Genomic DNA, 72,089 nt, shown 5'->3' on the forward strand with positions numbered 1-72,089 from the left:
GTGGACCAGGTGCTGGCAGGCCATAGCCTGGTGCTGGTCCATGGACCAGGGGTTGGGGACCCCTGACCTAAAGGATCGCCTTTTTGCAAGAGTCTCTACCCATCCAAACATTTATGATATTCACAAATCATTGTTTTTATCTATTTACTTTAAAGCTTATATAAACATATTTTAAAATTTTTAAAAATGTACTTAACTGGTACAATTTGAAGTTGAGGAATTTTGACTAAATATACTGAACAAAGCTGCAGCAGGTGGCAGCAGCTGGCTGACCTTGGCAATCCTCAAAAATTAAGTAAACCCAGGTATGGTTAGCATATGGATGATCATACTAATGCTACTTCAAAGTCTTATTCTCTGTAAAATGGTCTTCTTTTCTATCTGACTCTCTTGGATTTTTTCCAGATTTTCCTTGAAGCTGTTTTCAAGCTTCATTACAGAAGGTGGCCAAGGATGCAATAGCTGATATTTTAACTTTCTCTTGTACATCTTTCCATCTGTCTAAATTTTCCATAGCTGCCCACCTTTCCCAATCTGAAAAGGCTCCATGGAATATATTTCATCATAAATTATAAGTGAGACACATCTAGGGGCACAGAAACCTAGAATGATGAGACATTTACAGCTGACTCAGGGTTACTTACCTGTAAATAAATTCTACAATGACACTCTGTTTCTTAGCATTGCATCAAAAATTGCAGTGAAAACAAATTATCCATCAAGTTAATGGAAGAATGGTAGTATAAAATGGAGGAATATTCCATTGTGCACCACACGTATCTTTTGAAAGTTTATGACCTTTACATTGTCAAAAATTCTTCACTGTTTTTGTTATTGTCATAGCCGCTGCCCTGGAAATATTTGTTCTTATGATGCAAAAGCAGATGTGCAGAGTATGGCATTTGCTATGCACAATATACAAGAATGGCAGCAATAAAAAAAATTGAAAAGTGCATCAGCGATGGCATGAGTATATGCATTAGCACAAGAACTGGATATTGAATTTTGTATGGCACTAAAAATGGTAAGAGGAATTGACAAGAAAGAATAGCAGAAATCTGCCTTGGATATAAAATGGGTAGATTGAATGAGAATAAATCATGCCTTTCATGGATCCTAAATTCTATAATCAATTCTAATGTTCTTTTACAGTATGTTTCATATGTTACCACAAAGTTTCTAGAAAGAACAAGACCACTGATACACTGAAAGTAAAATGAGGAGAAGAAAATTGTCCTGATGAGTCTGTAGTAATGCAAGCATTATGTATCTTCAACTTTCCTAATTTTGCCCATGAAAATAAAAGTTTGTATAACCCATATGCTTTGAATATGTTATCGTCATGAAATAAATAAAGTAACATTTTGGGCAAAATGCTTAAGATACTACCTTGGATATGCAAACCAATACGCCAAGCGATGCCAGAACTTTCACAGTCATAAATGACTTCACAATCTAGGGTTGTAATTATAAATGGGGGGATCAGCTTTCTTTAGCTTTCTTGAGAAGAGCTAAAAAAAAAGGACAAATGGCTTGAAGCCAAAGTTGAAGTGCAGATGTTAAAGGCAAACAAAATTGAAAGTTGAAGCATGACCAATTGAATGCCTCTCCTAAGTTGTACATGGGATATCTACTTCCAAATTGTTCAGACAATATTTGTAATTTGGGCTTCCCCCATACCAACATTTCACCACTTTCTTTTGATCTTTCAATAGGAGAAGTCAGTAACTACTATTTTCTCACTACAGTTTGAATAGATGCAAGTTCAGCTCTTATTAGGGAGACACACAGGTGATATATGCTGAATGCCCATTTATTTGATGTTTAAACCCATGTGATGATCTCTGTCAAAATAAAATATTTTTGTGTGTGCGTGAGCAACAAATAAGGCAAAAGACAGCTTTCAAAGTGCCAGAGTTCCCAGTGGACAATTGTTTGCTCGTTTCAATTTACACAGTTGGCTGTCATGTCCCAAGAAAATGCCTTAGGACTCAAAGGCATGGAAAGTCAATTATCATCTCATTCCAAATAACATCATTTCCTTTTGCTCTGGGCTAAATTGTAGGTATGTTAATATAACAATGCCAGGAAATCAGCATTGCTTCTCTTGGCACAACATTTAACCTGTGTGGAGATGCCAAATGCACTGCAACATTAAATGCAGTTTTCCTGAAAGATCAGGGAGTTGTAAGACACACACACTAACATTCTCTCATTTTTCAGGAATCAAAAAAAAAACATAGCTGGTGGGGGAAACATCTTTAATGTTCAAATGAAAATTGTACTTGTAATAAAAAAATGACAGAGAAATTATTTTGAACAGTAAACTTTCACAGTAAATAACTGTTAATTTCAGAAAAGACATAAAAAGTTTAGATTTTTTTAATCTCACTTAATTTTTCTCCATTAAAGAATCACTTCCTCATATTCCTCTCAATATTTAAAGGTAAAGGTAAAGGTCCCCCCGCACATGTGTGCTAGTCGTTTCCGACTCTAGGGGCCGGTGCTCATCTCCGTTTCAAAGCCATAGAGCCAGAGCTTGTCCGAGGACGTCTCCGTGGTCATGTGGCTGGCATGACTAGACGCCAAAGGCGCACGGAACACTGTTACCTTCCCACCGTAGTGGTCCCTATTTTTCTACTTGCATTTTTACGTGCTTTCGAACTGCTAGGTTGGCAGAAGCTGGGACGAGTAACAGGCGCTCACTCTGTTACGCAGCACTCGGGATTCGACCCGCCAAACTGCCAACCTTCTGATCGACAAGCTCAGCGTCCTAACCCACTGAGCCACCTTTCTGTGCAATCCCAATCAAAATATGCTAAATTGTATGTATGTATCTCGGTGCTTTCCATCAAGTGATTTTGGTGGTGGCATAGGAGTTGCTGTTCTGTACCGTTTATGTCCAAAATGTAGGCTTTTTAAAACAGAACTGATAACTCTGTACAAAAATATTTCTAAATGATATTCTGAATGTATCATTTTTTCAGTTGAAATATAATCTATTAAACAATTTATTTAAATACAAATTAGTTCGATTATACGCAAGTGCAGTTTCAGCAAACATAATTTTTTATGCAATGCTTATGAATTTGTATTAACTTTGATACTTTTTTCTAATCAAGAATAGAAGAAAACATTTCTGCCATATATTCCATGATGAACAGGACCTTTCAGTGCCCTGGAGATCCATAAGGTATTTCTAATAAATAACCTTTATTAAACAAAAGTAATATGGCCCTGTTGGATCTTGCCAAAAGCTCTTTATCTTGTCCAATCTCCCTCTTTTCCAAAATACCAGTGGAAATTCCACATATGAGAGAAATGGGCAATAGTCTTCATTGCTGTACCTCCTCTATATTCTGTGTAGCACTATACAAAGGTTCTTATAAGGCCCATCCTTCTTGGAGAGTATCCCAAATTCCAGGAGAGAATATTTTATTTGAGTACTAGTCAACAGATCTTTCCTTCCCACTGTTTTCTTTAGAGGAATAAAGAAAGGAAGAAAGATCTTTGCACAAAAGTGGGTAAAATAATAGATACTAGCCAGTATAATATATTTAAAGGATTAACAACAATTGCAAGGGAGTAATCTGACTGCGAATTCATTATCACTGAGGATACTTGCACATGCTGTGTTCATAAATTTGATAATGCTTGGTTTATGAGTTTGATTACTGAGCTAAATTACAGCTCATACTCATTATCTCAATTAATGCATGCTTTACCACTGTGCTGAAAATAACAAAACTCACAATCGAATGTTAATCAAATAAACTTCACATAACCACTGCTATATCTGGAGAACAAATAAACATAGATATTTATCTCAACTACAGAAGTAATTTTCTAAATTAAATGTGTTCCAATGAGAATAAAATAATCTACTTATGATATATGGATAATTGTGAATAGCATGATAAACATATTTTTATACTTCCATGGATTTTTGATTTTGAAAGCATTTATATACTATCTCCCAATCTAAGTCAGAAATTTGCATGGATATAGACAGTATCAAGCATTTCAACCCATACTGTATTATGATTTCAGAATTCCTACTGTAGGGTATAACCCACACAGCAATATTATACAAAAAAGATTGCTTTAAATTTGAGGTCAGGCTTTAACCTCAAGTTGGGTTGAGTTGATCATGCTAATTGCGAATTACTGAGTTTGAACTCAATTGGGAATGATTTGATAGTCTACAGTTTTTTAGTAGCTGACTATTCAGCTCCAATTCCGCTGACTATTTTAACTACCGTATTTTCCGGCGTATAAGATGACTTTTTAACCCATGAAAATCATCTCAAAAGTTGGGGGGTCGTTTTATACGCCCAGTCGTCTTATATGCCGGAAAATAGTACATAAATCATTTGAGCGCCCTCGTTCTTGCAAAGCAACTTCAAGCCTCCTTAGTCCAGTCCCCCCTCCAACGTGACTCTCCCTTCCCACCCCCAAGAGCCTCTCAGCCCCTTCTCCTCCCCCTTGCAAACGCCAGACCCCGGGAGCTGTTGCGTCTATTCCAAAGGGTGGGTGGAAGGAAAAGCCCCTTTCGGCTCTGGCTTGGCTGCAAGTCAGTGAGCCCGGGAAGGCACGCCCTCCCCTCTCACTGTGGAGGAAGCAGGGCAGGCTGGCGTCTGGTGGGAGCCGGCAGGGCAGTCCTGCGCACACATGCGCTCCCCGGCTCCTAAGGAGTCCTTGGGGAGGCATGACAGGCGCCTCACGCTCTTCCCTCTTGAAGCAGCATCGGCGGAGCCGTCTGGCATCGGGCGGGAGCCGGCAGGGCAGTCCTGCACACGCACGCACTCCCCGGCTGCTAAGGAGTGCTCCTTAACAGCCGGGGAGCGTGCGCGTGCGCAGGACTGCCCTGCCGGCTCCCGCCCGACGCCGGACAGCTCCGCCGATGCTGCTTCAAGAGGGAAGAGCATGAGGCGCCTGCCATGGCTCCCCAAGGACTCCTTAGGAGCCAGGGAGCGTGTGTGTGTGCAGGACTGCCCTGCCGGCTCCCGCCAGATGCCAGCCTGCCCTGCTTCCTCCACAGTGAGAGGGGAGGGCGTGCCTTCCCGGGCTCGCTGATTTTCCAGCGTATAAGACGAAAAATCTTGAAAATCATCTCAAAAGTTGGGGGGTCGTCTTATACGCCCAATTGTCTTATACGCCAGAAAATACGGTATTCTAATTATTTTCCAACTACATGAACTAATCTTAAAGCAGTATGAGCAGAAGTTTAGGTAGCAATCAATGGGCTTATGTGAATTTCCATCATCATTCTCAGTGGAAATGAGGAGGAAGTCATACTTAGTCCCAAACAATGTAAATCACTCTACCTTGCATTTCTTTATCACTAGAACAAATGTGGATTTTTCTTTGTTCTACTATTATGCCTGGATTTCACTTTAAAGTCTGCTAAAAATTTCTCCTGAAATTTTCATCATTTTCATTCAATTTTGGAGCAGAGGATTTTTCTTGAAAAAGCTGTTTTCAGGGGAGGAACAAAAAACCTTTTTCTTAAATTCTTCTGAGTACAATACTGTGTCAGGTGGCTTGCTGTCTCAGCTTCCCATGCTTTAGTTAAAATTCCTGGAATGAATTCCCCATAGATACTTTTCAAGAAACAGGACCAGCCAAGGAGGCTATGGAGTGTTATACAACTGATGTTTAAAATTAAAAACAAAAGATTAATCACTTTGTGGTGCAAAAAACATAACAGCATATAGTATTATTAACACAGAATTAATTTCAAATACATGTTAAATAGCTTAACTGGAGGTGCTGCAAGAAGGATGTTACATCATGGATGGCATTTTGATAGCTACTGGAAATACAAAGGTGTGTGTGTGACAGTGGAATAATTTAGCCTGAGAGAATCAATAGTTGGAAATGTCTCATGTCAATGCCTGTCACTGAAGACACTTAAGTATTACAAGCATTTGTATAACCCACTCATCTATTTTCCCTTCCTGACTTTCAAAAAACAGCATGTACTCTATGGTATATCCCTCTTTCACTTCAATTGCAGAACATGTCAAACATTGCAACTAATAGACCATTTCTCCCTGTCCTTGACAGATATTTGGCCATTAACATCCACAGCCCTGCAGGTACCTCAAATCCATTTTTTTTGGTCCCTGGTTGATCTGAAGTTTTATAATCTTTGCTTTTATTGCCTCTGGGTCTTCTAAACGTAGGTTTTTATAAATGATCTCAGTTGTCAGCAACACTATCATTAACAAGGCCATAGAGGATTCCTACTTTAAGTCAGAGACCCTCCTTAATCTTGTTGTAGTTTTCAATATTGATCTTCGAAACCTGCTATGTCTGTGGATTTCTATATACTGACATACTATCATTATTTTGAAGCACTGTGCAGGCAAGAAGTGGATATAGCATGCCTGCTGTGTTGTTCCTTGGGAATCTTCCCTTTCCCCCCCTACCTACAGTTTAGAAGAAAAGTGATGTAAGAAGTAGCATATTTATAAAATATTAATAATATAACTTTTTAAAAATGTGTTAATTTCCAACACATCTGCAAGTAAGCATTATTCAGGTGCCATAAAAAGTGACTTACTCTATGACACATATGTGGCAAGTAATTTCACCTCTAGTGTTTATACCTGAAACACTCTCCCCAGATGCCTACATTGAAAACACCCTGGCTGCACAACATTTGTTAACTAGGGAACCTACGCTTAGCTTATCACCTATGTTTGAATGAGAGCCAAAGAAGTGGGAGCAAGAACAAAAGGAACTATACTTTGGAGTTCATAATTTGATTTAATGCCAAACAGAATTTTATCAGAAAAAATAACACAGTTCAGAGCCTCCAGGAACAGCTTCAACTCAAGTTCTTTTCATATTGGGCAAAATCCAATGGTTTGGTTCTGGTGACTTGCCTTTTCTGTTGCCAGAAGCTGCCCAGAGGAGATATGCCACACATTCTTCACTTTTTGCCCCTGAAAAATTGGGAAACCCTTTGGAGCAGTTATGGTGGCTACACAGGGGCGCTGCAATAGAGTTGGGAGAGAAGAGAAGTAAAAAGTCCTGTTGGAGAAGTAGATGTCTACTTATCTGGATTTAGATTCTTACCCATCCTCTTTAAAAATTCATCAGGCTATTCCAACCTGTACAAAGTGAACTGAATTCGAAATTAAAACAAAGGTCTGACTAAATACCTGAAATCCACACTACTTATCTTTTGTTTACAAGCAGAGCAGGAAATTATCTAAGACTCATGAGCTGTAAATTGAAACCCCAGATTTCCTCAGACGAATTAGGTTTATCCTTCATGCAGAAAATTAGATATGATAGCTAAAGCACAAAAAGCTTTAAAGGTATTAGCCAATCTTTGTAATCCAGTCAAGTCTGATCACATATTTAGACTATTTCTTACATTTGATATAGGTAGTAACATTTTTTTAAAAAAACTTAGTAAGTGGCACCATGTCGCCACTCACTTTTTTTTAATGCAGTAGCAACTAATGACTTAAGTAGAGCTTACCCTTTCCTTTGACTGATTTAATGTGTCACACAGTGATTATGAAATGAGATAGCACTTTCTTTTCATGTGCACTTTGATATTACATAATCATTAGCATTGTTTGGGAACCACTCTCAGTCCTCAGAGAATATAGTTGGGCCACTATTTCTAACACATCCCCTTTTTTTTTACTTCAGCATAATTTTCAGCTAACAAGCATAGAGAACTAACAAGAATTTTAGTTTTTAACTAACAACATCCAGCTTTTAGCCAACTTTATCCTAGTTTGACAAATTTCTTTTTTAAGAAACTGAATTATTGCATTTTTTACCAAACCTAATGCATATGTAGCAAAAGTTTCCAATATCATTTTCTAGCTGTTTATTAAGAGGAGTCATACCCAAACTTTTATTTTGTGCAATTCATCACTCATAATTTTTCACTTTATTTTGTTTATGTGGTGCCTTTCTATGAAATATAAAATTAGTTTAATAGCAATTTTAAAACTATCCTTTTATTAATTACAGCTCATTTCAAGTTAAACCTGTTAAAATAGATGTAAATAATCTAAGCCTGTTTAAAAAGAGCAAAGTGAAAGGCAAGCACATGGCAAGCAGTTCCACGTCACTTTTCAGCTTGCTACACTTAGCTTTTTGTCAATCAATAATCTTCCATGTTTTCTGAGTATTTCTCTCTCTTTTAAACTAAGAACTAGAATCCTTAGTGACATATATTACATTATATAAGATGTCAATGCACCTTAAATGTGATTATGATTTCATTAGGAAAATGTATTTTTATAAAATAGTAGTTCATTTTAATTGTTTGTGTTTTAATTCTCAACTTTACAAGAGTAATGTATCTTTTTTTTCAAAATAAACGTATTTATTTATTAATCAAATTAGCTGATTAGTTACTTTGACAAAAAGTGACTCTGGGGAATTGTACTAAAGCAACACATATAAAAACATAAAAAATCGATATATTTGTTTTTATAAATACTATAAAAACAAATATACAATCTCTAGACAAAGAGAGGATAAGAAAGGCTAGAAAGTAGCCCATATTGAATAGAATTTTATAATTGGGTCTTCTCTGCTTTAGAACTACATATATGGCCTGCTTGTGCTGTCAGAATTGAAATAAACACTTGAAGGCCTGACCTACAAAATTAACTAAAGTATACATGCTTTTCATAATCCATACAATACTTTCTCTTTCCAAAATTTGGCTTTCTGTGTGGAATAATTCGGTATTTGCAGCAGAGAATTCCCATTCTCCTGGTTTAAGAAGAGTTTCATGATCCTTTGAGCCTTGGAGGTCTGTAAATAGCATGCATTCTTTTGAAAAGAAATACAGCAATTTCATGAAGGACAGTGGTGCTTCTGGTAGGCAATTTGAGGATTTAATTTTCCCCTCAAAGAACAGATGCTTCCCATCACATTTTGTATGTGTGGTAATTCAGCCAAAGTTTCCATTCTGTTCATTTTCTCCAAGGAACAATTTTTCTATTCAGAATGGTCCAGAGGTGTTTTCCAGAGGCCAGTTGTTGATTATTCTAATTTTTGCTTCTATTATCTGAGTCATTCAGTGTAATTGATACTTTCAGTTCAGGTCTGTGTTAAAAAGGTAATTTCATATTGTACCTAGTGTGTCTGATTAGGTAAGGAACAACATTCTGAAAGGAACTTAATTGCCTTAATCATTTAATGAGGTTAATCTGACATCCATAGAAACTTAGATTAGTGTGACTTACTATAATTTTTCAGAATGATCAAGTACCATCTGTTTGGATATTTAGATTATAATTCAGGGCAATTAGGCTTTTCCTTCTTTGAAGACAAGAGTAATAAAAACTACTCCAGTTACATTCCAGGTGAAGCCACAATTTTGCCATTCTGGAGAAAGGAGAAAGCTTGGCCATCGAGAAAATGAAGAACTGGGATTACAGCTGTTTTATGTTAGGTAACTATGCGGGAAGAGATCATGCAATTTTCATTCCTCTGACAGAACACCACTAGTTGCCATCTAGATCTGTGTAGAATTATGCTCAAAATAGTTCCTGGGTCTAGCTGAGGAAAAAAGAGGTGGCTATAATGACCACTCTTTATAAGAGAGCAATCATTCAATAAGAAAGTATATTAAAATGATATAAAATATTTACTTGAAATCTATTTTTAAGTACTTATTTAAATCTAAAGTTTTTTTATTTAAAGTACATTATTTCCAATGGTTTGGTGGAACCTTAGTACTCAACTGCTCTGAAACTCATCTAATTTGATACTCAATGCATTTTGTCAACCCATTTTGTGATGAAAATTTTGTCTTGGTACCCACCATTTGTTTGGTACTCAACGCACAAGCTAGAACCTGTCACTCTCAGCTGCCTTGTGACTCACTACATTATTCCTTATGGGAAAATTGTTTGCTATTCATCATTTTTGGTACTCATCACGCCTCCCAGAATCAATTAACAATAAGTGGTACCATTGCAGTATTAAAGATTCAGTCAAACCACACATGGAAAGAAACCTGGTACAGTCTTACAGGAAAAGGGAAATCCTTCACTGAATACAGGTAGTCCTTGAGTTACACATGTAATGGAGCCTGTCCATTCCATTTGTAATTTGAGGATTCATAGGAGTGAACTGTATACATTGAACGCGATCACTCCCTGCTTTCGCCATGCATTCGCTAATCAAATACATGGGTTGTTAAGTGCATATGAGATATCTGAGGGTGGTGAAGGCCATGGGGGGGGCTAGTGATGGAAGAGGCCAGTTGCTTAAGTTCACCCAATGTCTCCCCCTATCCACTGAGATATTGATTTCCTCCCCCTCATCCTGCTGCACCAGGTCACTTACCTTGCAAAGATCTAGCAAGCTGTCTCCTCTCCAGCTGTCTCCTCTCCACCTTTTTGCCAGACAAGATCATGGTGACCAGAAGCTTCCAGTCTTGGCGCTCAAAGCGTTTTCAAGCTGGCTGGACACTGGGAGTGACACAATTGGCTTGCAAATGCTTTTCACACCAGGAGTGAAATGTTCTTGATGGCATGATCTCACATGACTTCAGGCACCCATTCTCTGCAAAAGGGGATGGGTACCTAAAGTTGTGCAAGAACATGGCCCCCAGACCCTTTCACTTTCGGCGTGAAAAGCCTTTCCAAGCTGACTCTCCTCTCCCTCAAAAGCAAAGAAACTGCAGCATAGAGGACACAGATCTTTGCAAGTGAGTCTGGCATGGCAGGATGGGAGGGTGAAGCAGTTATGGGGAATGGGAGGGGTGAAATAGCGTGAATGTTGCAGAACCTCTGCAATCACTCATAAGGCAAACAACTGGTGTGGTGCTGCAACACCTATAATTTCAGGGCTTGTTCATAAACACTAGGGGGTACTTATTGTGTAACTTCGAACGGGCACTAAGTGAACACTCGTAACTCGGGGATTACCTATACTCATTTGATGATCATCATTAATATGGTTGGCTAAAGAAACCAATCTTAGAAATAGAAATTCAGAATCAACAGGCAATATTTTTACAACTGCCACCACTATTGTCAAGTTTCCGATGTATGGGCTTTTCAAGTGACTCTGAGACATTGTTTACCTTAAAAGTCCTTTATTAGCCTAATACACTGGCAAATGCTTGCTTGAAGGAAGCTGGAATCTGAAATCTCCGCCTCTTGCACAATATATTAAAACACAATTCTCCACCTTTCTAATTTTGTCATTAATCATATTCTCCAATTAATTTAAAGAATCAGTTTCCCTTCCGTTAGAAAACCTGCCAAGGTCTTATCTTCTTTAGTTAGAGAGATGGCCTTGAAGGTGCAATCCTACTCATTCCCCCTCCCAACCTTAAACTAAATCTTTTAAAGCAATACACAAGTTTAACATATGAAATGGCTACTTCTTCATCTCTTGTCAAGCAATAACATTCAATATTAGCAGCGTTGACAACTATATCTTTACTAAAGTTTAACTTTCATTTTGAAGTCTGTAGTAATAATTCTTTTGATCCTCCAGTAACTGAGGAGCCAATAGTGGTAAATCTACATATAAAAAAGAAATGTAAACAAAATTCATCACAATAAATTGATGTGGCTTTTCCAAAATACGGGAAAGACATTCTGGTTATTTAGTTAACAGTGGCACTCAGAAATAGCATTTCAGGATTTTCCTATTTTCCTATTTTGACATCCCATACAAATCTGTTGGTTTGGGTATCATGAGCTGTTGTTCTGCAATAGGTTTTTTTGTTTGTGGTTGTATGCATAAATATGTACACTGCACGTATCTCAATATAACAATCTTTCTAAATGGTGATTTTCAAATCATATCTTACCAAATACATTTAAGTCTGATCTTCAAAAAATCTAGATTGCTCCTATGAAATGAAATAGCCTAGTGCAATGCTATATCTTTTCTTTTATCAAACACAGAATATACGCAGCATATCTAATAAATGTTTATTTATGTAGGAACAATTGGTGCCTAACGTAATAAAGATGGTTGGTGGGTTAAAAATCTGCCTGAACCACTATATTATATAATCTATGATTTAGTGTTAAAAAAGTCAAAGTCTACAGGTTTAAATGTTTAAGCATCCTAAAAAATAGTGGAAGCTTTTTCATTAGGAGAAAATAAAAACTGGGGATTCCTCCAGAGACTAGGCTGCCAACTAGTATTCAGATGTGAGGATATCATCTTTTCACCTAATAATTAGGTTTTATGACTGACTCTGCAAACTATTTGAAGCAAGCCAGAGATGAGAAATGAGAGTAATGTTTATCCAAATGTATGTTGTTGATGCCCCTTTCTCTATATATTTTATAAGGCATTGTGTGACATTTCAGCCAAACAGAAGTCTATTTGAGTGCATTGTCATTTAGTGGCCCAAGCTTTCATCTATGTTTGCAATCAGGGCAATAGTAATTCTAAGACTGGATTTCTCAGATGTGTTTGAGTTACATCTCTCTCTTATACCTAAATTGTAAGGTATTATTTTTGCTGCAGTCTAGTAACTCCCTGAAGCTTGGAAACCACTAATGATAACAATAATAGAGTTGGAAGGGACTTTTGAGGTCTTCTAGTCCAACCCCCTGCACAGGCAGGAAACCCTATACCATTTCAGAGAAAGGGTTGTCCAGTCTCTTCTTAAAAACTTCCAGTGTTGGAACATTCACAACTTCTGGACGCAGGTTGGACTATGTTCTGGATCAGATCTCCCAGGTGAACAGCCTCTGGCATTATACAACAATGTACTATAGGTAAGAGAAGTTGGGGCAGTGTCTGGTGAGCTCTCGCTGACTCTTGAAAATCCAGGGAAGAGGGTGTAAATCTTGCGCCAGGCCATATCCATATCCATAGCAGGTGTTGTTGAGCTCCAGAAAGAGATAGAGCTGCTAGAGTATTCCTTACTTTGCCCAAATGTAATTGTTGATATTACTCCTAGGGACAAGAATCTTGTACAGTTGTGCTAACTCTGCTTACATTACAATAGACAACAATTTTAACAATATTCTGAATATTGGTAACATCTCTTACTCAGAGTTGACAGAAGTGAATATCTGCTGATTAAGTTAATAATAATGAATTTCCCAGTCTAACCACTCATTAACCTTTAGAACCAAGATATCAGTCTTTTTCAGTATAGTGTAGTGTAATATAATGTAATGTAGTGCGTTATGGTGCGGTGCTGTGCGGTGCGGTGCAGTGCAGTACAGTACAGTACAGTATAGTATAGTACAGTACAGTATAGTATAGTATACTAGTATCTTCCGGGTGTTTTGTCATTAGCAACCAGCATGGTAGAGCCAATGAATCATCTAGGTACCCAAGAGGAAAGATGGGCAGTCTAGAAACATGAAATATAAATAAAATAAATAAGTAAAGTCTAAGCTAGACTGTAATAGTAAATCTGTGTTGAAATAGTAAGTTATAAGGTAAAATGACTTGAACAACACGAACATTTTATTTCAATAGGGCCTCATTTCTTAAGTGAGTATTTCTGATATGGTAGTGTTAATTAATGAGAATAATGTGCAATTTGGCTCTCATTTTCAATTTATGCAAGTTTTTATATTTTACAAGTAAAAAGGGATACTGTCAGCTCAAAAATCACACTTCTCTATGATTTTTTTTTAAAAAATCTAGTATTTCTTGTAATTAAAAGATGTCATAGAAAACTGCGCTTCTGAATTTATTTCCCTGCTTAAGTTTAAAACCACAGTGATGGTCATATTGTTGAAATACTGTTTACATGTTATAAGAGAATGCAAGCACAATATATTGGTTAGTTCCCAAAAATTGTTTCCTTTGATGGGAAGAGATTTCCTGAGAGAGGAAGAAATTCCTCCTGAAAGAGGGAGAAAATTTGGGATGTGTTTTTATTTATTTACATTGTAAATAACTGTAACAGCTATATCTAAGTTAGAACAAATACTTTGATCCTAAATATGATTTTTTTTTAAAAAAAGGAGAATGACTTTAGTTGCATTCTTAGCCATACAATTGATTGGTTTTGCCTTTTAAGATCACGGGAAGATTTCCAGCCTGGGAGAGAATATTCCAATTTTCAGGTTAATTTCTGAGGATAGTTTATAGCTGTAAAAAGTCTGACTTCAGACACTGCTTCAAAAAGGACAGGCTGAGAATTGATCAGAAAGTATTGTAGATCCTAAGGAACTGAAGAGCCCAACAATTCTCAACCCTTTCAATAGTTTACTACTCTCCTCCTTCACTTTCAGTCGGTTGGTCAACTGTATAGCGGGGTATTGAGTGAGTCAGGTTACTCTGATACTGGAACACTTTTACTAGGACAAAAAGTTGTTCTGTTAGATGTTGGAATTAGAGCAATAAAACTGCCCTTCTTACCTCAAGGGCTAGATTTAGAGCTTTGAAATTGCCATATCTTAGTCATTTCAGGTATGGCATCTTCAGGTTCTTCCTTTATATCTGTTAAGTATTGTGGGTAGACCGGTCAGGACAGATGACAAGACGTCGAGGTTTCAACTAAAGCTTTATTGTGGTTGAACTGAGGAGTCTCCACAGCTCGGCTCCTTTAAATACTGTTGCCGGCAAACCGGTGCCCAATCCACATCCTTAAAAGGTCCCGCCAGAACGGCCTGACCAATGGGACGGGAGTTAGGACGCCACCTGTTGTTGCCGGGTGCTACACAGCTGATGTTCAGCTGGGCTGTCAGCATAACAACGCTCTATGCTAATATTCAATATATAACAATATCTAAAACAACTTAGTATTTAAAAAAGGCTTTGTCTTTCTATTAGCTAATATTGATAATGTTAAAACACAAATAGCTAAACATTTATTGTTAAAGATAACCATTCAATTGCCTGAAACATTCTTATTTCTAACCAGAATGGGATGTGATTTGTAGGAAAATTAGTAGATGAATTCATAGAAATTAGGGCAAAAGTGTTCATATTATCCAACTTAAAATTAGGAATTTGTGTTTATATAATATATGTATGTATGTATGTTTTCTCTTGGAACAGGATGTCATCTATAACAATGGAAGACTATTTATTGTAAGGGACAAAACATTGCAAACTACACAGAAATCAGGGAGATTTTGAGCACCTTTATGGTGATGTATTTTTATGTTCCTCCTTAACAATTGTTGTTTGAAGATTGAATATGATGAAATATGCAATGAAAATAGAACCATTTATGAGGAATACTTGTAACAGATTTGAGACTGATAGATTAAGATTTTTTTCTGTGTGCAAAGGGAAAATTTAGTAATAAAGAATAATAATGTCCTCTCTTTAATGTGATTCAGGGGATTGTCAGGGGATGAGAATATGAAAGGGATTATGTTACTGGTTTATTTTCATTGGGCAGTGATATACTAGTGAAATACAAACATATTCCATTCTTTATTCTCATGATCTCGTCATCCTCCCAGAATGATTCTTGCCATTACATCATCATTGACTGTGATCCATAGTGTCCTGATAGCTAACAGTCACGATCTAAGGATATCTTTGTCAATCATTTCATGCAATCCTCCTGCTCTTTCACACTGACACTTTTTCTTTTTCTTTCTCAAATAGCTGCTGAGCTATCATCTATTGTAGCTCCAGGGCACGGGTGTCAAACCTGGCGCATCACGTGACCTGTCATGATGTATTGCGACTTTTTTCGCATTGCCGGAGTTGGGGTGTGGCCTCCGCATGATGCAACCAGCCTGCGGGCTGGCAGTTTGATACCCCTGCTCTAGTACAACAAATTAAAACTGGGTTCATAGGTCTTACCTGCCTTTCTAAGATGGACAAGTACATTTTGAAAAAAAAAGTGCAATATGATGTGTATACAGTACTAATAATAGTTTTGGAAAGTGTCTAGACATTGGTGGAAGTTTTATGGCTTCTTGAAAGACATAGTTCCACTGTCCTTATCTGCATAATTGATACTAACATGCCAGAAAATCCAAAAAGGAGTTAAATCAGAGTATGTTTCCTGATGTTTACAGATGGGGACTGTAGCCAAGAAATTAAAAGACGCTTGCTCCTGGGGAGGAAAGCCATGGCAAATCTAGACAGCACACTAAAAAGCAGAGACATCACCCTGTCAACAAAAGTGCGTATAGTCAAGGCTATGGTCTTCCCAGTTGCAATGTATGGCAGTGAAAGTTGGACCATAAGTGAATTAGCGGCAGGAAGGACGAGGGAGACGCGTCTTCGTTCAACTAGTTTATTTAGTCAGCCCGGACAACGGAACAGGGAAAAACATGCCTTATATAGGCAGCTGTCAAACGGGACAGCAAATCAGCTGGGCGCGTTTTCCCGCCAAGAACAGGGGGCCAATCGGTCAGCTGTTAGGGCAGAATCTCCCCAGCGACAACGCTAGCGGGCTAGCCAGGCAGGGGACCCCGTCAGCTGGTTTTGGCGGGCGGCCGGCGTTTTGACAGCTTGCTGCCGCTACTGCGCATGCGCCAACTTTGACAGCTCGCGGCGGCCGCCGAGGGCTTGCCGCGAGTTTGACAGTTCGAGTTATAGTGCGCATGCGCGCCGTTTGACAGCTGTCAAACGGCCGCGTGTACTTGTAGGCCGCGTGAGCGGCTGCGCATGCGTATTCATTTGACAGCTGTCAGTGCGGCCGCATAAAAGCGGCCTATGACAGCTGTCATTATGTCTTTGAATATATTGCACCCCTTTCCCCCCCCCTTGAACTGAACACATAACTTTGAGTAAACTTTTAACTGGTGTTGGAACTGTTTGGTGAACTTCCGGCCCATTCGAAATCCGACAAGTATGCTGGCGGCCTCTTCTGACGAGTAGATCTGCGAGGTGCAGGTTCTTCTATGGGTTCGGGGGCTTCTACGGGGGGAATGGGCGGTGGGTCTGTATGGCAAGGGATATCTTCCGGGTAGTCGGTGCTGGGGGGTTCAGAATTTTCACCCGCCACTTCTGGCGTGGTGGTGTTGGGGGGTGACCGGGGGCGAAGCTGGTCTGCGTGCCTCCTAAATGTGAGTCCTTTGCCCACGTTGATGGTGTATGACAGGGGGCCGGTTTGATCGAGAACCACCCCCTGGGTCCATTTATCCCTTCCCCCATAATTTCGGGCCCAGACATTTTGTCCTTTAGTGTATGTTTTGTGTGGCAAGGTGTTGGTTTTTTCGGCCGCTGGCCTGTCTGGGTGCAGTCTGTCAAGTCGAGTGACCAGTCGGCGACCCCATCTCAGATCTGCCGGAGATTTTCCGGTGGTGGACACGGGAGTGGTGTGGTGTGCGAGGAGGAAGCGGGCGAGTCGACGGTGCCAGTTTCCGACGATCATTCTGCGCAGAGAGTCCTTGGTGGTCTTCACCATGACCTCTGCGAGGCCATTACTGGACAGGTGGAATGGGGCCGATGTTGCGTGTCTAATACAGTTCCTCCTCGTGAAGATCTGGAAGTCACGGGAGGTAAATTGAGGCCCATTGTCAGTAATTATGACATCTGGAAGACCGTGGGTGGCAAAGACTCCCCTTAATGCTTGAATGGTGGCCTCTGATGTGGTGCTTGAAACCGGGAGAACCTCCAGCCATTTAGAGTAGCTATCTACAATGATTAAAAAGGTTTGTCCCTGGAATGGTCCTGCATAATCGAGGTGGATGCGGGACCAAGGATTGGAGGTGATTTCCCATTTGTGAACTGGGGCGTGTGGAGGGGAGGGTCTGGTTTGCTGGCAGAGATAGCAGCCGGCTACATGCTGCTCGATGTCCCTGTCTAAGGATGGCCACCAGACATAACTGCGTGCCAGGGCCTTCATTTTTGAAATGCCAGGGTGACCTTCATGTAGTGTTTGGAGAACCCTGGCCCTGTGGCATGAAGGGACTATTACTCTGCACCCCCAGAGGATGCAGCCTAGATGTGTTGAAAGCTCGTGTCGTTTTGCAAAATATGGTTGGATGGGGGGGCAGGGGCAGGATGATTGCCATCCTGATGTGACCCATGAGAGTACCCTGCTGAGGGTGGGATCCCTGCTTGTGGCTTGTGCGATGTCCTTTGCTGTTACTGGGCATTCCGCGAGTTCTTGTATGGCCAGGACTTGGCCGGCTGGGGCTGGGTCAGGGTCTATTTGAGGCAGTGGGAGCCTGCTGAGGCCGTCTGCATGGGACATTTCCTTCCCAGGCTTGTAGATTAATTGATAAGAGTAAGCAGATAGGAATGTCGTCCAGCGAAGCATTCGCGGGGATAAAATTTGCGGGGTTTGGCGGTCCCATGTGAATATGCCCAGGAGAGGTTTGTGATCTGTATAGATTGTAAAAGGTCTGCCATAGAGGTAATCGTGGAATTTCTTAATTCCAGCTACAATAGCCAGGGCTTCCTTATCTATTTGCGCGTAGTTGCGCTCGGTTTTTGAAAGTGTCCTAGAGTAGTATGCGATCGGGGCTTGCGTGCCATCGTTGAGGGAGTGGCTGAGGACTGCCCCGATGCCATAGGGTGAAGCATCGCAGGCGATGCATAGTGGTTTGGTTTCGTTGTAGTGCGATATGGTTGTATCGCTGGAGAGTAATTGTTTTAGCTGTTTAAAACTGTCATTATGGAGTGGGGTCCACTGCCAGGGAGCCCCTTTGTCCAGGAGTCTATGGAGTGGCTCCGCTATTGTGGCTTTTCCGGGCAGAAATGAATGGTAAAAGTTTAGGAGCCCTAGGAATGCCTGGAGCTCCGTTTTATTTTTTTTGGGGGGGTGCGGCTTGTATTGCTTGTATTTTTGCATTGGTGGGGTGAATGCCTTTGCCGTCTATTTTGTACCCCAGGAACTCTGCGGAGGGTACTCCGATTGAGCACTTCTCACGTTTTAATTTTAATCCAGCTGCGCGGAACCTTGAGAGGACTTCATGCAGCCTGGTTGCTAGTGAGTGGGTGGAGTCGCCCGCGATGAGGACGTCATCAAAATACGGGCAGACTCCGGGGATGCCTTTGAGAGTTCGTTCCATGACTTCCTGGAATATTCCAGGTACCACGGAGATGCCAAATTGGAGGCGGTTCACTTTGAACGCCCCTCTGTGAGTCACTATGGTTTGGGCTTCTGCGGTTTCCCTGGTTACAGGGAGTTGCAGGAAAGCATGTGCCAGGTCTAATTTGGCAAAAATGGAGCCAGACCCTATTTCTGAAAGAACATCTCTAACTGATGGGACTGGGTATGCATGGGGATTGAGAGCGCGGTTGAGGGTCGCTTTATAGTCCGCGCAGATTCTCACTTCACCATTGGGTTTGACAGGTGTCACTATGGGGGTTTCCCAAGTCCCGCTGTCAGTGGGTTCTAGGACTCCTAGTTTCAGCAAGCGGTCCAATTCCCTGTCTATTTTTGGTTTTAGGGCGAAGGGAACTTTCCTGGCTTTAATTCTAATTGGTCCGACCTCCGGTTTGAACTTGAGGTCGATGGGGGGGCCGTTGTATTTGCCCAGTGAGCCGTCAAACACATCCGCAAATTTTTTGCAGATATTTTCTAAAGAATTGGTTTGGATGCGGTTTGTCCCTTCGAGGCGAATGCCTAATGCCTCAAACCAATCTAATCCTATTAAGCTAGTTCTAGGTTGCTTTGTTATTTGGGCTGTTAAGTGGCCTGAGAATTTTTTAAATTCGACTTTCAGGATGGCCTGTCCCTTTAAATCTATCTGCGCCCCTTGAAAATCTGCCAGCATGACCCTGGAGGGTTGAATGGGGATGCGGTGATTTGTTCTGTTGGCTATTTTTTGGAGGGTGTCCCCTGACAGGATGGAAACGGAGGATCCTGAGTCGACCTCCATTTCACAGGGGATTCCCTGTATTTTTACCCACGTTCTAACTTTGGCTCTGGGGATGTTGTTAGCGGGAGCTTTTGTTAGGGAGCATACGGACTCTACAACCCCCGGGGGAGGGCGGGGAGGGGCGGTCCTACCTGCGGGGATCTCATCAAGGTTGTGGATGGTCTCCCGGTTTAGGCTGCGACAAGCTGATCGGATGTGGCCGGTCTTGCCACAGCCGTGGCACTTCGCGTTCCTAAACCTGCAGGTAGCTCTGGCATGGCTTCCGCCGCAGCTTGCACACTTCGCCCTGGCGTTGGTCAGTGTTTTCTTTGCGTTGGGGGCTGTCTGTCGGTCTTGGTTGCGGTTCCTCTCCCGGCTGGCGACCATCCGGTTGAAACGGGAGAGGATTGCATCAACCCCGGAGTTAGGCTCCGAGGGTCCTTGGTCAAGCTCCCGGGCTTGATGGACGGTGGTGCCCGAGTTTTCTCCAAACACCTCTGTCTCGTCGCGGTGGCTGTCTTCATACGCCATTATTTCTAGAGTGAGCTCTGCGAGGTCCATTGTGGGCCTTGCCACGAGCTTCCTCTGCAGACGCGTGTTTTGGAGGCCGGCGATGACCTGATCGCGAATTCGGTCCTCCAGGTCGGGGAAATGGCACTTGCGGGCGGCGTGTCTGACGGCCGCGATGAAGGCGGTGGAGGTTTCACCTGGTTGCTGCTTCCGTCGGGCGAAGTAGAGCCGCCAATACAGCTCCGACCGCCTTGGCATGAAATGTTTGCTGAGGCGGTCAGTGAGCTCGGCGTACGGTATAGTGGCGACTGGGTCCGGGCTGCAGAGGCCGACAGCGATGTCGTAAACTGCCGGCCCGCTGAGGCACAGGAGTGCGGCGGCCTTGTGGCGGTCCTCCGTGATTTTGTTTACGAGGAGGTACCCCTCAACCTGGCCCCAATGCGACTCCCATCCTTCTGGGTGCCGGACGTCGAACTCCCTCACATGTCCTAGGTTTGCCATTCTGGGTCCGCGGTACTTAGGGCGCCCGGATGTTCAGCTTCTCCGGTCGGTGACTTAGCTAGTGACTTCAGCGTTGACCGGACAGCGACTTCCAGGGCTGTGACTTCAGCTAGTACCGGGATCCCACCTTCGTCGCCAGGTGAATTAGCGGCAGGAAGGACGAGGGAGACGCGTCTTCGTTCAACTAGTTTATTTAGTCAGCCCGGACAACGGAACAGGGAAAAACATGCCTTATATAGGCAGCTGTCAAACGGGACAGCAAATCAGCTGGGCGCGTTTTCCCGCCAAGAACAGGGGGCCAATCGGTCAGCTGTTAGGGCAGAATCTCCCCAGCGACAACGCTAGCGGGCTAGCCAGGCAGGGGACCCCGTCAGCTGGTTTTGGCGGGCGGCCGGCGTTTTGACAGCTTGCTGCCGCTACTGCGCATGCGCCAACTTTGACAGCTCGCGGCGGCCGCCGAGGGCTTGCCGCGAGTTTGACAGTTCGGGTTATAGTGCGCATGCGTGCCGTTTGACAGCTGTCAAACGGCCGCGTGTACTTGTAGGCCGTGTGAGCGGCTGCGCATGCGTATTCATTTGACAGCTGTCAGTGCGGCCGCGTAAAAGCGGCCTATGACAGCTGTCATTATGTCTTTGAATATATTGCAATAAGAAAGGCTGAGCGCCAAAAAATTGAGGCCTTTGAACTATGGTGCTGGAGAAGACTCCTGCGAGTCCCTTGGACTGCAAGGCGATCAAACCGGTCAGTCCTAGAGGAGATCAATCCTGACTGCTCTTTAGAAGGCCAGATCCTGAAGCTAAAACTCAAATACTTTGGCCACCTAATGAGAAGGAAGGACTCACTGGAGAAGAGCCTAATGCTGGGAAAGATCGAGGGCAATAGAAGAAGGGGACGACAAAGAATGAGGTGGCTGGATGGAGTCACTGAAGCAGTAGGCGTGAGCTTAAATGGACTCCAGAAGATGGTAGAGGACAGGAAGGCCTGAAGGAATGCTGTCCATAGGGTCGCGATGGGTCGGACACGACTTCGCAGCTAACAACAACAACACAACAACAATGTTTCCTGGATTCTGAAACAGCTATGGATTCTGCAGATGAAATGCCACATCATCTTAAAGAATAACATGGTATAGATACTTTTCTTATGGGAACAAAATGCTATATTTTTTTACTATTGTTATATTCTACTGGCTTTTTCTGGAAAGGCTTGGGATACACAGGTAGGTCTGAGGTCAGATATTGCTGATCCTAGCTAAAAAGTAAGTTGAGTGAAGCAGATAGGTGAGTCTGGGGAACCAATAATAAATCTCAAAATAGCAGGAATTTCCTGAAAAATTAGATTCAGATAGATCCTAGTGGAACCTAGGTTCTGATGAACAGCCTCCTGAACACAAAACCAGTTTGGGCAAAAAAAATATCCAGAGAACTGCCCATAAATTATTTCTATTTTGTGAATGAATGCATTAATGCCCTACCTTTAAGATCTAAAAGAGCTTTTAGAAGCTTTTGTCAAAGTGGCTTCTTTTCCCGAGAAACATGCTATATGTATACATTCTGGAAGCATAATGAACCTCCATTTGCATTTGAATGAGTTGTTTTGATCTCCATAGGTTGCTGTATCTCATTCATCTCCAAGCTTGCGTCCTTCTCAAATTCTGCATCCATTGTGACCAATCTTAAATGCCATTTAGGATATTAAGCTACGAAAAATTGTGTGTCCCAGCATATTATGTCCTTGGAACGGAAAAACAACAACAAACAAACCCCACAATGGTACTTCATAAAATGCCAATAGCAGTAAGCTTTGTAAAAAAATGTCCTCTTTATTTTGTAGATATTAACTATCACATACAGTCAAATGAATTCTACAGTGTACAAATACACAGCCTTTTATGAAATTCATGTATGACTGCTATTAGATGAACATGCTAAAGTTTATATGATTCTGACAGTTGTCAAAGCCAAGGCAAGTTAACTATACTGCATTGTAGATAAACCCACTGGAGTTTGTTGAGTGTATAAGCTTCACTACAATGTATATCATGTGCTTTCTTCTTTTTGTCAGCAGCTGAATCCAGCCATATTGTAATTCTGATTTAGCAAACAATGTCTTCTTAGCTGTAAGCATATGTTTGAATGACTCATGGCACAGAATAAATCCAAAGAGAGCAAAGGAAAGAAAAACAGGCACTCAAGGAAAGTGTGTGTCAAAGGTATAATAATTCCCAGCAAATTAATTGATGACTATTTGAAGCAAAATTAAAGCTGCTGAAAAGTGGATGCTTGAGAGACATATCTTAGGTCTCAAATCCCACTCCAGGTTAGTTATAAATGAGTCCAAAGTAAATACATATATGAATCTTTGCTTTGTTCAGTGGCATCTCCAGCAGGGAGATGACTGTTCATTATAAACTGTGTAGAAGGCTTCGCCACTCGTCAGTTTTATAAATAATGACTGACATATTAAGGAAAATAGTACCTACAAAGTGAATTCTCCTGCCATGCAAATGAGGCCCAATTCCCCACAGATAAAGATCTTTTTGATGGAGCACATGCAAAATCTACAGCTCTTAATTCTGTCATTAGTATTCCAGGCAGACAATTGCCTAATAACAAGGAAAACTGTCTGAATTGCTGTGTCTGAAACCTAATATTGATTTGCTTAATGGTGTCAGAAAGTCAAAATTCGCAAATCTCCTGTCAATTGTTTATGAGGCAGTTAGCACAGAAAAAGATGCCCTTGCTTAATTAATAACTCAGTACTGAAATGTGATTATATGTTTATTAGGCTCTAATTCAGCCTTTGCCAAAGCACTGTTGCAGCAAAGTAAGCTTCATTTTTAAAGCTTATTTTTAATACAAGATCCACTGAAATTCCACGATCTCAATTTATGAAGGAAAATGCTGACTTTTCAGGGCAAAGCTCATGCTATACTAATGCATTGACACAAAAATGTATCATTCTAATTATGTGATTAACTATATTCTACATAAATATAAACTCAGCAGAGCAGAAAAATCATTAAAGAACAAATTTATGGACACAGAAGAATGCTGGATGTTATTCTGCAGCATTTGATTACTATATTGAGCAATAGTGTGGATTTAGAAATAAAATTTAGACCCTGGTATTTTTCCCATCCACAGATCTATTAATGGGCAAAGTGGGAATATCTCTTTACTCCCTTGAAGCTGCTGTGAATGCCTTGGAGGTTCTAGCAGGAAAGAAATGTAGTCCGCAAATATAACAGATGAAATGGATCTGTATTAATGCCATTATTCATTTTAAGACTGATTCAGACTTGGTGAACTGTGAGGCGTTTTCTTGAATGGATCATTTTCTTTCCTTTGCTACTGTACAATCTATTGATTTTGTTAGATGCTGAGTTCGTTGCTTGATTGACGAGACGAGGCGAGTGAGTTCAGCAAAGATCATTGTTTATTTGGTTGCAGGAACTGTACTGAGAAACAGGGCTGCAAATGCAGCAATTTATACCCTGGCTTCTAGGCGGTGGCCAATAGATTTAAAGCAACCTATTGCTGCCCTAGAGGCAGCCAATGGCGGTGCTGGAGATGGGTTGTCTGAGGAGCTGGGAGCCGTTAGCCAGCTTCCCTGATTAAGCAACCTTCCAGCAATTAACCACACATGATATACTTAAGTCAAACAAAGCCCAATACATTACACCCCTCCCCCCTAGAATGTACATACGTAAAAACAACAAAGGAATGATTACAGCAATTACAAGTTTTACAAAGATACAGCAATAGTATGCATGTACACATTATCGTACTTGCTAATACAGAGGCTCTCCTGGCTAGCAGCAAATCAATGACACATACAACATCATAGCTCAGTTATTTTGGAACAAAATCTTGTAAATACGCAGGAGGCTTGCGAACCCTCATGGAACGCCTTGGAGAACCAGGCACTCCCTGGTCTACCAGCTTGCCTTCTGGGCTGGGTAGACCAGGGTCCATAAGTTCAAGTGAGTCTAGCTGACTTGGAATTCTCTAGCTGGCCATTTCGGGTTGGCCCACCCCAGAGTCCAATTGTTCTGCAGAGTTAGCACAGCAGCTATAGTGTTCTGGTTGGCTTTCTCCATCAGGGGCCCCATGTTACACTCCTATGGCCTTCTCCCCATTGCTCTGACTGCTTGGGACCTCAGAGCATATGGATTGGTCAGCCTGGCTTCCGGTTTGTGGTCCGTGGATGGGACCTGGGATGAAGTTCTTGCTTTGTGGCCGTTCTGGAAAACGCTTTCTAAGCTGATCGATATGGCGACAAATGACTCGCCTGCCCTCTAGGCCCACTTCGTATGAGAGAGGGCCTGACGTTTTGGTGATTTTCCCCGGCACCCACAAGTTCCCATGTCCATAGTTCCGGGCCCACATCACGTCACCCACTTGCAGCCCCCTCGAGGGTTTTGGATGAGAGGCCTCAGCTGCCATCCGGTCTGGGTGGAACCTGTCCAGTTTTGTGATTAGTCGCTTCCCCCAGTGCAGCTCTGCTGGGCTTTTGCCCTTTGCTGTGCACGGTGTGGAATGTTGGCAGAGCAAAAAGTCGGCCAGTCTGTGGTGCCAGTCCCCAGTCACTATGCGTTTCAATGATTCTTTCATGGTGCGCACCATTCATTCACTTGACCATTACTAGATGGGTGAAATGGAGCTGATGTTGCATGCCTAATGAGGTTTGCCCTCAAGAAAGCCTGAAATTCTGCCACAGTAAATTGGGCCCCATTAACAGACACTACTATGTCCAGTAGCCCGTGTGTTGCAAAGAGTTTCCTAAGCACCTGGATGGTCCTAGCAGTAGTCATATTTGTGATTGGTATAACTTCCAGCCATTTAGAGTGGCTGTCAACCACTATAAGAAATAGCTGTCCCTGAAAGGGCCCAGTGAAGTCTATATGAATCCTTGACCAGGGTGTGTGTGTCTCCTCCCACCTGTGGATGGGAGCATGCGGCATTTCAGGCCTAGATTGCTGGCATGTGTAATACCCATGTACGTGAGCCTCAATGGCTTTATCTAATCCTGGACACCATAAATAGCTTTGTGCCAAAGCTTTCATGCGAACAATACCTGGATGACCTTCATGAAGTGATTGCAATACCCTGTCCCTTAATGAGGTGGGAACAATGACCCTGTTCCCCCAAAGAATACAACCCTTATGAGCTGAGAGCTCATGTCTCCTTGTGAAGTAGCTCTAGAACTCAGGACCTGGGCTTTTCTCTAGCCACCCCGTGTGAACCCAAGATAGCACTCTGCTTAGAGTCTTGTCTGCTGCCATTTCTGCAGCTATGTCCCCCACGTGGAGGGGAAAGTCCGGCAAGTCCTGAATGGACAAAACGCGGGCCGCTGGGGCCAGATCTGGCTCAATTTGAGGCAGTGGAAGCCTGCTCAGGCCATCTGCATGGCCCATATCCTTGCTGGGCTTGTGAATTAGCTTAAAGCTGTTAGCCGATAAAAAAATGGACCATCTTAGCATTCTAGGGGATAAGATGTGGGGTGTCTTTCTGTCTGTAGTGAATAACCCCAATAGCGGTTTATGGTCTGTGAAGACCGTGAAGTTCCTGCCGTATAAGTAGTTGTGGAATTTTTTTTACTCCAGCTACTATGGCCAATGTCTCCTTGTCAATTTCTGTGTAATTACGCTCTGCGGAGGACAGTGTCCTGGAATAAAAAGCAATCGGTACTTGGGTTCCATTGCTCTCCAAGTGACTTAGGACAGCCCCCACCCCATATGGGGACACATCACACGCTAGGCATACCGGCTTTGATTCCTTGAAATGAGTGATCGTTGAACTAACAGATAGTAGAGCCTTCAATTCCTGAAAACTTCTTTCATGAACACTAGTCCACTTCCATGCAGTATTTTTGTCCAAGAGCCAGTGTAACGGCTCTGCCACTGTGGTCTTGTTAGGAAGGAATGCATGGTAAAAATTTAGGAGGCCTAGGAATGCCTGAAGCTCTCCATTCATTTTGGGGCTGGGTGCTATCTGAATGGCCTTCACTTTTGACTCAGCTGGGTGGATGCCATCATGATCTATATGGAAACCCAAGAACTCAGTTGAAGGGACTCCAATGCTACACTTATTCTTTTTAAGCTTGAGGCCTGCTTCACACAGTCTTTGAAGGACGGCTCTGAGCCTCCTTGCTAACACCTCAGTGGACTCACCAGTGATGAGTACATCATCAAAATAGGGGCAAAACCCCGGAATGCCCTTAAGCGTCCGCTCCATGATGCCTTGAAAAATGCCGGGGGCTACGCTGACCCCGAATTGCAGGCATTTTACTTTAAATGCCTCCCTGTGGGTTGAAATCGTCTGTGCTGCAGCTGTGGCCTCAACAGGAAGCTGTTGGTAGGCCTGAGCCAAATCCAATTTTGCAAAAATTGTACCACCTTGCAAAGACACCTGGATATGGCTTACTACTGGTACAGGGTACGCATGCTGTTTGAGTGCACGATTAATTGTGCATTTGTAATCGGCACAGATCCTAACCTCCCTGTTGGCTTTTAGTGGCATGACGATTGGGGTCTCCCGTTCATCCCCATCTACTGGCTGGAGTACTCCCTGTTCTACAAGTTTATCTAACTCAGCGTCTATCTTGTGTTTAAGAGCAAATGGCACTCTACGAGGTTTAATCCTGACTGACACTACAGTAGGATCTAGTTTAAATGTTATTGGTGGGCCCATGTACGTCCCCAGAGCTGAGTCAAACACATCTGCGAATTCCTCGCATATTGTCGCTAGACTCGCGACTTGCGTCCGGTTGATTCCGGTTACTTGGATGCCTAGTGCATCAAACCAATTGAGCCCGATCAGGCTCGTTCACTGACCCCCTACTACGACAACATCCAGGTACCCAGAAACCCCCTAAATTTAATGGCTAGTGTGGCCTCACCCTTGACTGCGACTCTGGCATTCTGGAAATCAGTTAGTATTATGTCAGATGGCCTCAAATAAATGACTTAAGCAAATCACATACATTTCATATTATCTTAAAACAAAACTATTTCATTAAAACCTACTTTAAGATTTACTAGATTCCTCAACAGTTGCTTGTTACTGACCTTGTATTGCATATATAGCAAATATGAGGATTGCTCACTTTATTGCCCACAAGAAATAGCTCTTAAATACTATTGTGACAATATCATTGGTTCAAGAATCATAGAATTTGTGGTTCACAGATCCCAAGTAGTCTCTAGGACTAAATCTATCCTGAAGTTGAGCATTTGAATTCTGGTGGCAAAATGGTTTCTCTCTCTCTCTCTCTCTCTCTCTCTCTCTCTCTCTCTCTCTCTCTCTCTCTGTGTGTGTGTGTGTGTGTGTGTGTGTGTCTGTGTGTGTGTGTGTGTTTTCTAAAATATGGTGGAAGTAAGAGCAGGATGTCCCTGGGAGTGAAATTTCTGATTTCCACCAGCAAGTAGCGTCCAACCACAAAACAGGTTGAAACTGTACTCTAGACATACCTTAATTTTGCTTCTGAAGTTTGGTATTTTGAAGTGTTATTAAATATGAAATAGGAATTGTATATTACCTCCCAGAGGCTTTCTGTTTGCATTTTCAATCTTGAAATCTCCAAAACGTTTGAAAAATACATTTCCAAAAATTCATCTTCAAGCCTTCCATTACAACATTCTCTTTCTGGTGACATCACATGCAATCTTCAGTAAGTGATTCCTCAGCAGGACTGCTTCTCTTTCAATTAGCAACTGCAAAGTGGATTTGCCCAAAATAATGCACATCAAAACTCAGGCCTAAATTCCTAAAATATGCTGTCCTCTTCCTTGATATTATGCCTATTACGGTATATCTGTATTGATGTTATTCTCATACAATTTATGTGAAAGCAATGGATTTACAGTTTGTACAAATTAAATTTCCTTACTTATACAGTGTATGTACAGGAATCTGGTAGTATATGTCTGTATACCCAGGTATATGTCTGTAAGGTCAGGAGGGACAGAACTGAAGACAACATAATCATTTGGCCCAGGCCTTATTCAAAGATGCAGATGCAACTACAGCATCCTTGAATAATTTTTGCCCAGACCCTTCCTCCAGTAAAGATAGATAGCAGACCTGTGTTCAGTGCTCAGTTCATTGCTGAGATATTTTTGAAGGCCAAAAGTCCTGAAAAATTCGTATCACTTGCTTTCTTTGCCTTCAGAAAACTTTCACTAATATTTTGACCAATGGATCAGGAATGATATATTTTTACAAAATAGCGTTCATCAGAGATGGACATTTTTAAAGACTCATTCCTTCAAATTAAATCATTAAAAACCTTCATAATGTCCACTTTTAGACAGTAGACCTATTTAAGCTGACTAATACTTCTGCTCAGTTACTAGCCAGAAGATGGAGGATACACAACGCCACTTGCAGAAGAACTGCTATTCTGAAGCAATTCTCCTCTGCTAAACACAGTGTAGACTTAAAGATCATGACTAAGAATACAAATCATTCCTGAAATAAAAGGAAGAGTGTTTGTAAACATTTATGATACATGAAACAATAGTTTTCAGAGCTGGTCATTCACCTCTATCAAAATACTGAATAAAAGATAAATAGCAAAATCAGGAGCCTTTTTTTGTATTTTAAAGTTATGTCAGTACTTATGTTTGGTTTTTTTTCCCCCAACCAAGAATTTTTTTCAGAGTGCCCCAAAGAATTTTAAATGTTTTTTTTAAAAAAATAGGCTGAACCTTTATTTTCTTCTTCTAATTTATTATGCTTGATTATGCAGCTGGAAGGGGACGGTAGCTGCTGTTTGTAGTTAAATAACTCCTCACAATTTCTTAAAGAAGTGATCTTCAAAGCTTCAATGGGTCAGTGGCTCAAGTACAAAGGAAAGATTGATTTTCATACTCCCACTCTGTGTTCCCAAAGTTTAAAACAGACACGTTCTGCTAAATTAGTTTGTCTATGTTATTAATGGAAGAAGTTATTAAACTCCCATAAATACATGATATCTTGCTTCAAACAGGGAATGTATTTGCTTTGAAAACCTTCACATTTAAAATGTAAACCAGGGGAAAGAAATATACATTTTATTTGATTACAGAAATATGCCTCCAAAGCAGAAGGCTAGAAAACTGGCAGCTTGCACAATATATTAGGCATGCATAATGATAAATTGTATAAAGAACATAAGACTCAAATCACTTGAAAATATGTTATTTGCATTTAATGAAAAGCATTTGTGCACTGGTATGCGGCAAAGTATGAGGGAAAACACCTTCTTTAATTTGCTCAGATGTAACATAAGGCACCATATAATATCCAAGCACACCTGTGATGTCAGATTTCCACATGATTGGGAACCATAAAAAAACACTTCTACATTTGCACATAAACGTAACAATGCACATTCATGTCTTTCAGTATGCAAATGTAAACGCCAACTTACCATATATTTATTGTATATGTAAAAAGCCCAAACAAGTAAAAAGAAATCTAATGGTAACTAACATAAACTGTTTCATGGAACCTATGTCTAAGTTCAGTTTAGCAGGACTGGACGGCTTCCTTTATAGGTGAATACATGCATAATAGAAAGGTGTTGACTAGAGTTGTGAGATACCATTGACTTAATTGAGAGATACTGTATATTCAGGTTTATTGTTTGATAAGTCTTTTGGGAAGGAAAACATTTGATGAATTTCTATCTTGTCCAAGAGATTTTGTAGAAACAAAGAAAACCTTAAGCAGAAGCCTTGAAAAATAAAAATTTTCATAGAAGGTTTTCCTCCAAGGTTCTTCAAATATGAGGACCCAGATTGTTGGGGGCAATAAGCTGACTTTGTAATAATGCCACTTGGGGAGGTGGCGAAAGCCCTAATAAGCAGGCATATACATAGAATGAAGGCTATTGCTAAGCACATTGATTTGTGCTTAGATTGTAAGCCGCCCTGAGTCTTCGGAGAAGGGCGGGATATAAATGGGATTAAAAAAAATCAAACCTATGAAATCAAAGATGTTCTGGGAAAGGTTCAAACAGCCAAGATGTAAGTGATGACCACATGATTAAGTTTCTTCCTCTTTTATATGTTCCTCATCTGCATGATACATGTAAAAAGAAGCAAGTTTTCAATCATTTGATTGTAGCCACCATCTTGATGTTTTTTGTTTGCCCTTTGCATGAAATGTCTGTGTTGACCATCAGTTTGCATAGTGGTGTTGGTTTCTTCACAATAAAAGTAAGGCATTAGGTCCTGAAGGAACAACTAGAGAGGATGTGGAAAGTAAAGGCCAAAGTAATCCCAGCAACGGTGCAGTCTTTAGGGCTAGATCAGGGGTCGGCAACCTAAAAAAGAAAAAGAGCCACTGGGAACCGGTTCCATCACAAATTAAAAAAAGAGGGAGCCGCGTGCGTGTGTCCATGCACGCGCATGCGCAAAAAGGTTTTTTGCGCATGCGCGGACGCACGCGGCTGCCATTTTTTAAAAAATGAGATGGAACCGGTTCCCGGTTGCCTGATGGCGACGGCCCGTCTGCAAAGCTGCCGCTTTCGGCAGCTTTGCAGACGGGCCGTGGCAGCTTCCGCAAAGAGCGGCGCCCCTGCCCATTCCGAGAGGTGCGCGCGCACCTCTCCGAACGACCGGAGGTGCGCGCGTACCTCCGCGCGAATGGGCAGCGGTGCCGCTCTTTCAGGAAGCCCGCCGCGGCCCGTCTGTGAAGCTGCCGAAAGCGGCAGCTTAGCAGACGGGCCGCGGCAGCTTCCGCAAAGAGCGGCGCCCCTGCCCATTCCGAGAGGTGCGTGCGCACCTCTCCGAACGACCGGAGTTGCGCGCGCACCTCCCCAAAGGTTTGGGGAGGTGCGCGCGCACCTCCGGTCGTTCGGAGAGGTGCGCGCGCACCTCTCGGAATGGGCAGGGGCGCCGCTCTTTGCGGAAGCTGCCGCGGCCCGTCTGCTAAGCTGCCGCTTTCGGCAGCTTCACAGACGGGCCGCGGCGGGCTTCCTGAAAGAGCGGCACCGCTGCCCATTCGCGCGGAGGTACGCGCGCACCTCCGGTCGTTCGGAGAGGTGCGCGCGCACCTCTCGGAATGGGCAGGGGCGCCGCTCTTTGCGGAAGCTGCCGCGGCCCTTCTGCTAAGCTGCCGCTTTCGGCAGCTTCACAGACGGGCCGCGGCGGGCTTCCTGAAAGAGCGGCACCGCTGCCCATTCGCGCAGAGGTACGCGCGCACCTCTCCAAAGGTTTGGGGAGGTGCGCGCGCACCTCCGCCCATTCGGGGAGGTGCGCGTGCACCTCTCCAAACGGGCGGTGCCACTCTCCATTTGGAGAGGTGCGCGCGCACCACTGCCCGTTGGAAGAGGTGCGCGCGCACCGGGCGGCTGGGAGCCGCAAGAGACGGCTCAAAGAGCCGCATGCGGCTCCGGAGCCGCAGGTTGCCGACCTGTGGGCTAGATTCTTAGCTGGGAGTGTGGCTCCAACAGGCTCTAGGAACAATGTCTGAGTTGTCTGTTCATAAGAGTGCAGGAACAGCTAAGATCCTAAGCAGAACCCTCAAACTCCCAGGCCTCTGGTAGAGAACCTGAGATTAAGGAAGACACATACCATCCATAGGGCTGAGAAAGGAATTTTATCTATATTGTATAAAGATGCAATTTGGCATGACACTTTCCTGTAGAATCACTCTCTCTCTCTCTCTCTCTCTCTGTCTCTCTCTTTCTCTCTGTGTGTGTCTCTCTCTCTCTCTGTCTCTCTCTCTCTCTCTGTGTGTGTCTGTGTGTGCCTGTGTGTGTCTCCTATCACATTACCATTACTTCTGCTCACCAATATCTCAAGTAGTTTGAAGGTAATCTGTGACTGTCTTTAAACTTGATATAAAAATATTGTTTTGCATCCAGTTTTGGTCACTACACTACAAAAAAGATGTTGAGACTTTGGAAAAAGTACGAAGAAGAGCAACTAAAATGATTAAAGGCCAGAGACAAAGACATATGAAGAAAGGTTTCAGGATTTGGGTTTGGCTAGTCTAGAGAAAAAGGACTGAGGGGGACATGATAGCAGTGTTCCAGTACTTCAGAGACTGCCACAAAGAGGAGCAGGCCAATTGATTTTCCAAAGCACCAGAGTGCAGGACAAGAAACAATGGATGGAAACTAATCAAGGACAGAAGCAACTTGGAATTATGGAGATACTTCCTAACAGTGAGGACAATTAACCAGTGCAACAGCTAGCCTTCAGACATTGTGGGTGCTTCACCATTGGAGGTTTTTAAGAAGAGACTGGACAGTCACTTGTCTGAAATGGTATAGGATTTCCTGCTTCAGTAGGGGGCTGGACTAGAAGACCTCCAGGGTCCCTTCCAGCTCTATTCTGAATCTGATTTGTATCAGATCCCTTACACAAATCATTTAAAAACTGTACACGCCACCCTTCTTTGACTTTGTCATGGAGTATACATACATTGTTTGGGGTATGTGTGTGTAAGTGTATGTGTATGTGTAGAACAGCAGTTATAACAAAGAAGTGTTGCAAAGTAAATTTTGTGTGTGTGTGTGTGTGTGTGTGTGTGTTATGTATGTATCTGTATACATTTAATTCTTCAATCACAAAGTAAGGAAGAAATTTTTGCAAAAGCCAAATTTAAAGGCCTACCTAAATTATGCTTGGAATCTTCAAATTGGCAAAGGATATTGAAATGCAAACCTGATTAACTGAGCATAAAACTTGTTTGAGAATGCAGATTTCCATGGTGGAATCAGAGGTACGATTTTATATTACAAACCTTCCAGAAGAAAGAACCATTTTTTTCTATACCTTTAGCCTTCTTTCTCAAGTTTAAAATGCCAATATATATTTGTTGAGATTACATTACCCATATTTTAATCACCGGATTATTTTGTAACTTTCAGCATTTAAATAATCCATCCATCCCTAAATATAGAAATAGGTTTGCAGAAAAACCTCAAGGCTTATGGAGGAAGGTTTGCAATGTTTATGATCAGAAGGGGAAAAATGGCATTGACAAGCATGGATTATTTAAAGCGTGCAGATGTGAGCCATATAACCACTGAACTTTGATGCAAATCATAGAGAAAGGTAAAGGAGAAATGGTCTGTGCAAAACCTACAACCAATTCCTTTCCTCTGCCCCTACCCCAGTTTTGGATACAAAAAGAACTTATTCTGATAGACATGGTATTTCAATTTTTTTTAAAAAAAAAACCATTTAAATGACAGCATAGCATTGCCATTCTCTTTATATGCATGAATGTCAACATCTGGTACCAACATTTTGACAATTCTATTAAAATGCCTCACCATTCCCCATCTAACACCTGTTAGCTCTAATTTCTTTCCTCAGACACACACCAGTAGACAGTGTAGATTCCAAATCATTTATCACTTATAAAATACTTCCATATGGGGTAGTTTGGAAAGGGTCTGCTTTGGCCTTAGGCACATGTTTTTTTTGAATGCATTAGAATTCAGAAAAGAGAGAGAGGGAGCAAGCAGTACAGACATTAATGTTTCATAGCATTCGTGTCTGGTAATTATTAGTCAAAATTATAGTTCGCACATGACTTGACAAAGTGGACCATAGATGTTCCTCCTCCAGATATATGCAGCATGCAATATGTTCCAGGTTATTGAGATGTCAATCTGCAATAATAATGCAAATATCCCTTATGGGAGGCAGTGAAAAGAGGTGTGCAAAGCTCTGGAGAGCTGCTAGAAATGTCAGAAATATTACATCCAAAGTGAATGACATGAACAAGGGACCATGTACCTAAAATATGTACAATTAGTGAACACTAGGCAACCTGTGATCCATTGGGCCGTTGCGTCAGAGAGATTTCCTTATGTAAACAGAGAAACAGAATGAACACAGGTTGGCATTAAAGCAGTGGGAACAGGAACACCTTCTGACTTCCTGTTGGCTTCCCCCTTGGTTTTCCTTATGACAAGCTGGCAGGAAGCATTGAAAATGATAATCATAGGTCTGCAATTGACCATGGCAGTGCGATAATAATGCAGTAGTGTGGCATCACAAAGGCATCCACAACTTTGCCTAATTTCAATGTCTCAGAAATCATGGATCTCACATTTTGAATGTAATTCTGTAAGTTAGCCCATTTGAGATATGCTGATTAAAAATTGTTGCCCTGTGATGCCCTATTTCACCGAACTGAAGGTTGCAAACAATCAAACAGACAGATGAGTTATAGTAGTATATAGATATTTATATCTCAGAGGCCAAAAGAAGAAAGCTGCAACATCGTGTAAATTTTCCAAGATATGATACATATTTATGTTTCAACAATGGTATAGGTAAGTGGAGAAATAAGGCTGTAGAGCTATAGAAAAGTACAGGTAGTTCTTGACGTATGACCACAATTGAGTCTCAAATTTCTGTTGCTATCTATGGTAAGACATTTGTTAGGTGAATTTTGCCCCATTCTACGATCTTTCTTGACACATTTGTTAAGTGAATCACTGTAGTTGTTAAGTTAGTAACACAGTTGTGAAGAGAATCTGGCTTCCTCATTAACTTTGCTTGTCAGAAGGTTGCAAAACATGATCACATGACCCTACGATACTGAATTGTCATAAATATGAACCAGTTTCCAAGTGTCTGAATTTTGATCTCGTGACCATGGGGATGTCGCAATGGTTGTAACTATGAAAAACAGTCATAAGTCACTTTTTCCAGTGCAGTTGTAATAGTAACAGTACTAAATGTACTGTTGTAAGTTGAGGACTGCCTATATCAGAGGTCCCCAACCTTTTGGGCACCAGGGACCAGTGCCGTGGAGAAAGGTTTTCTACGGACCAGTGGGATGTGTGGTTTTGAATACTGCCTGCATCCCGAGGATGGAGCTTTGCTTGTTTGTGCGGCCTGCTTGCTGGCCTGCTGTGGACCGGTGCCGGTCCATGGACCGGGGGTTGAGGCCTATATTAGTGCACTCTTAAGAACCCAAGTGTTCTGAACCAGCCTGCTACCGGCCTTGCAGAAAGGCAACCCCTGTATAAACAGTAGAGACTGGAGAGCGTCTGAGGCTGGAAAGCGTCTGCCAAGATTTATTACACAAACAACAGAACAAGAAACAAAACACTGGAACTTGAATCCTCAAACGGAACGGTTGCTTTCAGCAACCAGCCCTTCCCCAAACACTCCTTTTATTTAGAGTTCAGGGCGTGGCCTCCCTGTGCCTCCTTCCGAGGAGTCCCACAGCCTTTCTCTGCTTGTTCCTGCTTGACTGCCTCCTGCGTCGGGCGTCCTTGAACAGGGCCAGCTGTGGGTCATCATCATCCGCACTCTCGGGCTCGCGCAGCTGAGAAGAGGGCCCTGGCTGGGGGCTCTGCGAAGCCTCCAAGCCATCATCAGCAAGTTCGTCTTCCACACCCTCCTCCTCCCCCTCATCTGAGTCATCCGAGACATCCGAGCCGGCTGCCGGACCCACAGGCTGGCCCTGAATCACAACACCAAGGAAAATATAAGGTATCTCTTTGTCTACATTTAAATAATTACTTGTAAAACTAAAAGTAAGGTAAAATATGCATTAATTCAGAAGTCCTCGACCTTTTGAGCACCAGGGACCAGTTCCATGGAGAGAGGTTTTTCTGTGGACCAGAGGGGGGATGGTTTCATGTACTGCCTGCAACCCGGAGATGGGGCTTTGCTTGTTTGCATGGCCCGGTTTCTGGCATGCCATGGTCTGGTGTCGGTCCATGGACTGGGGGTTGGGGACCCCTGCATTAATTCATTGAACATCAGTTTGAATAGAGATATGTGTTATCTACTGTACTGTAAAATAAGATTTCTCATTTCTTCCCCACTTTGCCCTTAGGATACAAGCTAATCAAATCTATGAAAGTCTGAAGAATTTGATCTGGTTAGGCATATTGTGCAAATATATGGTAGCCATATGGCCGAGCTTAATGAATTCTGGTTTAGCTGTAGATTGGGAGAATAATTCTGTAGCAAAAATCATTCAAGAAAGACGAAATTACTATATTAGGACAGATAGTTCTATCAACAGGGTCTTAGTGAGATTCAGGGAGAATATTAGCAACTGTGATCAGATTTTGATCACAAATTGATGTTTTATCCTTCTTATGTTTTTTCTGTATGTCACATCTGACCCAGGTCTTGTGAGTAGATATATCATTGATATATCATCAGCAATTTTCCCTTTCATGTGCCTCTACAAATTTGCGGTGTTTATAAACATATGGGGCCCTGTAAAAATTATATTATAAGTGTTTATAATATGCCATGCTGTATAATATATTGTATACTTATATGGGAACCATTCTTGCTTTAATTTGGTTAAACTTTTATGTGAACATATACTGTTAATTTTGCCATTGCTGTGTATTCTCCAATCTCCAATCAGATATTGTCAGAATTGCATCTTTCTTCAATATATTTTTTGCTTGGATAATAATAATAATAATAATAATAATAATAATAATAATAATAATAATAATAATAATAATAATAATAATAATAATAATAATAATAATAAGAAGAAGAAGAAGAAGAAGTAGTAGTAGTTGGAAGGGACCTTGGAGGTCATCTAGTCCAACCCCCTGCTCAGGCAGGAAACCCTATACCATTTCAGGCAAATGGCTGTCCAGTCTCTTCTTAAAAACCTCCAGTGTTGGAGCATTCACCACTTCTGGGGGCAGGTTGTTCCACTGGTTAATTGTTCTAACTGTCAGGAAGTTTCTCCTTAGTTCTAGGTTGCTTCTCTCCTTGACTAGTTTCCATCTGTTGCTTCTTGTCCTGCTTTCAGGTGCTTTGGAGAATAGCTTGACTCCCTCCTCTTTGTGGCAGCCCCTGAGATATTGGAACACTGCTATCATGTCACCCCTCACCCTTCTCTTCATTAAACTACACATACCCAATTCCAGCAACCATTCCCTATATGTCTTAGCCTCCACTCCCCCAATCATCTTTGTTGCTCTTCTCTGTACCCTTTCTAGAGTCTCGACACCTTTTTTCTATCGTGGTGACCAAAACTGGATGCAGTATTCCAGGTGTGGCTTTACCAAAGCATTGTAAAGTGGTATTAGTACTTCACTTGATCTTGATTCTATCCCTCTGATAATGCAGCCTAGCACTGTGTTGGCTTTTTTGGCAGCTGCAGCACACTGGTGGCTCCTATTGAAGTGATTGTCTACTAGGACTCTGAGATCCCTCTGACAGTTACTACTATTGAGCAAGGTACCACCTATACTATACCTGTGCATTTGTTTTTTCCTGCCTAAATGTAGAACCTTACTTTTTTTACCACTGAATTTCATTTTGTTTAACTATACCTAGTTAAAACAGTTGTGATTTCATTTTAAATTTAATTTCCAAAATTTTATGCATTGTACTATATATATATCTTTCTGGTACTTGCAGGTTTTGGGTTTTTTTGTGTTTTTTTGCATGTTCACTGCATGTGGTAAAATGTTACTTCTGTTTTATGGCATTTCCACATTTATTACTATATGCTTGAGCTATCTTGGAGATTATTGTGTGTCATCTGTAAAACATTTTGTACCAAAATTCTTTTAGATTGTAGCTTGGAATAAATGTTATGGAAAAACATTTTCCTATTGCTATATTTTGACTGTTTCTTTAAAAAGTTGCATCCATTTTATACATGTTTTATTTGTTTTGTCGCTAAGTAAGAGTTTGTATATATGCCCTAACATATAGTATTGATTTTATATAAAAAATTCAAATGCTGTCATTTTTCTTATGTTCTTTCCTCTTTCTTAAGATCAGATTGGTATCCTTCCTACAATTTCTAAATAAATCAACCATGGTATAGTCTGACTTCCACTAAATAATTCTTGCTATGTCTGCAACTATTCTATTCTATTCTATTCTATTCTATTCTATTCTATTCTATTCTATTCTATTCTATTCTATTCTATTCTATTCTATTCTATTCTATTCTATTCTATTCTATTCTATTCACCAAATTTATATAGCAGCCACAAGAGATCCAGAACTGACCCCTCCTCTCTCTCTCACACAAACACACACACACCTCCATAAAACCTTATCTATCTGTTCTCAAGAGAATACAAGCACTCTGGGGAGATTTCTATATTATAGGCAGAATACAATAAAATAGTTTGAACTCTATGCACCTGGTTGTTTGCACCTGACACATTTCAGCAAAGGTGACTCTCAGCAGCACACAATAGATAAACAAAACAATAATATAAAAGCAGCAAATAAAAACCACTAATAAATATTACATGAAATATCTAAAGCTGTATGGAGAAACACCATCTGAAATAGAATCACTGTTCAACACTGTCTGTATATACAGCCAAGATATTTACTGAGGTTTGGACTGGACAAATGTACCCTGCTCACCATCAAATGGGGAAAAATAGTGAAAACTAAAGGAATCAAGATGCCCTATAGAAATAACATCAAGAATCTGGAGGAAGATGATCGCTACAAACCCCTGGGCATCATTCAAGCTAACATCAAGCACACTGAAGTGAAGAAAAAGTTTGGAAATGAATACATCAAGAGAATGAATAAGATCATAAACTCCAAACTCAGTGGAGGAAATACCATCAATGCAAATACCGTAAACCTGGGCAATTCCAGTCATTAGATACACAGCTGGAATAGTGTATGGACTCAAGCAGAAATAAAAGCCTTGGATGGGAAGACCAGATAAATAATGACAATGAATCATGATCTTCATCTCACAGGGATGTTGACAAACTCTATTCACCAAGGAAAATAGGTGGGCATGGAATGTTGCAAGCACATCAGACGATTGAAGAAGAAAAAAGGGCATTGGATGGGCATCTGAAGGATAGAGAAGAAGATGCACTGAAGCTAGTATACTAGGAAGGCTTACTACTAAAGTCCCAAAGCACTTTAGAATTCAGACAGGCAGGCAGCTGCTGCATAACATGCCAAACTTAACAATTTGACATAACAAAAAAGGCTGTACAGACTTTACAATACCTGGAGACAACATAACAGAAGAGGAAGAACCAGAGAAGGTAACAAAATACAAAGACCTGCAAATAGAAATAGAATGACTGTGGCAAAAGAAAACAAAGGTAGTACCAATAGCAATAGGTCCCTTGGTGAAATCCCAAAACAACTGGAACACCATTTGAACATCATTGACATTGACAAATTTGTGATTAATCAATTACAAAAGGCAGTTTTGCTCCTACAATGATACTCTAACACAATCAAACATCAACATCTGCTATCCTGCATTTTTGGGAAGAATTTGATAGGTAAATAAAATGCCAAATTTAGCCTAAACATCTGGATGTCCGAGCAACAAAATATTCTAAAAAACCCCAAAACACAAATGCAAGGGAAACAAAAACTGCCCGCCTCAAACATGGAGCCATCTAGACAAGCTTCCAATTCCGTGGGAGCTCTAAGCCTGGTAATATAATGGTAATCTTGAGGATCTTTTGGAATAACAAAAGGAACAGAGCCAATCTAATTTCTGGGGAAAAGGTTATTCCATAAAGCCACAGTAGAAATGGCATATAATCCTGGGATTCACCAAATGAAGATCATTAGTTGATGGCAGGGCTTTTTTTCTCATAGAACGCTCAGAATGGAGTTCCGGCACCTTTTTTGGATGGAACATTGTAGGGTAGGCAAGGTGGGTTGTATGACATGTGTGAGTTCCGGCACCTTTTTCTTTTACAAAAAAAAGCACTGGTTGATGGTATCTGCAGCATGCCTTCTCTGCAAGGTCTGATTTGGTAGGTGTTATAAGTGGGGAAAGGCAATCCCTTAGATAGCCAGGCCCTGTGCTGTGAAGGATTTTAAAGGTTAAACCCAGCGCCTTGAATTGGATGAAGAAGCAAACTGGCAACCAATGCACTTTGTGGAACAGAGGTATAACAAGTGCTGTTTTAGGAGCACATATAACTGCCTCCATGGTTGCATTTGTACACGTTGAAGCTTCCAGGTATTCTTCAAGGGCAGCCCCATGTTTAGCACATTGCAGCAATCTACAGGTGATTGGGGCATGAATGATTGTAAGCAGGGCTTGATAAACTAGGAATGCTATCCATGAAAGCAACTCACTTTGTGTTACAATCTAAAATATTGAAGAGCAAGACGACCTGTGATTTTTGAATCTTGTAATTTTTTTTAAAAAAATAATTAAATATGGGTCTTTTCTGCATATAAATTTGTAGATGATTTCTTGCATTCTTGTAATGTTCTCTCTGAAAGTGGACATTTACAGTTTTGAACAAATAATTTATTTTGGGAAATATATTTATATTAATGATTGCAATTAATCCCCACCAAGATGTCTTTAGATTTGTCCACTTTTCTCTTTTGATTTCTTGCTGTAATTTAATATAGTTCTTTTTGACATATTCTTGTCAAATGCAGACCAAGAAATTTCTCTGAGTGGGCATATTTCATGTTCCTTTGTTTAGGAGCACTTAGCCATTCTAGCTTTCCATCTCCATGCATTTCCAAGCAAAGGTGTAAAGAACTATATGCAACAAGAAATAGATAAACCAGAAATAAATGGGATTAATCAACACTTAAATTTAATGTTTCTGAATTATCTGAATAAGAAACACGTCCCAGGCTAATGTTGCAAAGTCTGGGTCGGTCACTGGGGCCAGAGGTGACCACAACTCATCTCTCCTCTTTTTTCTATTTTTATGGATATCTGCACGTTAGGTTTTTTTATGTGAGGTTTTTTTCATGTTTTTTAAAAAATTAAAGAACAGTCCTGAAGATTTGCAATCTCACCAAAAAAGAGGAAAAAGATAAGATGGATAAAAGGAGAATTAAGGATAAATTCCATGTTAATTACTGATTCTTAAATAATAAGCATGATGTATAAATTGGTTGCATCAAGGAAATTTGAATTTCCTTCATCAAATTCCTTTCCTCTGTTAGCATTTTTTTTTCTTCAATTAAAAAGAAAAAAATGAAGAATTTATTATAAAAATTCACAAAGAATTAAGTGATAATTTAAACTGTCCAACATTCTATGTTATAATTTTACAAAATCAGGGTGATACAGAAAAGATGATTTATAATTTGAGAAATGACAAATATATTCAGTTCTGGACAGTTAAAATATTCATCAGTAAATATGTGGAAACCTACATTTTCACACATTTGCTGTTTACTAAATAACATTACAGCACAGTTTTAATCTTATAAGAAATTGTTTGGAACTTAAAATAAGTGCACTTAATTAAAGGAAGGCTGTGAAAATGTGCATTAATCTGATATGACTAATAGCAAAGTGCATGAAATTGCTAATTAGAATTTCATTAGAGGTGCTGTTTTATCAGACTGTGAATATCACAACCTTTAAAATTCTTTCAGGAAGGCTTAATTCATTTTCAAACAGAAATATTCTTTAAAGACATTTGATATGTTCTGAAGGAATTTATAATTTAGCCTGAAACATTAAATGTTGCCAATATTCCATAGGAATAATATTTGAATAGAAATATGCATTATGTACTTTTTTCTTCAGTTACAAGAATATTTTCTTTCCAATAGAATCGTTATTGTTTAAGTAAAATAATTAGGTAAAAAAAAACTATTTAATCTTAAGATTATTCAGACAATATTTGTGTTCACAATTAAAACTGTTATACCATTTTAAAAGGTTACATTTTTTAGGAAAAGGAACAATGCATGTTAATATAGTTATAATAATGTGGCATGAAATATCGACAAAAGTCATATGGAAACTCAAGAAACAAGGTGGAAATCTTACACAGAACATAATAAGAAATAAAGTTACACCAATTGTAATGCATTAAGCTGAACAGAACTCTCCATTTAAGCATTATGGTTTGCCTGGGATGGATTCCTTTTGCACACAAGATCATCTGCAGAAGAAGCTATCTTTGACCCCTCTCTCTTCCCTTAGTCTATAAGAAAGCACATGCTTGGTCTGTATTAGGAGCTCGGCCAAAAACAGATTTCTGTGAAGCCTGAATAGACACAAATATCTTATCCAGAATAGAGCCACATTGGGATCCTAAGGATTAAAACACACTAAACTTGTCTTCAACCTCATTTTAAGTTCTCATTATGAATTAGGATCCTATGTAGCTAAATTGTGGAAAGTCTACATGCAGGTTGATATATTCAGGTTACATGAAGTTTGACATTAAACTTTTGAAATTATATACACAGATATGCCAAGGAAAACCAATCCATGGTCTAAATATGTGGCATTAAGACAGTTATTTTCTTCTCATGGATCTCATCCAGATAAACCATCATGGCTGGGGATGAACCAGCACTATTTTGTGATCCCCAGAAACTTCAAAGGAGATATGATGTAATAACGGATACTTCTCTGCATTTTATTATGCTAAGCTACAATATTCATTCGTTTGTTCGTTCGTTCGTTCGTTCATTCATTCATTCATTTAAAATTTAGAGACCTCCCATCTCATTCACAGAGTGGTTCTCTGGTTGCCTTAAGGTTTCCAGCAGCTGGATGAACTAATTTCACCCCTCAAAATGACTGAAGTTTCCTGGATCTGACTCCTCACCTTCTGACATGCAGTCAAGACCATTTAGAAGAGACGAACCACTTAGAACAGCAGAGGTGACAAGAAATGGGTGCGATCTACTTTTTACTTTCAAATGTTTTAATCTCTTCTTGATATGATCAGATCACTAATCAATAGGCTGATTGATTCATTGGTACATAGTCCTTGAAATGTCACATAATACTTGGAATGGCCCCTGAGTTGACAGAAATTGTGCATCCTTAATCCAATGGTTTTCCCAGCTCAGCAGATTCCATTAGTGTCTAGTGTCAGCCTCAGTATCAACACAAAATTTTTTTGGGGGGTGGGGAAGGTAAGGTTCAATAGGCTAATATTGTTACTGTCTGGGATGGGTTAGTGTTTTGAAAATTCAGAGCTGAGGAACTATAGTATCCTACATCTCTCTTTGCCCCAGACTAAACCAGTTATAAAACTTACATAATACTTTCTCTACAACTTTGGCATTAGTTGACAGAGATTAGCATATGAAGATTCATACTCCCTAGAATTACTAGGAGAATCAGATGAAAGAGAAGAGCTGTGCAAAGCATTCAAAGAGACACTTGGCAAAATTTATTAGTATGAGCAAGACACCCCTGCACAAGAGTTAAAGCAGTCACATCCTCTGGATGGCTCTCTTAGTTGTTTTGATGGCTCTGTTTGGCTTCCTAGATACATTTATATGAGTGCACATGTACCGCTGCTGCACAGGTGACCCAACTAAAATATGTGCAGACATATACATGGAAATAGCTTTCAAAGTAGTCATGCAAATTGTCAAAGATACAGCTATTTTAATGCTCTGAGGAGGCATGCTTTGCATGAATTAAATACTGTGTATATAGCACCTAGAACTATATAAATCTTTTGAAAGGGATGCATTAAGTCATTAAAGCCAGGACATTTTTGCCCAAATTTGTGTATGTGCTTCAAAAGCGGCTTCCAGTTATCTCTGCAGATGTGCCAAAGCTAAGTGTCTGCACATGCCACTATCCTTTGCTTTGAAAAGGCTTGCACAATCCTTTTTTTCATGTCTATTTAGCATGAATTTCACTCCAAGGTAATTGAGTAAAATAGTGCAGTCTTAAAGAGTTTATCAACACTGCATAGAAATCATTTAAAGTTCATTAAAGAAGTTGTTATAAACTTACACTAAATAATTTAAATGAAAAAGGTGATGAAAAGAATATACACTGAAAAAGTAAGCTGCAAGAATCATTTCAGATTATTGCCTATATTCTATATGCTAGAACTTTTTAACTCTTTCAAAAGTTAACTTTTAACTTTGTTACTAGTATTAAGAAACATTCTAAAATCTGTTCTTTCTTCTGTATTCTAACAGGACAAAGTTGTTAGCTTTACTAATCTCACGAGAATATATGCATCTTCAAATTTTGATGCACTAAAGCAGGTGTGTCCAATGTTGGCTGGGGGAATTCTGGAAGCTGAAGTTCACAGTTCTTAAAGTTGCCAAGGTTGGATACCTCAGTCTTCAGTAGGGTAATATATGTATTTGCTTCATTTGTTTAGGAGTGGTACATTAAACTTCCCACTTGTTCCAAAACCATTTTTGAAGTTTATTAATTTATTGATATCCTGCCACGGTCCGACAAATCTTGGCAGCTTACATGATATAAAAAGAACCATGAAAGCACTTATGGCACTTTAAACTAGCCTATTAAGTAACACATTGTAAAACAATGAAGCTGAATGTCCAAAATATAACCATAACAAAATATAAACAAAAAGAAAATTAAAGATATAAAAGATGGTGCAACTCATAATTTACTTAGGATCCTTTTTCAAACTACTTCCTAGAGGCAAGAAGGAGGACTTAACTGATGTTCCACTGGGTGATTATTCCAAACATTGGTATTACCAGTGAGAAGCAGTGTTTTCTAGTCTTGGTCTCTCTCATCTCCCAGAAGTATGGAACTATAGGAATTTCTCCCTAGTTGACCAGGGAGTCAGGTTGGAGTAGATCAGGGGTGTCAAACTGCCAACCTGTTGGCTGGTTGCATCATACGGAGACCGCGCCCACCCCAGCTCCAGCAATGCAAAAAGCGTTGTGATACGTCATGTCGCATCACATGACGTGGTGACTTTGACACCTATGGAGTAGATGATCCTGCAGTACCATCTGTCAAACCATAAAGAGCCTTATGTATAAAAACCAATACTTTATATTTCGCCGCGATCTAAAAACATATTTGTTCGAGCAAGCCGGCCTGGCCTGAGGGGGGATTGGTGGGGTTTTTATTATTTTTATTGGGGGTTTTAGTATGTATTAACTGTATTTTTTAATTGGGCATGTATTTAATTACTTTTTATCTTTTGTAATTTCTGTGTTTTATTCTTGCCCTGTACACCGCCCTGAGTCCTTCGGGAGAAGGGCGGTATAGAAATATTAATAAATTAAAAAATTAAATTAAATTATATTATACCTGAAAACCAATCAGTAACCTGTGTAGTGTCCACGGTAACTAGTGTTTTTCCTTTCTTGGCATTTGGTTAAGAGATGGACTACAATGTTCTAAAAAGAGTTCTAGTTACTTAGTACAGGTAATCTTTTCATAACAATTTCCTGAATAGCCACAGTCCAAAGTTACAACAGTGCTGAAAAGTAACATTATGATCAGTCCTCACACTTGTGCCCATGTCAGTGTCCCTTCAGTCGTGTGATGGAGTTCTTTACAACCAGTGGGCATTTATGACTATTGCAGCATTCCATGGTCATGTGATCAATATTAGCAAGCTTCACAGCAAGCTTCCAATAGAGTCAATGGAGAAGCCAGCAGTAAAATTCCAAGTCGCAATCACGTGATGTCTTGCATAATGACCAGTGGTGAGTTCCTTAATGACTGAATAGGAAGTGCTGTCATAGGTCCATCACAATCATGTCATATTTTGCTTAGTGACTGTTGTGCTTAGCAACAGACTTCCTGTTGTGGTTACTAAATGAGGACTATCTGTAGTATTTAAAGTCAACCTTACACGGACTGCATTGAAGTAATCTAACCAAATGAAAATGAGGGTCTGTATTATTGTATCTATATTTTTCTGCATCAGATCAGACTGTTTGAAAAGAAGCTGTGAATATAGAAAGACCCACAAATTACAAATCTGTTCTTTTCCAACAGAATCCTTGGCAATGATAATGACAAAGAGCCCTTAAACCTGTTCTCTCCAATACTGACCCTTGCAGCCTCATAAACTAGAATAGTGACATCATCCCTTAACCCCATGGTATAGATCAGTGATGGCGAATCTTTTAGAAACCGAGTGCCCAAACTGCAACCAAAAACCCACTTATGTATCATCGGGTGCCAGATGGGCATGGCCCATTGGATGGGTGTGGCCCATTGGGTGGGTGTAGCCCATTGGGTGGGCGTGGCCCATTGGATGGGCATGGCTGCAGTGGTAGCTACAGATTGGGTGGGACTAAAAAGTTTAATCAATCAATTCCAACTTTGTGAGAACTTTTTTTTCCCCATGAGAAGTTGATTAATTGAACCTTTTTGGGGGTGCTACATGGCGGCAGAGGCCTAAAGCGAAAAGCTTTTATAGCTGAAGGCCTAGGACTGGGGCAATGGCATGCGTGCCCACAGAGATGGCTCTGCGTGCCACCTGTGGCACCCATGCCATAGGTTCGCCACCATGGGTATAGATCAAAATATGAGCATATATGTATCCTCAATCAAGCACATCCTTGCTTCTTTCATATTTACTACTTAATTGTTTACTTTTCACCACTTTTAACCATACCAATATATTTAATATAAATAAGTGAGGCAAAGTTCCACTTTCAAGCAATAAATTACATTTTGTAAAATATCTAAGAAGGTCTATAACTTCACGTTATAACTATCTTCAAGAAAGGTGGCAGAAGGAGAACAAAAATGGTTCATTTACTTTGATTTAATATTCAGATTGCATTGTTCAAATTGAAGTTAAAAGCTCATAATCTCTCATCTGCAGTACAAAAGATTATTGAAAATGAATAAAGCGTGAATAAAATATTTATTGGGTTTTTTTTTTAGTTTTTCAAAACTGTAGAGAAGTAGCATTTTGGTATTGTTTCAACTTCACATACAGTATATTTTAATATCAGTGGATAATTTATCAGCAGGGTAAAGCAGAATTCACAATTTTGCCTTTTTGTGTATATTTTCTCCTACAGTAAAATATTGCTTTAAAAAATTCAGTCTAGGCATGAATGGACAAAAATTATGCTTATTAAATCTACTGTCTGGACTCAAAAGTGAAATGTCAGTCTTAGCTATCTGACATCTAAGCAAGGCAAACATATAGACTAATTATAATGCGTACATAGGTTAAAATATAGTCATTTTTAAAATGTGATATTTGTTGTTCATTTTATAACTGATTAAGGATACTTCAACCTCATTTTGTAGAAAAACATATAATGTAATTCAATTCAAATAGACAAATTTATGAGAGCCAATTAAGTGCTAAAGGCACCAGGCTAGAAACTAGGAAATTGTGAGTTTTGGGAATCAAGATTGACTACCCTCAAAGGGACACAGAGATGTCTGTGACAACAATTGTATTAGTTTTCTAAAAGAAACAACCACCTATCCTTGAATCATGGAAGTTCTGATGCAGTTTGTTATTTATTTATTTTTCATTTATTAAATTTATTTGCCACCCATCTCCTCAATAGGGTGACTCTGGATGGCTTAGTGGAGCTCAAAACACACAAGATCTTGCTGTTGTTCAATAGATGCTAATGGAAAACCGTACCTTTTCATTGAAGTAAAGTGCTTGTACAAGAAGCTAATGGATTGCTGGACTTTAAAAATGTCATGTTTTCAACTTGCTGCTTTTTGTTATGGTATTGTTTTGAGTGACTGAAGTGCCAAAAAAGTAATAGACTTGTAATAGATAAAATAAAAAAAGAATTATTATATTGTTTGTTTTGCTTCTACTTTGGTAAAGTATAGTTCAAAAAAAAAGTGACCTGGCATCTGACAAGGAATAAGAAAAAAAATCATTTATACAAAAATGTCTCATATTATTTCTTATAACAGCCATAATGCTACTAAGGCAGGCAACGTTGATTCCATTAGACACATAAGATTGTTAATACTAAATCACTCTAGAGGGATAAAATATAACTTTATTTCATAATATGTAGCATTAATATCAGAAATATTGGACTGTTCAAAGTTGTCAGCTTGCATTATCACTGCTCAGTATGATGGGTGAACACAAATGATATGTTAGAGTTCAAGGTTTGCAATAAATTTATACTTTGATCCCTATTGAAAGAAACAACTTGATTCTTACGTGCTATCAGCTTCTGTTCAATTGCAATTTATCGTATATTGTGGAAGTGATATTTGGTTCTGAGATTATTCAAACCGCATTAGGTCTGATGTTTTACATGTTTTCTACTTAGGTCTACATCTGCAGCAATTATACAGTAAAGCTATATTTTTGTTATGTTATGTTATGCACTGCTCTAGGCACAGTACTAAAAATGTCTTTTGAAATGGTGCAGTGGATGCACTGAACCTATAAGTATATACCTGGCAAGTATATTTTGATTTTTAAATTTTGCTAATCACGCAAACTAGAAAATACATCCAAGATGGTGTGCATGTATGTGTGTCTGTCTATCTATCTGTCTCTCTCTGTCTCTTGCTCTCTGTGTGTCTCTTTGAGCGTGTTTTCCAAAATATGGGTGGAAATAAAGAGCAGAAGGTCCCTGAAAGTAAAAACTTCAATTTTTGACATAATTCTTCTGCAACTTTTGTCATTATGCTTAATTTTAAAAAAAACAACAAAGAAATAAAACATCCCAGTTAGTCTACTAAGGATGTTTTCCCCTAAATTATCATGTTTTTATGTATTTATCTGTTTTATTGGGCATTATGGTTTAATCTCTTCTTAATTTTTGTACTTTTGTATTTTAGTATTTATTGCCCTGAGTCCTTCGGGAGAAGGGCGGTATACAAATTAAATAAAACAAAATAAATAAATTGTTTCTACGCAAAATGCAAGCTTTGCAGAGATGTTTTCTCTTTATTGGATATAAGAATCTCTGATTTCTGCATCCAGTCAATGGAATAATTGTGTTTATTCTGGATTAATGGCAGACTTGATTAAGCAGATTTGACATACCCAACCACTCTGGACTTATTGACCATCCAAGTTGTATAACCTATAGCTTTTTTATTTGTAGCTGCAAAAGGTTGAAAACTGACTGCAAGTTCTAGAAATGACTATTTGGCTATCATGTCTACCACTTAAAATGAGCTTACTTTACAAGATGAAATGGAATTTCCTTCTTCATAATTTTTACCATTTGCCATTATATTTGCCCATTTTAACATTTTTTTTCTGGCCATGGGTCTCTCTCTCTCTCTCTTTCTCTCTCTCTCTCTCTCTTTGTGTGTGTGTGTTTGCATAGGCACAAACACATAAGGACTTGACCTGTGGATATTCAATAATGTTTGGTATCTCAGGGAGATTTGGAGGTGAATATTCCCAGCCTACCTTTTCTGTTTGTTTTAAAATAGGCCTATAGGAAATTTTTTCAACACTTGAAAATTGAATCATCATTTATTAATTTAATTTTTACTGAAAATTTAAGCAGTGTAATCTCAAATGGTCAGAAGTAGAGTTAAAGGGGCATTTATTTTCCACCTTATTTATAGTCTACCATACAAATAACTTTAAGTTCAGTATTTGCTTCTCATGTAAACCTTCATGGAAGGATTAGCTGTGGCATTCATTAATTGCCAGATGAATGTGTATACACTCCATTCTATAATCCAGTTAAGCTGAAAGTTCCTGACTGATAGCTTGTACACTCAATACCTAGAGATGGATGTAATAATTCCTGTGAAATAAGCCAACTATGTTTGCTAATGGAAGCAAGGGAATAAATACCTTTTTCTCTTTTCCTTCTTCAATTGCCATTTAACTTCACTTCCTTTTCACTCAGCATGCCCACAGATCCAGCCTAACCTGGATCTGATGTTTTCTATCTAAGTTTGGCACCTATGTGAGAAAACATATTTCTTGATATATATGATGTGTATGTATCTATGTGTGTTAAAAGTGGCTCATAGGGGCATTTGTTTCACATGCACAAATCATTATAGGAGTTCATACTATATATTTAATAATATATAATAATAATATATATTTAATAATATTAAATATATTATTCCTAAGCAGAACAGGAGTAGTGGTCCAACATTTCTATAGGTTTATCGGTCTGGGGAAAGCTGTTCTATTTTGGCCTCTTAATAGAATGATCACAGTAAATATTAGGATTGCGCTAATATTTGATTTGAAAGTAATTCTATTGAGGGAGACATTTTGTTTGAATCTGTGAACTGATTCTTCAGAACACTGTGAATATCTAATTGAACCAGTTGCTTCCAAAGTGGTTTGAATCTATGCTAGAGATCTGAAAAGTTTTTATGCATGTGTAAATGCATTTTTCCAAAAAGGTTGAAAAGCCTGAATCAATTCATTCCATTTTTTTCAAATTGTTTAAAAAAATATGATTCAGCTATTTGAACCAGTATAGGCAGTTACATACCCCTAGATATTTTATTTGCTCCCTTAAAATATTTTAAATAATTTATTAATTTGAAGCCAAAAAAAAATATTAACTCATGCTAAAAGATGGTGATGCTGTCACTGCTACTGCTGTTGCTGCTGCTGGTGATGGAGGAGGAGGAGGATAGAAAGAACCATTTTCTTTCTTTTTTAAATTCAGGTTTGAAAAGCTTTGTAGACAAGCTGTCAAAATCTGGGCTGTAATATCCTAACCTTTATAAGTAATCCTAAAAGCCTAGCTAATCAATTGAAGATCATGAAATATTAGACTGAACACTGCAAAGTGGTGCTATATAATTCACATAACAAGTTCCTACATAATTCAAACAGCAAACATATTCTTCTCCTCAATGATGGGAGGTTGTTTAGATCAGCAGGAGAATGTCAACACATGCCACATTTCATGGATCTACTGCTTTTCGAGAACCCTATTAAGTTAATTGCTGGTTTCTGACAGCAGAGAGCATGCTGGGAACACAGCAAGCTTTATTAGCCTTTCAGGCATTTGCAGACATCAGCCATTTTGCCCCTACTTGCATAGATGAGGAGCTGCACAGGAGAACTAAATCAAATTACAAGACAATCAACGCTCCTGGCATTGCCTTTGTGCAAAGTTCCTTTGACATTCTAAAGAGGTTTCAGTGCCAAACATGGGCCTGTTTAGTTTTTACAACCACTTCCTATACACATTGTAAGAAAGGGAGGTGGGAGCAGTGGGGAAAAACTAATCAAGCAATTTACATCACGTTTCATTGCATAGGTGAATAGTCTAAAATATGCAATCAGAATATGCTGCCTCACATCTTCCTAATGAAGCTTTGTTGGTAGCTATTAATAGAAAAACAGCCTCCAAGTATATTAACAACACATTAGAGTTTTCATTAACTATGTGCTTTGAGGCATTAATGTCAAAAACATCATAAAACACAGTTCTCTCACCTCCACACACCACTCACCCCTCCCCCCAGCTATAGGAGATAGGGGGCTTGAAAAATGTCTACAAGCCTGACTTCTGGTCTCTACCCATATGTATTTTTCTGGTTATTAAGTGGCACTAGAGGGCAGCCTTTTCCTCCTGGTATAGTAAAGGGGGATAACCTCTGGCCCCTCCAGATGTTGCTTAATATCAAGCATTCTTTGCCCTTGGCCATGATTGCAGGGGTTGCTAGGAGTTTAGGATTTCTGAAAAGTCACTGATTCCCTATCATTATCATCATTTTTTTTGCTCATAGGCCTGGTTTTCATTCCAAATTATTGAGTTCTCCAATCTTAGTAACATTGGCGAAATTTAGCATTGATCTCAAAACAGGAATATAGGACCAGGAAAAAAAAAAGAGAGAGAGAGAGAGAGAGGGAGGGAGGGAGGGAGGGAGGGAGGGAGGGAGGAAGGGAGGGAGGGAGGGAGGGAGGGAGGGAGGAATATTTCTATAGAAAATGCGAAGTAGTCAGGGCAGCAGTAAACAGGTATGGACTGAATGTTTCAGCAAGTCTGCCATTATTCACCACAGCTGGCTTGCTTGTTTCTGGCCTTTATTCAAAAATTATTTGACATTCAGTAAGTAGATTTCAGCATACATATTGATCCGTGTGCTTGTTTTGTTTTTCTTAGAGAGAAGAAGCTTTATTTTTGTGCACATTTGATATGGTTGGTTCCGGCGTTATGGAACCAACTGCCGGTTGAGCTCCGGATGGCATCGGACCTTCGCTCCTTCCGGCGCGGGCTGAAGACCCACTTATTTGAACTAGCTGGTCTGGCCTGATGGGGAATATTAGGGTTTTTTAATGGTTTTTTTTTACTGTTTTTACTGTTATTGTATTTTAATTGGGCATTTGTTTAATCTCTTTTTAATTTTTGTATTGTTATTTATATATGCCCTGTTAACCGCCCTGAGTCCTTCGGGAGAAGGGCGGTATAGAAATTGAATAAATAATAATAATAATAATAATAATAATAATAATAATAATAATAATAATAATAATAATAATAATAATATAGAGCATCCCTGACAATTATGTCCAAAGTCTAAAATCATCGGGGTCACTGCCTCCCAAACCTCTCCTCCCCCACGCTTTCATGACATGACATGCCCAAACATCCCCTTCACATGTCAGAATCACATGTGATGTGGGTGAGGGGAGAGGGCTTTTAGCTGTCACAAAGGAGGTTACCTTTTCTGCTTCCTATCACTTGACTTATTATTTCCCTTCATGCTGGGGCAGCTGGTTTGGAATTCAGTTTGTGTGTGTATATGCACTGTATAGGTCTACATGTTTTCCACTAACAAAGATTAGTCGGGGATTAAAAGCAGCCACAGAGATGAAATGACTGGGCCATTTTGGAAAGGGTCTGTCTAGGACTTTATCTAAATCATGGACAATGGATAGGCCAGTTAACTCTGAGTAATTCTTGTTGCAGAAAAGAGTTAGCTGACCAGGTTTAATCTGGAGCTAAAACTAGTCCCATCCAGTCATTGGCAGGATCAATTAATTCAATTTTAATTTTGTATGACATATTTTCCCCCACTTCCTAGGTCTGACTGAAAGTTAGAACCAACTGACATGAATGCAGAGTAAGCATTGTAGTCTATATACTACAAGGAGAGACATAAGATATTCAGCACTTAGAATAAGTGATGAAAAAACAATCTGTCAGTATATTTTTCTTCCACATTTTAGGTTATTTCAGGACAGTTTTTGTGGATGCTGGTAATTATGTTTACCATTAAGTGAAGTGAACAAATCACCCATTTTTACTATCAAATTCAACAGATTGCATATTTTTTTTCCTTCTGCTTCTCCTTTGGTCTAGCAAATTTGCTTTCAGTGGTTCCTTTAAAAGAGAAGACAATGTTTTTGAGGGTGGTGCTCCTGCAGCTATGAGTGATAAGATGCTCATGAGAGAATCCCTCCCACAGGACTTTTCAGATTAGGAAACAGAAGCTCCAAAGGAGGATATAAGGGAGGATGGAAGGGTAAGTCACAGAAAACGTACCTAAAAGTAAACTCAAGAACACGAACAAGAGGGAAATCTGAAAGAAACTCTCAAGCAACCCATATATGGTAGAAGATTAGAAGCCTCTCTTGCTAGGGAAAAAGGAAATTAGCATGTATATTGTATGAAAAAGGACCCCAAAGAACAGAGGACTACCATTTGATATCAACAGCCAGGCTCCAAAAATACAGCCATTACAAATTTTGAATTGAGTCTTCAGTCCAGAATCTCCATCATAAGTAGATTCTACTTTCAGTTTTCTTCTCACTAAGCTTTAACAAATTGCTGCTGTTCCTTGTCCATCTTTGAAGTAGCCGAAGGACCACTCGGGACGACAGGCTAGTTAACTAAAAGGTTTATTTAGAGCAAGACAAAACAGAATAACTCGCCCGGCTTTTATAGCCGGCAGCTGTCAGTGAGGGCCAATCAGGAATGTCCATTTTGGCGCCGCGTCTATCTGGACCAATCCGCGTCGTCTGTTCTTGACAGTTCAGGCTTCCGCATGGCTTGGTGTTTTGACAGCCGCGAGCTGTCAGCGGTTGCGCCTGCGCTGTGCGGGGAACTTTGACAGCTGTCAAAGTTCCCGCGTGTTCTCCTGTCAGATTTGCTTTTCCTCACGTATACGGTTTAATCACATCTAACTTAACTGTTTACATATATAATACAATCTTCTTCCCTGAGAAACAGAGTGTAATTTTTTGGAACAATCACATAAACAATATTTTCATTACAATAGCAATAGCACTTAGACTTATACACTGCTCCACAGTGCTTTATAGCCCTCTCTAAGCAGTTTACAGAGTCAGCATATTGCCCCCAACAATATGGGTCCTCATTTTACCAACCTCGGAAGGATGGAAGGCTGAGTACATCTTTTTTGTACATAAGAATCCAGAGGTAAATTTTTACATTTGGAGATTAAATTTACATCTTTTTAAAGTCACTTTATGCAATGAACATTACATTCCTATTGCCATCAGATGTGTGTATGTGCATATTTCTGTAATAAATACAGTAATAAAGTTGCACCGTTATAAGAAGCTGGGAATTGACTCTGGTAGCACTCAGTGAATAAACAGATATCAAGACTCTATTCAAATGTTCTTAAAGTCACAGGATTGAATTTTTTTTTAAAAAAAAATCCTTGCAAAGATGTTTCAAGTGGAAACTTCCTTTTGCGATCATTTCTGTTTGATTCAGAAGATATTCATATTTAACAAGCGAGCAACTCTTGAAAGATGAAACCTAAATTGTGCCTAAAAGACAAACAACCAATGACAAACCAATAACATGCAAAATAAGGACCAAAGCTCAGGCACAAAGTGTGATAAAATGCATCACACACACTCATCAGTAGGGAGCCCCAGTAGCCTTGAGATAGTAGCTCATGTTAGTGAAAAAACAGAAGACCCCATTCCTTTTACTTCATCTCCTTTAATGTTGCAGGTCAAACATGGCGCATCAATGTATGAAAACAGGTTTGAACCCTGTTGGATGAATCAGAAAAAAACCACACACAGATCCTATAGTAAGTTCATAAGAAAACTAATAATGATGAAAATAACGAGGCACTAACTCGATGTGGTTGTGGGGATTGATCCAAAGGGAATGACATCCAGGCAAAGAATGTCAAATAAGCAGTATGGCAAGATGTAAATTACAGAAATCCAAACTAATAGGCCATCACCTGGGTCAACAAGGGCTGCCCTATGTCAGCGGTGTCAAACTTGCAATGTCATGTGACATGTCGCGACGTATTGTGACTTTTTTCCCATTGCCGGCAGTGGGGTGGGCGCGGTTTTGCTATGATGCAACCAGCCCATGGGCCGGCAGTTTGACACCCCTGCTCTATGTGCTGGAGTTCCTGGATATCTGGTGACAGATGGTCTACTAAACTCAAGATTCTTGGATGAACAATCAGAGGCAGTAGCAGCAGTAAGATTACTGGAAGAAAAGTTGTTTGCACATTGCAAAAACTGAAAATGGTCTGTTATTATAAATCCAATCCAACAAGAAAACAATAACAGAAAAGAAAGCACCAATTCTGGAAAACCACAACAATATCCAAAATGAGAAATAACAGAACAGAGGCTAGCAAATCAAAGTCAAATTATAATATGAAATAAAGTATTCACAGAAGTAGAATGGGAAGAATTGTAAAGATCTATCTTTATCAAGAAACTAAAGCCTTGGGGGGAAAAAAGCCCCTCAGACTATAAATGCAAATTAGGAGGAGTCAGGAGCAAGAGCAGCGGCAATAGCCAAGAAGATCAGCAGATATGAAACTCAAATAGCACACCATAGGCAGAGTCTCCAATTTCAGTCAAATCAGAAATATTTCTACTTCCATCAATGGAGAAAATGCAGTGAATTGGTCAATACCTAAAGAAACAAACAAACAAACAAAAAAATGAATGGCATGACAAAGTAGCATCAATGCTACACTGGAATATCTCAAAAAAAATATCATTTGCCTGCAAGCAAGAACTAGTTGGACCATAAAATAGACAAAGTAATAGAAAATGAAGAAACTAAATTGCTCTGGAAATTTACAATTCAAACAGACAAACATCTACCACACAATAACCCAGACTTAACAACTGTTGATAAGAAAGACAAAAAAAATCTGGATAGTGGACATTGTAATACTTGGAGACAGCAAAATAAAAGACAAAGAACTGCAGAAAATCACAAAATGTAAAGACTTGAAATAGAAGTATAAAAACTGTGACAAAAGAAAGATAGTATTGATAATAATTGGTGCCTTGGGTGCATTTCCAAAACATCTGGAGCACCACTTGAACATCATCAGCATCGAAAAATCACAATCAGTCAATAGCAAAAGGCAGCTTTACTGGGAACAACTTACATCTTGCCCTACCTTTAATATTGAATTTATTGAATTTATTATTATTAAACAACAATATCTGCCTACCCCAGGTTCTTGATACATAGACAGAAATGCCACATCCAGTTTAAACCCCTGGCTGTCTGTGCAACTAATCACAATAATACATCGATCTTTTGATTGATCAATCAATAAAAAAAATTGATTATGTTGCATGATATGAAAGACAATTTCAATTAAAAGCCATTGAGATGAGCTTTTAATTTTTGAACTAAAGTGGAAAAAAAAATAGCCAGAGATCCTGTATGGTGTAATGATGAGGGCAATCTAAGCTTAGGAAGACAGGTTTAGCCACAGAAACTCCATAGAAAACTTAATTTTTTTAAAAAAAATTACTGTCTCTTAGTTTAACCGATTATAAATTTCTTGCTGTGAGGGTAAATCAGAAGAAAAGATCCCTATTATGGTGTGTTTGCTGCTGGATATCAGTCTATAAATAGATTTAATACTCAGCTGCAGCTCTCACCTGTCAAGTTCCTGTATGAGTAAGCCTTGCTGCTTCTATGATATGTGAGCTAAGTACTAAATTGTATGTATATCAATTGATGAACACTTACAGTTGCCTGAGGATACTTGGAATGTTAAGCATTCAAGTCTAGACTGCGCTGGATTTGTTGTAGCCAGCAGATTTTTAAGTAAAGGCCTAGCCCAACTATCTTAGCTACATAAACTGCTGCCTTAACAAATCAACATGTAGGAGATACCAGGAATGCCCATATTGAAGCATTCTCACACTTATATATATAGGGTCTCTTCACAGTTTTATAAGATAATAGAAAAATGGCACATAGCTGCATCCATTGAAGTTTATAAATGAGCTGAGCAAAAGATAGGCTGGCAAGGAGTTCATGGCTTAGAGCAGCTGGCCTCAAAATGTGTCTGGGATCCTGGGACTCATTAATATCTATTTAGGGGATCTGCAAAGTCAAGTAGATGAAATTTCTGTTTTAATTTCTATTACAATAAATACCAGTAGACATAACTCACATAAACAAAAGCCTTTTCATGTCCTCAGTCATTTTTAAGAATGTAAAGGGACCTTGGGACAAAATGTTTGAAAACCAGTGACTTAGAGGTAAATGCGAAAGAAGCCAGGTCAAAAGCAAGCAGGATGCTCTTAGTTGTTACCTAACGTCGAGAACTTAGCTAAGTCAGCATTCCTCTCTAGCTGTAAACAAAGGAATATTGAAATGAACAGAAAGCTCACCAGCAACTTTCTTGTGCAAGATTAAACAACATCTATGTCAACAGCAGCAGCCTATCATTTTTGGATGGAAAAGAAATGAATTCCAGAAAGAAAGGCAATAGAGAATTTATTGTCAGAGATGCTACAGGGGTATTAGCACTTGACTAAATGACATAGTATACACTATACCACAATAACAATTAAGGAACAACCCCAATCTTTATAGTCTACCTCAATATCAGGACATGAATTCCATTTATTAGAGATAAAATACTGTGGCATTTTAAATCTCTACAAAAACACCAAAAAGAAAAGACGGCAATGTGTAGATCAGTGTTTTTCAAACTTGGAAACATTAAGAAGTATGGATTTCAATTCCTAGAATTCTTCAGCCAGCAAGTTTGAAAACAACAACACCTGGTGTATGTGATTGGTTCTTACCTGCCACAATGAAACCTGCAAAACTCTGCTCACCATCACAGAAGTAAGTCTCATTTAAATAAAAAGAGATTTAGTCCTAAGCAGACTGCAACCAGGATTCAAAATGAGGACATTGTTCAGTGACAGCAAGATTGGAACTGTGACAGCAAATATTCTTGCCATTGTTCTAGTTTTGAGTTTTGGCTGGGGAAGACTAATCTCAAATTAATGGCATCAAGTAGAATATTGGTGATGGACAGAAGGGGAATGGAGAAAGAAACTGAAAATTTAAACTGAAATCTGTTAATTTCCAAAGTCCTGCCCTGACGTTCACCTGTCATATTGTGACCTCACGTCTAGACTACTGTAATGCTCTATACATGGGGCTGCCCTTGAAGTCCACTCGGAGGCTTCAACTGGTGCAGAATGCAGCCGCGCGAGTTGTACTGGGAGTTTCCCGATACTCCCATGTTACACCTTTGCTCCGCGAGCTGCATTGGCTGCCAGTTGCCCTCCGGGTGAAATTCAAGGTGTTGGTAATGACTTACAAAGCCCTACATGGCATGGGTCCGGATTACGGCAACACCTGCGGCCGGCATCAACTTCCCTCCGTCCAGTGCGCTCCCACGAGAGGGCCTCCTCAGGGTGCCTCCAATCAAAGAATGCCGATTGGTGGCCCCTAGGGGGAGGGCGTTCTCTGTGGGCACGCCAGACCTGTGGAACCGCTTGCCGGCTGAGCTCCGGATGGCCCCCGACCTTCACTCCTTCCGGCGCGATCTAAAAATGTATTTATTTGAGCAATCTGACCTGGTCTGATTGGTTAGGGTTGGGGTTTTAAACATGTTCTTAATTATTGTGTTAAATTTTAAATTTGGGCATTATATTTAATTGTATTTTAACTTTTATATTCTGTTTTTATATTTTTTGCCCTGTACACCGCCCTGAGTCCTTCGGGAGAAGAGCGGTATAAAAATATAATAAATAAATAAATAAATAAATATTCAAGCAGCAGGCACTGGAATTTCAGGCTAATTCCTTGCCCTACTGGTGAAGCAAATCAAATTCTGAAGATATTAGCAAAACTTTGAGTGGTACTATTATTTCTGAGGTCCTAGGTTGTTCTTGTTATATCTGCTGGTCTCTAATCACCTTTGTTAGGTTGGGCTGCGTGACTGATGAGTGCTGACTTGATATATAATTCCTGTACTTTCAAAAGTATGTCGTGCAAACTGAGTGAGGGAAAAAAAACTCTTTTATGAACGTCACTTTCTAAAGTATATAGTTTAGGGGAAAATGCCTTGAAGGAACAAAAAGCCATGGAATCTAAAATATTAGGCACCCAGCAGAGGTTTTGTTTCCTAATTTTAAAAACATATTTTCATTTTTAAAAGTAAGTCTGAACACAGTTTATTTTACAAGGAGAGTAGACTGCCACTTTTAATTTTTTTTCCAACCAATCACTGCATTTCTAAATTGATTTCTTGCCTTCTTTTGGCATTTTTGCTTCCCATGGATGAAATAATCATCCTTCTCTGCAGCATATTTATTGTTTAGATTTAAAAGAAATCTCGTTATGAGAAGTTCCTTTAAGCATGCTTTGAACAGAATACCTTATTTTCATCAAGAATACCAAGCCATTGAATAGTTGGGTCATACAAAAAAAAGGAGGGGGGTTTCTACCTTGGGTAGAACATTTAGAAGGAGAGAAAGTACAATGAAGAAATGTCAAAAGGAGTAAACTTAACAAAACCTAAATGAGATCAACATATCCTCTGACAAGCTGACAGCCTAACAAGCTAATTACTGAAGTCATAATTAACACCTACCAAAGCGCACACAGCACAGCACCTTGAAGCAACTAGGAACCTGTTAAGCAAGAAGCTACACCTTAAAAGGAACCCATTAACCTGAGGAGAAACACAGTACTTAAAGGGAATTACTCATAGCTTTAAAAACTTCAGTGAATAATGAACTAAGTATTGCCATACCAAGAAACACTTTATTATACAATTCTGACATGTAGTGATATTATCACTTAGTAACTCATTGTGTTACAGATTCCTTTAACTATTCCAACCTGATCACAATTGGAGATAGGATACCAGGATACCTTTTAATCTCTGAGGAGGAAATAAACTCCCATTTGGTCAATCGTTTATTAGGAACAAGCAAAATAACTCCAAAAGTAAAGCTTGCATCTGTATGGGTTGGGGTGACATTTTGGTTCACCTTAATTAGCTATTTCCCGATAAGCTATGAATCCCTGCATGTGTATAAATGCTGGGATTTAATATTTTTCTAAGTTAAGGATCACTAATGCCCAGTGTACAATGACTAAGGAATTTCACATCAGCACTGTTTTAAAACTGATCTGAAAGAACTGCTCTTATGTGAAAAGCTCAAAAGGTACCAAATAAAATGAAAGAATACAAGAGAACTTTGAATCTCACTGAAGATGGTAGAATTTGCTGTTTGATTAGACTTGTTTGATTAGAGGAAGGACAACATGTTTATTGCAGATTAGAAACCCCTTAAATACCTGTTGTATAAAACAGAAAAAAAAATGAGATTCTGATTTATGGTTCTGATGATTAAACAGGACAGATTGTAGAAAGAAAAAAGTAATGATGTAACTTTAGAAGGGCTTCAAGGGAAGGAAGAGTAGACTGAATACAATTCTGCAAAAAGTGGAGCTGATGAATGCAACAGAATCAAAAGCCAACGAATAGACCGGCTGTTTGATAATTTCTCTATGGACAAGGAGAGGACTGAAATCACCCACTAGTGCTCCAGACAAATGTCCTTTGCAAGGAGACTGCAAAATGACAATCTCTGGTGGGTTAAGTGTTCTGCAAGATGAAGGAACAGTCAGTCACCTTGCTGAACTGTAGTTGGTGCCTTTGAAAGGACATTGGATGCTTCCTTTACTAATTATTTTCAGCTGCTTTTCTAATTACTTGTTAAGTTGCTTTTCAAGTATTAGAAACCTTTGGACCAACCTATTTTACAGCACCAAGCAAGGTTCTTTCAATCCTTGGCAAAAAAAAAAGTTTTAAAAGTTTCAAAAAACAAGTTTAAAGAATTTAAAAATTGAATAAACAGCAACAGCGTAATTAAAACTTTGATTTTAAAAAGTTACAAAAGGACTAAGGGTTGAGTTAAATTTGGAATAGGATTTGGATTTACTCTTCCTGTGGGACTACTTTAGTTTGAATCCTTTAAAAAAATATAATAAAATAAGACTTTAAAAATTGGACACTAGAGGGAACCAGAAAGAACTAAGGATTACAATTAATGGAGAAGAACATTTACATCTTTCTTACAAATACAGAATGAAGCAAAGTATTTCAACATTGGATATATTGAAGGATATTTTTGAATAATGGATACAGAAGTGCCTCTATATCAGGGGTGTCAAACTCAATTTCATTGAGGGCCGCATCAACATTGCGGTAACCCTTAGGGAGCCGGGTGGGTATGGCCAGGGTGGGCGTGGCCTACTGGGTGGGCGTGGCTAGAGTGTGTATGGCCTACTGGGTGGGCATGGCCATACATTGTTGGCATCAAGGGTGCCTATGGGGGCCTCGGCAGGAGTGGGACAGATCTGAGGGTCTCTGGCAGGAGGAGGGTCTCTGGGCCAGAGCCAAGGCAGCGGGGGCCGTTCCCTCACTGTTTCCAGGATGGCTTCACGGGCCGCATGAAACCACTTCATGGGCCGGATCTGGCCCCCGGGCCTTGTGTTTGACATGTCTGCTCTATATATAGCCTTTAAAAGATGTTATGAAAAAGGAACAAGTTTTACTAGACATGATTAAGACTGCCTTGAAAGTGGATTTTAAAATGACATGAATAGAATAGTGCTGGAAAGGACCTTGGAGATCTCCTAATCCAGCCCCCTGCGCAAGCAGGAGAACCTATACCATCTCAGACAAATGACTGTCTAGTCTCTTCTTTAAAATCTCCAGTGATGGAGCGCCCACAATTTCTGGAGGCAGGCTGTTCCACTGGTTAATTGTCCTCACTGTCAGAAGTTTCTCCTTAATTCCAGGTTGCTTCTCTCTTTGATCAGTTTCCAACCACTGTTTCTTGTCCTTCCCTCTGGTGCTTTGGCGAATAACATGACGCCCCCCTCTTCTTTGTGGCAGCTCCTCAAATATTGGAATATTGCTATCATGTCTCTCCTATTTCTTCTTTTCTTTAGACTAGCCAAACCCAAGTCCTGCAGCCATTCTTCATATGTTTTAGTCTCCAGGCCTTTGATCATCTTAGTTGCTCTTCTCTGAATTTTTTCCAAACTCTCAACATCTTTTTTGTGATATGGTGACCAAAATTGGTTGCAGTATTCCAGGTGTGGTCTTACTAGGGTTTTATAAAGTGGTACTAATACTTCACCTGATCTTGATTCTATGCCTCTGTTTATACAACCCAGGATTGTGTTAGCTTTTTTGGCTGCTGCTGCACACTGCTGGCTCATAGTTAAGTGATCGTCCACTAGGACTCCAAAGTCCCTCTCACAGTTACTATTTTTAAGCCAGGTCTTGCCCAATCTGTACTTGTACCTTTTATTTTTCCTGCCTAAATATAAAACTTTGCTTTTCTCCACATTGAAACTCATTTTGTTGGATAGGGCCCATTGTTCAAGTTTGTCAAGACCTTTTTGGATCCTGAGTTTGTCTTCTGTGGTGTTGGCTACTCCTGTCAGTTTGGTGTCATCTGCAAATTTGATACGTTCCCCTTCAATTCCCTCATCTAAGCCATTGATGAAGATATTGAAGAGTACTGGGCCTAGAACAGAACCTTGTGGTATCCCACTGCTTATTTCTCTCCATGTGGATGTAGTGCTGTTGAAGACTACTCATTGAGTACGGTTTGCCAGCCAGCTAAAGATCCATCTGGTGGTGATGTTGTTATTCCACCTTTTTCTAGCTTACCAAGGAGTAGGTTGTGGACTACTTTATCAAATGCCTTACTGAAGTCTAAGTATAGTACATACACAGTATTTCGCTGGTCTATTAGAGTTTAGTCACTTTGTCGAAGAATGAAATAAGAGTGGTTTGGCATGATTTGTTTTTAACATGAAATGGATGACATGAAAAAGATGCTACACTGGACATATAAAAGAAAGAAATCAGTTGATTTAATAATTAAAAGGGACAGACAAATAAGAAAGTAAGAGTACAACTGGGATAATTTTCTATATTAGATTTTTTTTTTAAAAAAAGGTTCATTTTTTTCTTAAAACTTTGAAGAATTTTGTGAGAAGGAATATAGAACAAAATGAAAAGCAATAAACTTCTAAAATATTATTTGAAGGAACTAAAGATCAGAACTGTCAGAAGCAAAAGGAAGGAATATAAGGTTTATTTGGTCAATAGATACAATGTTATCTCTGGTAACTCTTCAAGGATTTTTGCTAACATTAGGGCTGACCAACCTGCCTTAGGCTTTGTTTATAGATAAGAGATAGGATATGGCAGCAAAAGATCATTCTCTTGTATTTTAAGAGAAGATGATACTAAATTGTTAATACATGTTGAGTTTTACTGCTGTCAACCTTAAACACTGAGAATACCATCCATCAGTGGCCTTTTTAATTTACCAAAAAGAAAGCACTACTTCCCCAATTGTCCAGCATCTAACCAATTCATGCTCTTTTGGTGTGTATCATTTTTAAAAGACCAATGAAATGACAGCATGAAGCTATAGTAGTTGAACATTTGTTGCAGAGTGGCTAACTTTGATGGCCAAAGGCTGCATTTAAATTTTGTAGAGAAATGAAAGCTGCAAAGTGGGATGTGATTTGGGGTATTCTATGTTTTTTTGGGGGGGGGACGCGGTGGCTCAGTGGGTTAGGACACTGAGCTTGTCGATCAGAAGGTTGGCAGTTTGGTGGATCAAATCCCGAGTGCCACGTAACAGAGTGAGCGCCTGTTACTCGTCCCAGCTTCTGCCCACCTAGCAGTTCGAAAGCACGTAAAAATGCAAGTAGAAAAATAGGGACCACTACGGTGGGAAGGTAACAGCGTTCCGTGCTAGCACGCATGTGCGGGGGAACCTTTACCTTTAATTTACCTTTATGTTTTTTTTTAACAGTTTAGCCTCTCGTTTTCTCACAATAGGAAACTATGTTTCCAAAAATCGTGGTCAAAAGAGCCACAGAAAGGTGAGTGAGGGGTTCCAGATTGCTCATCTTCTCTATGAGATGTGGAAAATGCCTGTGAGCAAGGAGCTGCAACTTATGATAACAAAATTGATTCAGGAAAGGTAGAAACACTCCGTGTGAAAATATCCTGATAATAGCATAGTTATACTCATCTGTCTTTAAAAGCAGATACTATGAATAAGTTCTCATTCTAAGCGTTTAGCTATTTATAATTGCAATGCAAATCACCTGATAAGTGATTTGCATTGCAATTATAAATAGCTAAACGCTTAGAATGAGAACTTATTCATAGTATCTGCTTTTAAAGACAGAGGGGTATAACTATGCTCAGATGATAGAAAATCATTCACACTTGTATTTCTTTTGAAATGGCTAAGGAGGAATGCTTTTGTACATTTTGCAATTATGGAATTTTGTAGATCGGCAATAATTATGGAAAAGGCCCTAGTTTTCTCCTACACAAATACAATATATTTTAATTTGATATTTGCATATTCCTCTAGATATACTCACCTACAAAACCCCCAGACAAAATAGAATTGGGATCAAATTGTCTCTTCATTTTTAAAACAATGTTAGGGGATTTTTTTTCCTCTTGTCAAGCCAACAGTCACAAAACCGTACAAACCTTCTGAGGATGTTGAGTTTTTCAGTTGAGATATTTATAATATGTTACATTCAATATGACTTCCATTTTTTAAATTTGTTATCTTTATTTAAAAGTTTTACAAGCTGCCTAACTCTCATAATTGTGACTTTGGGTAGTAAACTACTAAGCCAACAACTTGCTCTCCTTAACCTAGATGCCATTTAAGTAAAATGGCATATATTAACATTCCCCAACCTTATGCTGGCCGAAAATACTAGGAACCGGAATATCAACAGCTTTGGAGGAAAATAGGTTTTTGAATTTAGTTATATCCTAACTCATCTCCTGCAAATGAAAGAAATCTCCTAATTCAAAGGGATTGAATTAGTATTAAATTTTGATACTAAAAATGGTGGGGGGAGGGGGAAGAGAGCAATCATTGTCTGTTGTATGTACTATCATCTTGGCTCCTTTCAAAAGGGACTTTCAGCTCTCCAATGCAAGATTTTACTGGGCCAAGAGACTGCAGGAATATGAAAGAATAATAGGTGAAGACTGTGTTTCTTTCCACTGCTAAGTCCTTCACATAAATGCTCTAAGAATATTCCAGTGGGAGCAAATTCAGATTCTCAGTCACATGCAATTTGTATAATGAGCATGAATCTAAAGAAATATAACCCATCAAGCTTGTAAAATTCAGTGAAATACAATAATTCTTAATTTTTGCATCACTATTACTGCTTTGTCTAAATAACAATATTCACTGAAGAGTTGGACATGTTTCAGAATATTTTAGGCTACATTATACATATCTTATTTTTTGCAGATGATGTGTTTTACTGTAATGCATTTTGACCTACAGATTGTTCATCCAGCCTATGCAAACCTGTTTTTCATATTGCTGCAGCATAATAAAATCATACAAGAGAGCTCAAAGAGGCTGTTGGATTTTGCAGCAGGAAACTCAGATTTTAATCCTTGGTCAAGTGTGAAGTTCTATGGATGTCCTTGGGAAAGTTACTCAAGCTCATCGGAGTCCTCCTGACAGGTCAAAGGCCACTCCAAATTCCTCAGGGAAAAAGCAACATAGAGAGACAAGTCTGCGTGCCTGTACAATGGATGTGTCATAGGAAGCTCCATTAGCCATCTTCCTGAATTAGTTGCTGGCACTTGACTTCCACTCTCCACTTTTCAGAAAGTGATCGGATCATGGGTCAATGCAAGAGCTCCATTCAAAGCTAATTAGCACCAACTGACCTTTCTTTGCTTCCTGTGACAATAGCTGCATAGGTCCCATTGAGAAAATTGGGTTACAGATGGAATTCAAGGATATTTAGATTAATCTGACAGTATAGTTCTTCATTCTCTCCACCACCCACAGTATATGTCAATCAAAACATATTGGGGGCCAAGTAAATTAATAATTAGAATCTGCATGAATATGGAAACTACAAAAGCATAACACATTAGCTATCAATAATTGTTTAACTAAGCACTGTGCATTTCCCCTCCCCCCACCGCCACATCTCTAGGCCAATGCTTTATCTAAAAATACTCTAATGAAGCAGAACCATCCAATTACTTGTTTCTTGGATGAATCTCTTATTAATGATCTTGCAGTGAAGGGGAAAAACATTAATTACTGGACACAGTGGGATCTTTTACATTCTGCTTAGTCTGGACAGCACCAATTAATAGCACAATTATTATCCACTAGTGTGGCAGGTTCACTAAGCAGAACTTCCAGCTGCTGATTGGGTGGGGAATGTGAGACTGTTTTCCCACTGTGCTGATTCCTCACATGCAAGAGCTACTATGCTGCTAATGTAAGACCTCAGTGTAGATACGTAGATATATGATTTATCTCATCCACACAAAAATTGATATCAGTACCAATGATTTTAATGTATTACAAAAACTTAAAGCCCTTGAAAATATATGGAAAGAAAAACACATTGAGAGAACTAGTTCTGGAATCTTTCACTGTTGCAGACATGTCCAGGTATTGGGCTACTCATAGTCCACCTGATCAATAGTATCAACCTTAGTTACCAGTTACTCTCTGGAGTTTTTGGCTAAGAGTCTTCCTAATTATACCTGGAGATTCTGGGATTGAAGATGAACAATTATACATGCAAAACAAGAGTGTTGCTGTTGAGTGGCAGGTGCTATTTATGGCAGTTTTTCATAACCATGTTAATCTATATATCTCCTGTCTTTACGTTAATAGAAAAGTATCTGTTAATTGTATATGCGTCATTGCCGACTCCATGAACTTTGCTGTAGCTCAACAGTAAGTCTGGAAATGATGCTGTCTTCATAGATTTAATGTGGGGTAGTTCAAAGACACTAGCTTGTAAATGCCCCAGGTTCTTTCCTCTGCCTATCCAGCATCTCTAGCAGAAGGGAAAACAGCTCAGGAAACAAATCATTTTTCCACATCATCTTGTTGACAAGAATTCATTTGTGGATTTTTATTTTGGCCCAAGGATCAATAGGGTGAATGATCTATTGGGAGACGGGAGATTGATTGTCCTCTGTTAAAAAAAAAATTGCAAGCTGTTATCTGGGATAGTTCTTACCCATACATAAACTCTCCTGTGTCTTAACAGTCCTGTCATTTGCCCTGCTATCCTATTATATTTTGTTTATTTTTCCTTAATATTATACGGACTGAAAGTCCTTGGTTTTTTTGCGGGGGAGGGGGGCGTAGGAGGAAAAATGGAACTCATGGCAGATCTGCACTGCAGAAGTTATGTGTCCAATTGCTCTTGCAGCCACAAACAAATTTGATGTAAAGAATAGTGCATGATAGGAGATTGATTTTTTAAAAAGGAATATTAATCTTCCTGGAAATTAATATTTCCATGTCAAAACAAAGAAACAATCAAGGTGGTACAAATTAGGTATCCAGTCTTTCTAACCAAGCCAAAGTTAGAATAGGATGCTCAGAAATTGATTAAGGGGTGATATGCCCACCAGCAGACTTAAGTGGTCAATAAGACCCAGGCATCATCCTTGTTACCTAAATGTTATAAATTGTTTATATGGTAAGACTTGCCAGGAGCAGAGGGATAGCGTTATTTCAACAGTGGAACAAAAACTATTGCTTTTGCAAGAAGCTGGGAATGAGGTGGTCTCATTGAAAACTTGTCCCTCAAACCCAATTAACAAGACATATTTGGGTCAAGGTTCAAGGAATTTAATGATGAGATATAATAAGCATGTATTTTGAATAAATACAAAATGTGCATTTAGTTTTAGGATATATACATTCCTTGGATTGCAGATAACTCAGTTAGAATTATTGTCATAGGAGTGAGAGAGTACCTGAATGGGATCAGTCACTGAGATATCATTCATAGTAACATATATTAAACAGCATTTCCATGTCGCTGGCAGTTTTTACAACTTTAACTATATGTTATGTATTCATTTTGTAATTATCTTAACTTACATGCTGTCTTGAAAATGTATATGAAAATGTATTTTAAATGAATTCATTTCATTATGAGATCATATATAATTATTGGACAAGAGAAATGTTCCTAAAGCTAGCCCCTGCCATTTTTAGAATTACACTTTTACATGTTGACTGATAATTCTGAGACCTGCAGTTCTAGAATGTCCAACGAACCATCTTGGGAAAGACTATTTTAAAATGTTGTGTATTAAACTGCATGGAAGTGAAGAAACAGAAAAAAAATGATACTTTATGAAGAATTGGACACCAACTGCTAACCCAAGTCTTGGAATCAGAATATGGAACTGATATTGGGTGATCTAAAAATGAGATTTAGTGATGTATAACAGTTCATTTATTCCTTGTAAATGAGTAACTAGATGATGCCTTCAATTTCCACTGTCAATAAACAGAATGATTTAAGATACAAGTTTATCTATTTCTACAACTAATGAAAATACCCTTTTCAAACTGGTGAATTCTCAAGTTGGTGGATTCATCCCTAACCCTAACCTAGAGTTCTCTAGCCACTGTTGGCCACTGCTCAGCATTTTGAATATTCATTGACCTTCAGAGAAAATATACTAGTTCCAGGACCTTTTGGATATTTTAGCAAAGATCCCTCTGCCATTTTACTAACAGAATCACTGCTGATTTGTTTGCCCACCTGTTCTGGGCTTACTTGCATTATTATCTAAAGAGAAATGGATAATCAAGTAGAAGTTATTACTTGTTAGTTGTTCTCTTGATGCTGTCACTAATAGTTGGGCAAAAGCAGTAGCTTCTGAAGACAAGTAGTGAATCCCAGTGGGATATGGTCCTTGGCAAGTATCTTGGTAAGGCCTTCCAGAAGCCCTGAATTTCATAATGTGAACTTTCCAGACAAATAATCCTCCATGAAGGAAAAAATACCATTTAAGTTTAAGAAATGATATTTCTGTGGTCAGGTGTTTATGCTATATTAGAGCTGGACCCAAACAGCTTCATGAAAACATCCACTGAATTTGGAAGTAAGAATCTGGTTGGATGACTTCTCTTGGGACTGATAGTACAGTAATGCAGTTTCTGACCAAACTCAATCAAAGCAGAATGTTTTCCCTCACTATTACTATAAGTAGAGATTAATAGCTGTTTTTGTCTTAACACAGGAAGACAGCATGAAATTGTAGAAAGAAGCACATTCATATATGCTCCTTGGCCACCTCAATAAGTGCATTTCAATCTTTAGTTTTAATACAAATATTCAACAATTCATAAAGTATGCCATGCTTCAAAAAACTGTCTTCATTCCTGCTTGTCACTCTGCCCTGTTTTTGTCTCTGTAAAATATATTGTCCTGTTATTTCTAGTTTTTAAAATGTTTCATAGGCATAAACTTTGAAGCCACATTTAGTCTGTCTCTTAATCTATCCAATGTATGATAATCCCAGTACAATCTATTTTAAACTGCAGAAAGCTGCAGCCTTGCTACTATATGCATCTAAGAAAGTTAACTGCAGCCCACAAAAGTTTACATCAGTGTTTCTTAACCTTGGTAATGTTCAAATACGTGAACTTCAATTCCGAGAACTCCCCAGCCAGTCCTACTGATAATTCTGGAATTGAAGTCCATACATCTGAACACTGCCAAGGTTGAGAAACACTGGTCTACACCATTTATACAATCTTTCAGATCCACCATGCTGGTGTCCTACCATTTGGGTGGGGTGGGGTGGGGTGGAGGAAGGTTGCTGGCATTCTTCACATGCTTTCACTTTTGCTGTAACCACTTGGGAATTAGGGAAGGGGATTATCTTCGGAGATGACGCAAACTCCTTCCCAGCTGGTTCCAACCTGGTTCCAAGGCTGTTGTGCCCTGAGGGTGATCTGTTATCTACCTAGCACCTCAGCATTCTCAAAATAACTCTGTGGCATCACATTGGCTGCCAGTGGACTGGTTAAGGGGTTGGGTTTGGAGAAATGAAAGAATTGCTTTGTGCTTCACACGGGACCTTCAGATTCCACCTGACTTTTCCACATCCACTTTCTCTCAGTAAAAGTTCTTTTGATTAACCTCAAAGGAGTCAAGAGTTTTACTTTCCTGAGGGACCAGCTGGGGCAGGCCCTTACACAATCTTTTACTTAGGAAAAAATGCTACTACACTCCTGTGTTGTTGTTGTTGTTTTTTGCCAGTAGAGATTAATATGTTTCTCCTCCTTGCTTTCATTTGCCCTCTTTTTTCCTTACTTCATATTTCTGCTTGCCTTTCTTCTCTCATTTAGTTTGCCAAGTCTATTTTATTTTTGCATATTTTCCTTTGTAAATGTAAAATTTGGGCTGGCAGATTTGATTCTTCAGGATACTATTTACTCTGTCTAAATATGTGGTGTAAAAGTCACTCAGTATATTCATCATTCTGTTGCTCTCATTCTCTCATGCACTGCACAATCTGTGCCTTTTTTTTTAGGAAAGGAAGAAATTATAAAAATCTCTGCTCCATGGGATAATCCATTTTCCCAATAAAGTTTAATACTTAAAAGTTTAACATCTGTAAAATACTTCCAGAAACTACATTTTAAAACCAGGGAGTTGACATCTTTAGTCCTGAAATATTATCCCAGAAAAATAAGAATATTCTGAGAAGATATTTTATTGTGGAAGAAGGTATTATCCATAAAGTTGTAAGCATTGCTCATGCAGATATCTCTAACTAAAAGGAGTGATAAACAAACAAATAAATAAATAAATAATGAAAAAATAGCCATTGTGACATAACTTTACAAACAACATGTTTTACTGTGGAGTCTTGGTGCTCTCTGAGCTTAGTCAATTGCTTGCAAATGTTTAATTATCCAACTAGATAACATCAGAATGAGTGAGTGTGGGGTTTTCTCCCTGCCAATGCCAGTAGTGGGCTGGTTTTCTTCCTGGCAATTCTTATTTAGAATTTGATTGATTGATTGATTGATTGATTATGGTATTAGGGTATCAAGCAGAAAACAATAACCTAATCAAGAAACTTCCAAGGACAAAGCCACATTTGCACCAACACTGGCAGGGCAAGTTGTTTGTATATAAATAGGGAACAATTACCGCACTCACTAGCAATGATGATGTTACCTAGGCAGGTAATGAAGTATCTGCAAGCAAGTAACCAAGTTCAGAGACTATCATAGGATTCCATAGTTCAACCTGAACTACATATATTCTCTTTTATTGGGCAAGCATATTTTATTTTAATATTGTTGAATAATGTTGCCAGTTAAGCAAGATGCTCATAAAACACATACATATTACAATTGGGTCTTAATATGCTTTGTTGTGCTATTGCAGATTTTAATCAGATTCAAAAACTGTTCAGCATTATAGAGAGTAGTTATTTTGTTTAGATCTGACCTGATATTTTGTCCAACATTGCCTTACTTCTGATTAAAATCAATGGTCATGAGAAGATTTACCCCAAGAACTGTACCTTGCATTGCCTTATTTCTTTTGCACATTTCTCAATTTACAGAACATTTAACATGCATTTTGAACTTATT

This window comes from Vipera ursinii (genome assembly GCF_947247035.1).
Source record: "Vipera ursinii genome assembly, chromosome: 5".
In the NCBI taxonomy this organism is placed as follows: domain Eukaryota; kingdom Metazoa; phylum Chordata; class Lepidosauria; order Squamata; family Viperidae; genus Vipera; species Vipera ursinii.